We start from the raw sequence: 72,089 nt of genomic DNA, 5'->3' as shown, positions 1-72,089 counted from the left end.
GGTTTCAACAACATTTTTGGTCTTGGTAGTTTGTCTTATTAAAAGAAGTTTATGACATTGTTGTCTAGATGTCTTTTGAAACTAGAATGAATAGCAAACTTCATTCAGTGGAATGTAAGGAGAGGACACTCATCTGTTTACACATCTGGACACAGGAGCACTAGTGTGGGACACCATAATACATTTTTGTTGGTTAACCCACACAGGTGCTCCAGTGGATACTGTTGGGGTGTCTCAATCTATGAAATGTGGCCAAAAAAGGTAAATATTCCAGCTTGTTTCCTAGGGAATTTTAATTATGGATCTCTGCCCAAACAGGCAATTGTACACCACTTCAATACAATGTTTCATATTCCTATTCCTGGACTCAAATATGTGTGTGCTAAGTATACCTTTTGTTTCATTCTCATAGGGGAGAAAAGACTCATCAAACAATCTGAACTCAGGGACCCCCGACCTCAACAGCCTGTTTGGCAAATTAGCCCAAGCCCCACGGAGGATGTGGAGGAAGGAGAGCTGGGCGACATGGGCACCCCAACAGGTGAGTGTCTGACACCCCAGCTTATGTTAATCTATGTATGCCTGCATATTTCTAAATACATCTTTTTTGCATCAATTTTAGGTCATGTGGTTGTGGAAGGGGAAGAAGGAGTGGAAGCAGGTCTAAGTTCCAGCACCCCCCCCCCGAGGATGTGTACGAAGGAGAGGTGGAGGAAGTGGGCGACATGTGCACCCCACCAGGTGAGTGTCTGACACCCCAGCTTATAGTAATCTATGTATGCCTGCATATTGCTAAAGACATTTTTTTCCCTCAATTTTAGGTGATGTGCTGGTTGTGGAAGAAGGGGAACCATTTACCACAGACAGTGCCCAAAGATTAATTGGACAGATCATGGCCTTAAATGGGGATATAGATGCCATGCGCACTAGCCTTGACCTAAAGCACAATTGGCTGGACAATATGCAGCAGGAAATGAAGAACATGATCGATGTTTTGGGGAGAATCTAAAAAACTTTTTCACAAAAAGACATTGATCGGGTTCTTCATTTCCTGTTTTGCTGACCTCATTCTGGACTTTGACATTTTCAAAGATTGTACAGTAGGTGACTGCGATATTGTGTCAATCTCGCCGCATTTATCGGCGAGATTTGACACCTGTGAGCCCCATCGGGGGGAGCCAGCGCCGAGCTGGCTCGCTGATCGGGAAAGGAAAACTTTTTTTTCCTTTCGCGATGAGCGACAGGCAGTGCTGACAGCTGTCTGGTATGAATAATGAGGGGGAACGCTGCACCAAATTTTAAGTGAAAAAAATGGCGTGGGTTTCCCCCAGGGGCATACCAGGCCCTTAGGTCTGGTATGGATTTTAAGGGGATCCCCCAAAATCCATACCAGACCCTTATCCAAGTACGCAGCCCGGCCGGTCAGGAAAGGGGGTGGGGACGAGCGAGCACCCCCCCATCTTGAACCGTACCAGGCCGCATGCCTTCAACATGGGGGGTGGGTGCTTTGCGGGAGGGGGGCGGCTTGCGGGCCCCCCACCCCAAAGCCCCTTGTCCCCATGTTGATGAGGACAAGGGTCTCTTCCCGACAACCCTGGCCGTTGGTTGTCAGGGTCTGCAAGTGGAGGGCTTATTGGAATCCAGGAGCCCCCTTTAAAAAGGGGGCCCCCAGAACCTGGCCACCCACCCTATGTGAATGAATATGGGGTACATTGTACCCCTTATTCATTCACCTAGGAAAAAAAAAAGTGTCAATAAAAAAACGCACTACACAGGTTTTAAAAGTAATTTATTAGGCAGCTCCGGGGGTCTTCTTCCGACTTCGGGGGTCTTCTTCCGACTTCAGGGGTCTTCTTCCAACTTCGGAGGTCTTCTTCCGACTTCTCCACTCTCTCTCTCGACTTCACCTCTTCTCCCGGTATTCAGCCTCTTCTCCCGGGCCGCTATCTTCTTCCAGCTCTTTTGCTAGCGGGGCCCGGTCTTCTGCGCTGTCTTGTCCCCTCTTCTCTTCTTCCGATGTTGACACAATGCTCTCTCCTGCTGGAACGCTGTGTGCGAGCTGCGTAGCCATTTATATAGGCGGTGACCCCACCCCCTTGTGACGTCACAGTCCCAGTGCATGCAGGGCTGGAAGAAGATAGCGGAGGGGCCCGGGAGAAGAGGCTGAATACTGGGAGAAGAAGCTGAACACCGGGAGAAGAGGCCGGAAAGAGCAGAGAAGTCGGAAGAAGACCCGGAAGTCGGAAGAAGACCCCCGGAACTGCCTAATAAATGACTTTTAAAACCTGTGTAGTGTGTTTTTTTTATTGACCCTTTTTTCCCCAGGTGAATGGGTAGGGGTACCATGTACCCCATACTTATTCACATAGGATGGGGGGCCGGGATCTGTGGACCCCCTTATTAAAGGGGGCTCCGAGATTCCAATAAGCCCCTCGCCCGCAGACCCCGACAACCAACGGCCAGGGTTGTCCGGAAGAGGCCCTTGTCCTCATCAACATGGGGACAAGGTGCTTTGGGGTGGGGGGCCCGCAGGGTGCCCCCCTCCCCCAAAGCACCAACCCTCCCATGTTAAGGGTATGCGGCCTGGTACGGTTCAGGAGGGGGGCCGCTCGCTCATCCCCACCCCCTTTCCTGACCGACCGGGCTGTGTGCTCGGGTAAGGGTCTGGTATGGATTTGGGGGGACCCCCACGCCGATTTTTCAGCATAGGGGGTTCCCCTTACAATCCATACCAGACCTAAGGGCCTGGTATGCCCCTGAGGGGGAACCCACGTCAGTTTTTTAATTTAAAATTTGGCACGGCGTTCCCCCTCATGATTCATACCAGACACCTGTCAGCACTGCCTGTTGCTCATCGCAAAAGGAAAAAAAAGTTTCCCTTTCCCGATCAGCGAGCCAGCGCGACATGCACAGTACCCTGTCGCTGAGAACCAGCGCGATGGGATTGCACTGGCAACACAATCTCACTGTCAGGTACTGTAGGCCTGTTTCTAAAAAAATTTTGTAAAAAAACAAATAAAAAATATATAGAGTCCGGGTTGTTGTTAAAAATGGCAAAAAAAAAATAGAGGCCTGTTTGTTGAAAAAAAAAAAAAAAAAAAATTGAGGCCTGTTTGTTAAAAAAAAAAAAAAAAAAAAAAATAGAGGCCTGTTTGTTAAAAAAAAAAAAAAATTGAGGCCTGTTTGTTAAAAAAATAAATAAATAAATAAAACTTGAGGCCTGGTTGTTCTAAAAATTTTCGAAATTTTTTTTTTTTATACAAATAAAAATTCGATTTTTTAAAAAAATTTTTTTATCTATTTGAAATCAAATCATAACATTTTCACAAACGCACATGTGAATGTGCACAGATTAAAAACATCTGTTATTAAACAACAAGATGTGTGGCTTCTTCTTTCAATGCTCAATATCAGTTTTGGACGTTATTTGGTGTTAACAGTGGCAATGGGACTTATTTACTAAAGGAAAATACACTTGGCACTACAAGTGCACTAGGATAAGCTAGGAGACAGCCAAAAAGAAAGGCAAGCAATAAATACAATTCTAGATTTTATCTGATCATTATTTTTTATTCAAAAAAATTAGAGATTGTCTGGACCCAAGTGATGCAATATAATTGCTTGAATGTTTGTTTAAAAAATTGTGCAGGATGCTGGACGCTAGTACAAGGTGATTTAGTTTGTATTCCGCCAAGTGGATAGCCGTCTGAAACAGGCAGAACCGGCTGGCCATGATCCATGAAGGCATTCTCCACAACTCTTCTTGCTCTGGCCAGCCGGAAGTTAAATACCCTCCTCTCTGGGGTGAGGGTCCTTTGGGGGAATGGCCTCATCATGTGCTCTCCCAGACCGAAGGCTTCATCTGCAATGAAGACAAAGGGGAGTCCTTCCACGTTATCTGCATCAGGTGGCAATCCCAGGCCACCACTCTGGAAACGCTGGTAGAACTCCGTCTGGGCGAAGACTCCTCCATCCGACATCTGGCCATTCTTCCCCACGTCCACATACAGAAATTCATATTGTGCCGACACCCCCGCCATTAAGATAATACTATGGCACCCCTTATAATTGAAATAGTATGACCCCGAATAGGGTGGTGGCACGATGTGGATGTGTTTCCCATCTATAGCCCCTCCACAGTTGGGAAAGTCCCAACGGGTGGCAAAATGGGATGCCGCAGTCTGCCATTCCTGTGGCGTTGAAGGAAACTGGGGAGTCAAACAAGAAATAAAAAAATATAAGTACTTTTGCACATAACATTGCATAACATTGCAAGCACATTACACAAAAAAACATTCTTGCCCAGCATCAGTATAACATTAATTGTAAGTATTATTTAAAGACTAAAATATAAGCCCCACTTATCAGATTCACCACCCCCTCTGCTAAATTTTAGGGGGGGAGGGGATTGTAAATCAATTTAAGGACACACAGACCATTTGCAGACATTTTAGGGGGGGGGGATTGTAAATCAATTTAAGGACACACAGACCATTTGCAGACATTTTAACCTCCCTGGCGGTATGATTATTTCGGATTTTAGGTGCTGAAAGCGGTACCATTATTTTGCATGGAAATTTGGCGTTTTATATTGTAGGTCTGTAAATCTTAACAATAACACACTTAAATCTGTCCAAACCAGAGTCTAGTAGTTATCCCGGGTATGATAAAGTTTGAAACACAAAAACATAAATTATAATATAATAAATAAAAATAAATAATTAAAAAAAAAAAAAAATAGTAATAAAATAAATTTCCCCACAATTCACTATCGCTCAATTCTGCAAGTGTTCTAATTTACTATCGCTGTTTTCTAGCTAGTCTAAAGCCACTTTTGACGTAAAGGGACACTTTTTGGTTGCTATGGACAATCTCCAGTTTCCAGGCAGAAAGAACAGTGTATATCATGTAAAACTGCATGCAGGGCATTGGACAAAGCACTGGGGACAAAAGGGATGTGAAATCATTTCATACAGTACTGTAATCTGTAAGATTACAGTACTGTATGTGTTATGATTTTTACTTTTTTTTTAATTTGCCGCCAGGCTCCGCCCCCGTGCGTCGTGCCGCTCGCAGGGAACGGAGCCTGGCACGGAGAGGCTTCGGAGGAGGACGGAGCCCTCGGACGCTGCAGGTGACATCGCAGGATCCCGGGGACAAGGTAAGTAACGCCGCCCCAGGATCCTGCAATGCGATCCCGAGTGTGGCTCGGGGTTACCGCTAATGGTACTGAATTTTAACCCCGAGCCACACTCGGGAAAACCGCCAGGGAGGCTACGGGGGGTTGTAAATCAATTTAAGGACACACAGACCATTTGCAGACATTTTAGGGGGGGGGATTGTAAATTAATCTAAGGACTCACAGACCATTTGCAGACATTTTAGGGGGGAAGGGGATTGTAAATCAATTTAAGGACACAGGGACCATTTGCAGACATTTTAGGGTAAAGCAATACAATGGAGCTGACAAAATACATTGTTAAAGTGACTACACTAGGTAGATATGGGCCCAGCATAGAATGCTGGGTAGTTTAGTGAATGCTAATATGCATGCAGTACAAAAAACATCATTAAAATATTACAGCATGCATGAGGACAAAGGGGACATTCACAAAATATTGCAACTATGGTAATTAGTGTTTGAGTAAAGAAATACATTACATTAGCAAACATTAAATACAATAAAATGTGATGTTAAAGGATAAAAATTCTTATCTTAATATAGTCCTTCTGCAGGACCTGGATGATGGCAGAACAGGTCTCTGGGATAATGATCCCTAGAGCCTGGGGGGAGATGCCTGTTGAGAACTTGCAGGTCCTGCAGGCTTCTCCCCGTCACCAAGTACCGCAACGTGGCAACTAGGGATGAGCCGAACACCCCCTAGTTCGGTTCGCACCAGAACCTGCGAACGGACCGAAAATTTGCACGAACGTTAGAACCCCATTGACGTCTATGGGACTCAAACGTTCGAAATCAAAAGTGCTCATTTTAATGGCTAATTTGCATGGTATTGTCCTAAAAAGGGTTTGGGGACCCGGGTCCTACCCCAGGGGACATGTATCAATGCAAAAAAAACTTTTAAAAACGGCCGTTTTTTCGGGAGCAGTGATTTTAATGATGCTTAAAGTAAAAAAAAAAAAAAAGTGAAATATTCCTTTAAATATCGTACCTGGGGTGTGTCTATAATATGCCTGTAAAGTGGCGCTTGTTTCCCGTGTTTAGAACAATCCCTGCGCAAAATGTCATTTTTAAAGGAAAAAATCTAATTTAAAACTGCTTGCGGGTTTAATGTAATGTCGGTTCCTGGCAATATGGATGAAAATCAGTGAGACAAACGGCATGGGTACCCCCCAGTCCATTACCAGGCCCTTTGGGTCTTGTATGGATATTAAGGGGAACCCCGCTCCCAAATTAAAATAAGGAAAGGTGTGGGGCCACCAGGCCCTATATACTCTGAACAGCAGTATACAGGCGGTGCAAACAAGACAGGGACTGTAGGTGTGTTGTTAAGTAGAATCAGTTTGTAATTTTTAACGGGTACATTTTTAACGTGTTTAGCTCCAGCCAAATAATCTTTTTTAAGCTTTTTGGAAAACATACGAAGGGTTATCACCCCTGTGACATTTGTTTTGCTGTCTTTCCTCCTCTTCAGAAGATTTCACCTCACTTTTTGTCCCAATGACAAATGTTTTTTGAAAATTTGGGGTTTTTTGTGGAACAAGGATTGGAAAGCATCAGTGGAAAGGAGAAATGTTTTTCCCATATTAACTCTTACAGGAGAGAATTTCCCTTCCTAGGGGTAGATTTCATCTCACTTCCTGTTGTCTCCTTCCGTTTGCAAGTAGGAGTCGTTTGTAAGTTAGATATTTGAAAGTAGGGGCCTGCCCTATATGCTCAGCAGAAATTTGGGCCTTAGGTGTTGTTGTGGCCACAACACTAAGCCCTCACAGGGCCCTGCTGTGAAATATTAGATCAAGAATTGTAATTACATGCCCCTGTTGAACAAGGGCAGAAAAATTAGGCCTTTGGTGGTGGTGGTGCTGGTGCCACAACACTGTAAGTCCTCACTCGCTCTTGGTGGGTGCAGAAATGGGCCCTGCTGTGAAATATTAGATCAAGAATTGTAATTACATGCCCCTGTTGAACAAGGGCAGAAAAATTGGGCCTTTGGTGGTGGTGGTGCTGGTGCCACAACACTGCAACCTCTCACAGATACTCTAGTTGGAACGCAGAAATGAGCCCTGCTGCAAAGTATTGCATCAAAAATTGTAATTACACGCCCCTGTTAAACAGGGGCTGAAAAATTGGGCCTTAGGCACTAGTGGTGGCGCCCAGAACCAAAAATGTTCTTACAAGCTATCAGCGTGATGATTGAGGAGGAAGAGGATAATTACTCAGGGATAGTCACTCAGCATCAGCATAGGCAGTCTTTGAAGGGATCTGAGATTTCAAAAAAAATTATTCGGTTACATCAGCTTCAGGTGCTTGGTAGCTGGTGGTGATCCAAGACTGATTCATTTTTATGAAGGTCAGTCGATCGACCGAGTCGGTGGACAGACGCACCCTGTGATCGGTTACAAAGCCTCCAGCAGCACTGAATGTGCGTTCTGAAAGAACGCTGGATGCAGGACAGGCCAGTAGCTCAATTGCATACTGTGCAAGCTCTGGCCAGTGATCCATCCTCAAGACCCAGTAACCCAGAGGATTTTCGGTGGGAAAGGTGTTCAAGTCAGATCTTGCCCCTAGGTATTCCTGCACCATGTAAAACAGATGCTGGCGATGGTTGCTGGAACCGATATTACCTTGGGGCTGCGGACCAAAAAATTGTCTGAACGCATCGGTCAGACGGCCACCTTCTCCACCGCTCCTTCTTTGACTGACCGAAGCCTCAGCAACACGTTGTCCAGAAACAGGAATTTGTAACCTCCCAGTCTCTGGGAACGCGTTGCACAGACCTTTCCGCAAGGCCTCCCGAAGATGTTTCATCCTCTGCTCCCTCTGCGATGGCAAGTTAAAGTCCGTAACCTTACCCTTGTAACGTGGATCAAGGAGGGTTGCCAGCCAGTATTGGTCCTTCTCCTTGATACCACAAATACGAGGATCCTTACGCAGGCTTTTCAGGATCAGGGAGGCCATGCAGCATAGGTTTGCTGAGGCATTCGGTCTGGAGTCCTCTGGGTCACTAAGGACGACATGGTCCGCAGCCACCTCCTCCCAGCCACGTACAAGTCCACGTGTTTCTTGGGACTGATCCCTTAAAGACTGCTGCTGATGCTGAGTGCCAGGCTCCACCTCCATACTGACACAATCTTCCTCCTCCTCCTCTTCCTGTGTGATCGGCGGGCACGCAGGAACACTGTCTGGATAAAGGGGGCCTTGAGAGCTAAGGAAGTCCTCCTCTTCCTGCCTCTGTTCTGCCTCAAGTGCCCTGTCCATTATTTCACGCAGCGTGTGCTCCAACAGGTGGACAAGGGGGACAGTGTCACTGATGCATGCACTGTCACTGCTCACCATCCTCGTGGCCTCCTCAATTGGTGACAGGTCAGTGCATGCATCCCTGATCATGGCCCACTGGCGTGGGGAAAAGAACCAAGCTCCCCTGACCCTGTCCTGCTGCCATAGTCGCACAGGTACTCATTGATGGCCTTCTGCTGCGTGTGCAGCCGCTGCAGCATGGCTAACGTTGAGTTCCACCTGGTGGGCATTTTACAGATTAGGCGGTTCTTGGGCAGGTTAAACTCCTTTTGGAGGTCCGTCAGCCAAGCACTGGCATTATATGACCGGCGGAAATGCACACAGACTTTACTGTCCTGCCTAAGGACATCCTGTAAGCCCGGGTACCTGCCCAAGAACCGCTGCACCACCAAGTTAAGGACGTGAGCCAAACAGGGCACATGGGTCATTTGTCCCTGTCGGAGGGCAGAGAGGAGGTTGGTGCCATTGTCGCAAACCACCATTCCTGAACCACCTCTGAACCTGCCCCTGCAGAGCTGACAGAACCTCTGCCCCAGTGTGGCTCCTGTCCCCCAAGCACACCAGCTCAAGCACCGCATGGCATCTTTTGGCCTGTGTACTTGCGTAGCCCCTTGAACGGCTACGGAGCACCGCTGGTTCCAAGGACAAAGCACAGGAAGAGGCCATGGAGGAAGAAGAAGAGGAGGGGGTGGAGGAGAGAGGTGTGTCACAATCATTAGCATTTTGGAGGCGTGGTGGCGGAACAACCTCCAACACTACTGCACCTTGACCTGCATCCTTCCCAGCTGCCAGCAGAGTCACCCAATGCGCCGTGAAACTTAGGTAACGTCCCTGTCCATGCCTGCTAGACCATGAGTCAGCGGTAATATGCACCTTACCGCTGACCGCCCTGTCCAGCGAGGCATGGACATTGCCTTCCACATGCCGGTAGAGAGCCGGAATCGCCTTCCGTGAGAAAAAGTGGCGTTTGGGTACCTGCCACTGAGGAACCGCACATTCCACAAACTCACGGAAGGGGGCAGAGTCTACCAACTGAAAAGGCAGCAGTTGAAGTGCTAGCAATTTTGCCAAGCTAGCATTCAACCGCTGGGCATGTGGATGGCTGGGAGCAAACTTCTTTTGACGGTGCAGCAGCTGGGGCAGGGAAATTTGCCTGGTACAATCTGATGTCGGTGTACCAAAAGCAGATTGCCCACAAGTACTTGGCTGTGACACACCTAATTCTACACCTTCATCCCTCTCAGTGCAGGTCTCAGAGAGGACTGAAGGTATAGTGGGGTTGGAGATCTCAGCTGATGAGGAGCAAGGAGAGGTCTTCTTTGTTCTTTGGTGTGGGTCTTTTAGATACGCTTGCCAACGAACTGCATGGCAGGTCAACATATGTCTGGTCAAGCATGTGGTACCCAAGCGGGAGATGTTTTGGCCACCCGAGATACGCTTGAGACATATGTTGCAAATAGCAGCGGTGCGATCTGATGCACTCGTCTCAAAAAAGGCCCACACCAAAGAACTTTTTGAATAACGCGCAGAGACTGCAGCGCCCTGCACATGTGGAGCTTTGGGGTGTGATGCAGTCAAGGTGCTGCCCTTAGGCTGGCCCCTGGAGGGCATCCTGCCTCGTTGGTGATGTGCCGCCTCCTCCTCCTCCTCTCTCCTATCAGGCACCCACGTTGAGTCAGTGACCTCATCATCCCCTCCCCCTCATCACTAGAGCAAACCTGGCAGTATGCTGCAGCAGGGGGAGCATGACTGCCAGATTGCTGTGCTTCTTGGGCACCCCATCTGTCCATGCTCACGTTACTGCCTTCATCGAGCTCAGTATCATCATCAGAGCCTTCCAAACGCTGGGCATCCTCCTGGAGCATGTACCCAACACTGTGGTCAAACAGTTCGAGGGACTCCTCAGGAGGACATGGTGGGGCTAGGGAAGGAGTCACTGATGACATTGAGCCAAGGGAAGAGGCCGCTGCTTTGCCAGACAAAGTACCCTGGGCATGGGTGAGAGAGGATGAGAAGGACGAGGACGGCTTGGTCATCCACTCGACCAAGTCTTCCGCATGTTGCGGCTCAACACAGCCAGCTGCCGAAAAAAAGGCCAAGCGTGTCCCTTGGCCACGTGCTGATGAGGATGCACCGTCTCCACGACCAGCACTAGACACAGAGCCTGCTTGCCCTCTCTTATTGGCTTGTGACTGTCTGCCTCTCCTTCTTGGCCTTCCAGACATACTAATGGCCTGTAGCTGCACTAAGCTGGGATATATATATATATATATATATGTACTGATACTGCAGCTGCCTGCGGTAGTGATAGGATCAGGAAAACACCACCAACCTTCTACAGGTAGCTTTAGCTGAACACTGTGCAGAGCTCGCAAAAAAATAACTTGTAGGTTTAGCTAGACACTGTGAGGAGGACGCGCCACACTAACTTGTAGTTTTAGCTGAACACTGTGAGCAGGACGCACCGCACTAACTTGTAGGTTTAGCTGAACACTGTGAGGTGGATGCACCGCACTAACTTGTAGTTTTAGCTGAACACTGTGAGGTGGATGAACCACACTAACTTGTAGTTTTAGCTGAACACTGTGAACAGGACGCACAGCACTAATTTGTAGTTTTAGCTAAACACTGTGAGCAGGACGCACCGCACTAACTTGTAGGTTTAGCTGAACACTGTGAGGTGGGCGCACCCCACTAACTTGTAGGTTTAGCTGAACACTGTGAGCAGGACACACCCCACTAACTTGTAGTTTTAGCTGAACACTGTGAGCAGGACGCACTGCACTAACTGTAAATAGTCTCGCTGCCTGACTGTGGTACTAATAGGATCAAAAGAACACCAGCTATTTTCTTCAGGTAGCTGTAAATGCTGTAACAAGACAAGCCTGCCTGTCAGTAAGAAGATAACAGGAACGGATCTAGCTGAATACTGTGAGCAGGACGCACTGCACTAACTTGTAGCTTTAGATGAACACTGTGCAGAGGTCTCACTACACTAACTTGTAGGTTTAGCTGAACACTGTGAGCAGGACGCACAGCACTAACTTGTAGTTTTAGCTGAACACTGAGCAGGACGCACCGCACTAACTTCTAGGTTTAGCTGAACACTGTGAGGTGGAGGCACCGCACTAACTTGTAGTTTTAGCTGAACACTGTGAGCAGGACGCACCGCACTAACTTGTAGGTTTAGCTTAACACTGTGAGGTGGACGCACCACACTAACTTGTAGTTTTAGCTTAACACTGTGAGCAGGACGCACTGCACTAACTGTAAATAGTCTAGCTGCCTGACTGTGGTACTAATAGGATCAAAAGAACACTGTGAGCAGGACGCACTCCACTAACTTGTAGTTTTAGCTGAACACTGTGAGCAGGACGCACCGCACTAACTTGTAGGTTTAGCTGAACACTGTGACCAGGACGCACCCCACTAACTTGTAGGTTTAGCTGAACACTGTGAGCAGGACGCACTCCACTAACTTGTAGTTTTAGCTGAACACTGTGAGCAGGACGCACTGCACTAACTGTAAATAGTCTAGCTGCCTGACTGTGGTACTAATAGGATCAAAAGAACACCAGCAATTTTCTTCAGGTAGCTGTAAATACTGTAACAAGACAAACCTGCCTGTCAGAAGATAACAGGAACGGATCTAGCTAAACTGAATACAGTGTATATATATATATATATATATATATATATATATATATATATATATATATATGCAACACCTGGGATGCATATATATACACAATACACTGTAAGTGCAGCTAACTGACTGACTGTTCTGCCTAATCTATCTAACTCAAATCAAATGACACTGTCTGTCTCTCTCTCTCTCTATCTATGAACGCCGGAACACACACTACACAGGGCCACCGTGCAGGCGACCTTATATAGTGTGGGGCGTGTACTAAATCCCCTGAGCCATAATTGGCCAAAGCCTCCTTGGCTTTGGACAATTATGGCTCTCTTTTCAGACGGCGCTGTGATTGGCCAAGCATGCGGGTCATAGTGCATGCTTGGCCAATCATCAGCCAGCAATGCACTGCGATGCCGCAGTGAATTATAGGCCGTGACGCGCCACACGAATTTGGCGCGAACGGCCCATATCGTTCGCAATTCGGTGAACGGGCGAACAGACGATGTTCGAGTCGAACATGGGTTCGACTTGAACACGAAGCTCATCCCTAGTGGCAACTTGCCTCTGCTCCGCAGTAATGGCTTGCCTCATGCAGGTATCCTGCCTGCTGATATAAGGGGTCAGCAAAGCCAACAAACAGTCAAAAACGGGGTCCGTCATCCAGAGAAAATTCCTGAAATTCTTAGGGTTATTCTCAGGGATCTCACGGAGGAAAGGCATGTGACAGATTTGGTCACACTGGAGCAACCAATTCTTCGTCCATGAACTCCTCCTTGCCCTGTTCATGGACTGGGCTTGGGCTCAAGAATAAACTACAGCACCAAGCACATACAATGCACAAGCTCTATGATGAGTACGTACACTCAACATGGCTTCAAAATGGTCGGCTGGTCAAAACAAACTTAACAGAACGCACTGAAGAACAGCAAGGCCTGTGAAGAGCGAGCTGAAAATCAGCAACGAGTGGACAATAACACACTGAATATATCAATGCGAACTGACTACATGCACTGAAAAGCAGATACAAACCTCACAAGCACAAACTGAACAACAGTTAAACGATCTGAAAAATACCAGTCTCACAAGCGCGAATCGTCTCTCACCAAACTTCTACTAACACGAGATAAAGACGAGATTAGCAGAAGGGGCCCAACGGGTGGCGCACGAGCTATTGAACTTCCGTTTTATAGTCCCGTCGGACCTGGTATACGTCATCGCGTACTAGACGTTCATTCTAAAGTCTGACGAAAGTCCGCCGGAATGGCCATCAGACTTTTGTTGCCGAAAAGTCTGCTCGTGTGTACGCAGCCTTAATCTACCAAATCCAGGAACTATACTGTCAGTGTTAATTAATCATGCCTATGCTAGACCTAAACTAATTGGGCAGGTACTGTCATGGATTAAATGACCTGAAAGGGTAAAGGGGATGGAGGTAATTTGCAAGATGGATTATGGGAGGGGCAGTCCTTGGGGTTGATCTTCTGCCTGCTATTGTTAGGGCCCTTTACCAAGCATTGGTGCCCTTAAAGTATAACTTTTTTGTATTGTTGTCTGTGCCCCCGTTAAGGAGATTCACCATCTCTATTTGTCCTCTTGGCTGCTATCATTGAAAGAAAAGAAAAATTAATACTTTTCTGGGGGAAACCCAGATTTTTGCAGAGGGGTGATCTTCCGATGGGGACACTAGGTCTGGTGACTTGGGAGTCTTCTAAACCAGCATGCAGTGAGATGCTAAGAGGTGCAATATAGTTTTAGCACTGGAGGGCATGGGCCAGAGGTGGTGAAAGTTCAGTGTAACCACAGCTCAGAGTTGTTGATGATTTCATTTAAATTTTGCAGAAGCACGGTACAGGTTTGGTATAGGAGTGGTATGGATTTGGTACAGAAAAGGTCCTACTCTCAGAGGTTCAGTTTTTACTACCAGTGTAAAGATGGCACTGATTTCTAGGCAGTGATAGTAGGCTCTATGAAACAAGTGGGGTATGATGAGGCTTGTTTGATCATGTAAATAAATTTGGTACCATGAGACTGTGGTTGCCCTCCAACCCCCATAAGCATATAACACCAAATTGTCTCAAACAGGGGGGGACCAAAAAGAAAAGCGGGGCTCTCATCAACTGTGCAACCACCAGGGTCATTTATATGTTGACCTGCCCATGTAAAAAGATATATATCGGCAAGACAAAGCGACAATTTAGAATTCGACTGGGAGAACATATGAGGGAAATCCTCGAAAAAAAACAGTAGTCAGACACTTTGCCCAATACCATCAGGGCAAACTGTCTGGCATGCAAGTGAAGGGAATTTATGCCCTCAATCTTTCCCCCAGAAGAGGGGATTTTGATCAAATTTTGCAGCAGAAAGAAAAAAGATGGATCTTTCGCCTGAACTCTCTAGTTCCCCTAGGTCTGAACATAGAGCTGAATCTTCAGCCCTTTCTGGTAGCATAAATAGGCTGGGAGATTTCATATATAAATATAGTTTTTTTTTTCCTTTTCTTCCCTCTTCTCCCCCTGTCCCTCCTCCTATTCACTGATGTAATGAATTTCATCCTCTTAATATCTTTCCCCGTTATTTTCTACTCTAATCAGGTATATGTACAAAATGCACTCCCTAAACATTAGTCTGACATTTTTGATTGAATGAATTAAAAATAGCTTAATCTATATTTATATGGTTTGATTGACTGATGTAATATGGATAATAGAAAAATCTGTTGCATGACGACATATGCTTTCCCATACTTACTGTACATATCTATGTCCTTAATTTTCCCTGTCTATTATAATACATAAGGGATCCTTGTTGTTATTATAAATGGATATGGACTCTATATAAATAAAGCGGCAGACAAACAATGGATGACAATCTAGACACACACAGACTGGAAGAATCTCCTTCATTTAAACTAATTAGGTGGGCGTGCATGAGGGAGGGACAAGAATAAGAAGGAGCCCTCGCACACCAACCATACGTCCAGATGAAGCTACACACGTCTGTTTTGTGAAACGCGTCGACGTCACTGCGTCCGGACGTCACGCCTGCTGTCATCCCCCGGTGGGGCTAGCCGGCTCATCTATCGAGGGAGCGTTCCGCTCCATGGTCTGGAGTAGCCGCGTGGAGGACGACAGGTGCACCTGGATGACTGGCCATACACTCACATCAGCGGTACACAAGCAGTACCCGGTGGATTACGGAGAACTGTTCAGGTCAGTGTACGGCATTGTACACAGTGACAGGAGGGACTGTTTACAATATTGGAGCCACCGCTATCCGGAAATATCATAGGATTCCCAGACGGGACCCGGAAGCGGTAATGTACTGGGCAACCTTCCTTGTATTCCTGTCTATACCTGTCACCTATTGACTTTACTACAGCATACATTTTCAAAAAGTCTATCCACACTGGATACCCGTACATCCTGCAATACATTATCTTGGACCTTGGGAACAGCGACCCTATATTCACTCTTACATAGCCAATATATATACTTATCCAGAGGATGTATTGATGCCTGATTGCAGACCTCACATCAGCACCCCATCCCATGGTTGATCATCTTCTCCCAGGCTCCCCATTCTTTCCCCATCTTCCCCTCCATTTTCCCTTCCTTCCCTCCCTTTCCCTCCACCCCCACCCCCCCTCTTTGGTTCCCGGCTTTTCCCATTTCGGCACCTCTTGCCCACAGCTGCCCCTCCCCCGGGGGAATTGATGTCTGCGCCACAAACCTTATTCAGCAATGCTGTATATCCGATAACGAGGTGGTTTGCGCAGACATCAATAGCCAAGACGTCCGGACGCGTTTGTTTTGTTCTGTTAGTCCATACATGTTACATGTTCCCCATGTCTGTGTATTGTCTGTGTTTGATCAATTTAGGTATTGATCCATTTTATTAGGGCAGGGTCATATTGGGGTAGCGCACTTGCATTTATCTTCATGTTCATCAATTTGTACCAATAAATATTCATTTTGTATTTAATATATATTGAGTTTGCCTCTCCATTGAGCCCCGCTTTTCTTTTTGGTCCCCCCCTGTTTGGGACAATTTGGTGTGATAGTAGGCTCTAGCGGGGGAAGGGGCCCCTCTGTCTTGTCCTGGCGATTTTGAAGTTCAGCTGTCTGAAGTGGAGAATCAGATGAATGCTCCTGTCTCCCTGTGGCAACCAAGCTAAGGAAACAGGCTAATGATGCTGTTGAATCTCCACGTCCAACCTCAGGGTCATTACCAACTGGTTTGGCTTCCTGCTCACAGCAAGGTGTACTGGTAGCTGTGTATGCATGGACTTCCAAAGGTTTTTCTTGGGCACACAATAAAACCCCCCTCCTGTTGCCCAGAGTCTATTGGAGACTGTAGTTGAGAAAGCCAGACATTCCATTACATGGCTACTATCCTGGACTACAACTCCCAGGATTCCAAGCACTCTGCAATAATAGTCTATAGGCTTGCCTGACTTTAACTTTCCCCTGCTGACCGGAGGAAACTGGTGCAGCACAATAATATCATCACAGTAGAGAGAGAAGGAGGTAGATAGAGGACAATGTTTCCTCCAGCATGTTGTTGAAGCCCAACACCTGGCTACATAAGAGAGTACAGAAGGGACAATTACCAAGTCTTGAGTTTGTTGCATTTATCATGGTTAGCATTAGCAAGACACAATAAGTTTGCATCTAAGTAACCAACACATTTTGTCTTGAAATACTTTAACATTTTAAAAAGTTATATTTATAGAACTTGTTTATTATGTCTTTAAAACTAAATAAAATATTTCATTTCTAACAGAAATATTTATCCCTTTTAGATTTCATATACGGTATTATCGTTATCTCCTAGCTATGGTGTATGCTATCTGGGAAATAAACAATTCGCCAAATATTTTGCCAAATATTACACTGGGTTTTGACCTGTATGATTCCTGCTATAACCAAGTTCGATCATTAATGGAAACAACAAGGATTTTATCAGGAAAAAAAACTGTTGCGCTAAATTTTAACTGTCACACAAAGAGCATTCCAAGTGCTATAGTTGGTGACATGCCTTCTAAGGCCTCCATACCAATAGCCAGGATTCTTGGCCTATATAGATATCCTCAGGTAAGTCCATATATAAACTTTACAAGCAGAAATGAAAAAATAAGTGAATACAAGAAACTAAAAATGAAAAGAGTGAGGCTAGCAAACAAAGTGTATAAAGAGATAAAAAAACAATATATCAAAATAAATGGCTCACATTTTAACAGCACTCTACAATATGCACCAAATATAATGTGACTATACCCCAGATGTATAAACTGTGAAAGCAAATTTTGCAAAAATACCACTATACAATAGTGCAAACAATAGTAAAAAATGTCCCAAAGAATACAATTTAAAGTTGAATTAGGTCTTATCACACACAATACATCCACTAAGTAACAAAACAAAGATGAATCAATTCCCTATGCAATGTAGTCACAAAAATCAACTCAACCGAAATGTGCCAGAAGAACTTTTCCTCCAATACTGAGCACACACTGAGCTTCACCACATCCAAAAAACATACTTACAAAAACAGGTGGAGCTTAAAATGGCTTAATATTGATCATCTAGAGCGGATATTCTCACCTGTATCACATTGACACAAAATCACATATACCCAGTGAACCACAGCCTCAGTTGATACACAGGGATGAAACAAATCTCCCTAAATAAGTTTTACATGTAAATCTGCTGTCTTCAGCTTTATATATCCTTTGGAAGGTGCACATTGTGTTTCAGATTTTCTCTTCCTGTTCAGCACTTGGAGTGGATTATTGGCATACAGCCAAAACATCAGATTGGAGGAAAGCCCCCCCACATAGGCAAAGGAAGGAAGTAATGTTCAGAGCTCTGCTGTGAGATGGCAAGCTGTCTGCTAATCTATTTATAGCAACCTCCCACGACACAAACTTCAGGCTGCTTTTATCTCCCATTTCTGAAAACTTGTCAGAAGTAGGGATGAGCTTCGAGTTCGAGTCAAACTCCTGTTCGACTCGAACATCGGCTGTTCGCAAGTTCGCCGAACAGCGAACAATTTGGGGTGTTCGCAGCAAATTCAAATGCCGCGGAACACCCTTTAAAAGTCTATGGGAGAAATCAAAAGTGCTAATTTTAAAGGCTTATATGCAAGTTATTGTCATAAAAAGTGTTTGGGGACCTGGGTCCTGCCCCAGGGGACATGGATCAATGCAAAAAAAGTTTTAAAAACGGCAGTTTTTTCAGGAGCAGTGATTTTAATAATGCTTAAAGTCAAACAATAAAAGTGTAATATCCCTTTAAATTTCGTAGCTGGGGAGTGTCTATAGTATGCCTGTTAAGGGGCGCATGTTTCCTGTGTTTAGAACAGTCCCTGCACAAAATGACATTTCAAAGGAAAAAAAGTCATTTAAAACTACTCGCGGCTATTGCATTGCCGGTCCGATAATACACATAGAAATTCATTGATAAAAACGGCATGGGAATTCCCCACAGGGGAACCCCGAACCAAAATGTAAGAAAAAAAATGACGTGGGGGTCCCCCTAAATTCCATACCAGGCCCTTCAGATCTGATATGGATATTAAGGGGAACCCCGGCCAAAATAAAAAAAAAAAAAATGACGTGGGGGTCCCCCTAAATTCCATACCAGACCCTTAAGGTCTGGTATGGATTTTAAGGGGAACCCTGTGCCAAAATTTTTTTAAAAAATGGCGTGGGGTCCCCCCAAAAATCCATACCAGACCCTTATCCGAGCACGCAACCTGGCAGGCCGCAGGAAAAGAGGGGGGACGAGAGAGCGCCCCCCTCCTGAACTGTACCAGGCCACATGGCCTCAACATTGGGAGGGTGCTTTGGGGTAGCCCCCCAAAACACCTTGTCCCCATGTTGATGAGGACAAGGGCCTCATCCCCACAACCCTGGCCAGTGGTTGTGGGGATCTGCGGGTGGGGGCTTATCGGAATCTGGAAGCCCCCTTTAACAAGGGGACCCCCAGATCCCGGCCTCCCCTGTGTGAAATGGTAAGGCGGTACAAAAGTACCCCCTACCATTTCACAAAAAAACTGTCAAAAACGTTAAAAATGACAAGAGACAGTTTTTGACAATTCCTTTATTTAAATGCTTCTTCTTTCTTCTATCTTCCTTCATCTTCTTCTTCTGGTTCTTCTGGCTCTTCTGGTTCTTCCTCCGGTGTTCTCATCCAGCATCTCCTCCACGGCATCTTCTATCTTCTTCTCCTTGGGCCGTTCCGCACCCATGGCATGGGGGGAGGCTCCCGCTCTTCTCTTCTTCTCTTCTTCATCTTCTTCTCCGGGCCACTCCGCATCCATGGTGGCATGGTGGGAGGCTCCCGCTGTGTGACGCGTCTCCTCTTCTGACGGTTCTTAAATAACGGGGGGCAGGGCCACCCAGTGACCCCGCCGCCCCTCTGACGCATGGGACATGACGGGACTTCCCTGTGGCATTCCCTGTGACGTCACAGGGAAGTCCCGTCAAGTCACCGTTTGTCAGAGGGGGCGGGGTCACCGGGTGGCTCCGCCCCCGTTATTTAAGAACCGTCAGAAGAGGAGACGCGTGACACAGCGGGAGCCTCCCACCATGCCAGCATGGATGCAGAGCGGCCCGGAGAAGAAGATGAAGAAGAGAAGAAGATGAAGAAGAGAAGAAGATGAAGAGAAGAGTGGGAGCCTCCCCCCATGCCATGGGTGCGGAGCGGCCCGAGGAGAAGAAGATAGAAGGTGCCGCTGAGGAGATGCTGGACGAGAACACCGGAGGAAGAACCAGAAGAGCAAGAAGAACCAGAAGAAGAAGAAGATGAAGGAAGATAGAAGAAAGAAGAAGCATTTAAATAAAGGAATTGTCAAAAACTGTCTCTTGTCATTTTTAACATCTTTGACAGTTTTTTAGTGAAATGGTAGGGGGGCTTCCAGATTCCGATAAGCCCCCCACCCGCAGACCCCCACAACCACCGGCCAGGGTTATGGGGATGAGGCCCTTGTCCTCATCAACATGGGGACAAGGTGTTTTGGGGGGCTACCCCAAAGCACCCTCCCAATGTTGAGGGCATGTGGCCTGGTATGGTTCAGGAGGGGGGAGGGCGCTCTCTCGTCCCCCCCTCTTTTCCTGCGGACTGCCAGGTTGCGTGCTCAGATAAGGGTCTAGTATGAATGTTTGGGGGGACCCCACGCCGTTTCTTTTTTTTAATTTTGGCCGGGGGTTCCCCTTAATATCCATACCAGACCTGAAGGGCCTGGTATGAAAACACTGAGCACTTTTGGAGGATGGGTGTGTGTGTGTGTGTGAGTAAGTGAGTGCTCCTCCCCCCCTCCACGATCCCGGGCTAATGGACAATCATCCGGCCGACAGCTGAGAGGCTGCACACATGAGAGAGCTCACCTTGCGAGCCGCGTGTCTTCAGCTGTCTTAGTGCAGTAAGGATATGCTGGTACTTGAGAAGGAAAGACAACGGATCCCTTGGCTGTTCTACCCACTGGCTGTCCCATCTGCTCAGCTCACTGGCTGTTCCATCTGCTCTACCCACTGGCTGTTCCATCTGCTCTACCTACTGGCTGTTCCATCTGCCCTATCCAGCGGCTGTTCCATCTGCTTTACCCACTGGCTGCTCCACCTGCTCTATCCACATCGGTGTCTAGCTGTACAGGAGAGTGATTACATCCCAGTGCTTCTCTAATAACGGATGGATGCTAGCAAGGTAAAGCAAACTTGATAAAAGCTGGGACCTGTATAAGCTGAAAAAGCAGAGTACGGGGGAGAGGGCTTCACTTGTTTTGCTAGCTGGGTTACCTACCTGTGAGCCTCTCCGTATAACAGGACAGCCACACACTGACATTTTCCCTAATAGCAAACGGGTGGACAGCTGAGGTGGGGAGAGAAGGAAATTGCCACTGCTGCACTTCATCATCTTACCTCACCCAGACAAACTACACAGTGTAAAAGAAAAGGAAAAAAAAAACGGTGTAAGAGAGAGAGGTCTCTGGTAGGCTGTATGCCGGTTCACAGCCCTTCCATACAGTAAAGCAAAGACATACTGGCATTCCCCAGAAGACAGACGGGAGGCTAGTTGGAGTGGGAGAGTGAGAGAGGTAGTGAGAAGAGCGGCTACTCTGACGGGCTGCATCTCCTCCCCCACCCCCCCCAACTACCTACTCTGTTCTATTTTTGTGGAGTGTGAAGAGGGAAAAAGGAGAAGGGAAGAGAAAGAAAATTTTTTTTTTTTTTTTTTTTAAATGACAACACGCAGACAAGCAGCTTTGCAACCAACAGCAGGGAGAGGCAGAAAATCGATAGAAGGCATTAAAGCGTACCTATCCCCCCGCATACCTGAGCAAATAGGAAGGTCGGATGCAAAGAAACGAAGCGGAGGTAATATCATGGGCGGTGTAGAAATAACAGAACGAGAATCCCGGGTAAAGCAGACAAGTACCCAGATGACACAAATGACAAATGACAGTGTCGTAGTAAACGGCAAGAGATCCCCTACAGCAGGGAGAGGGAGGAAGACCCCAGAGCCAAGCCCCCCCGGAAGTGATGGGACCCCCAAGGTAGTTGGGGCTAAGAACAAGGGCCAACATATACTTGATAATGGACATCAACCAGGGGGCATACAAAGCCCACTAGTAGAAAGCCGGGATACTATGACGCAATGGGAAGATAGCAGGTGGTCACTAGAAGAGGTACAGCCCATAGACACAGAGACCATGACTGGAAGAGGAGGAGAAGACCCAAGCCCCGATATGGACCAAAGCACCAGACAGGAACATATAGAAATAACAAGGTGGGGACATGGGAGTAAGCGGGGCTCCACATGGACATGAGCATGACCAGGAAAACATTCAGGATGGCAAGGGGAACCCACAGGGGCAGAATGGACCAAATGTAGAACCAGAAAGGGACATCTGGGAGTTGTTGAAGGCCCTCCCCACCAAAAATGACATCCAGCAATTAATAAAGGCAGTTGAACAATCATGTATGCAAGCTGTGGCAAGTTTAAAAGAGGACGTCAGGGATCTGGGATACAGAGTAGAAGGGGTAGAAAAAGAACAAGAAACCATCACACAGGCAGTGGTTGATGTACAAGAGTCCATGAAAAAATATGAAGAGATATTAAATTCATACAGAGATCAGCTGGATGAGTACGAGAATAAGGACAGGCGACAAAATATACGTATAAAAGGATTAAAGGAGTCAATTACAGCGACAGAATTAGTCCCAGCAGTGCAAAAAATTTTTGGACAGATTCTGGGGGATCAAGCTCCAAGCATTATTGAAATAGACCGGGCTCATTGGGTCCCTTTCCAGAACACAAAAGCTGACACACCCAGAGATGTAATTTGTAAAATTCACAAATACACCGTGAAAGAAAACATAATGAAGACAGCTCGTAACATTTCCACAATTACATTTGAAGGCTCAAACATAGCACTGTATCCAGATATCTCAAAAAGAACTCTTTTTAAACGAGGGTCGGTCCGCCCACTGCTAGAAACCCTACGAAAGGCCGAGATTAAATACCGGTGGGGGTTCCCCTTTAGCCTAACAGCTTCTAGGGACGGGAAAACTGCAACCCTGCGAGCAAAGGATGATTTAAATTCATTTATAGAGAAATTAGACCTCCCAAAGGTGGACTTTACGGACTGGAGAATAAACTCTTCAAGGCCCCCCCTGCAACGAACAGAAAAGTGGCAGGAGGTACCGGCAAGGGTTAACAGGGGTGGAGCCCAAAGAAGGACTTAGAGGACTTTTTCTTCCCCCTTTTTTTTTTTTTTTTTTTTTCTGGGGAAGAGTTCCACAGGGTGAAGCCCGGGAGGAGGGGGGATTAGAGAGGGGGACTTGAGGGAAAATGAGGACCTTGTGTAGGTCAATAGGTCAACCCCAATTAAAGGGGAGAGTAATCCTGCGGAATGCAGGAAGGGGGGTAGCATGCGCATGGGAGGTGTTGATATGCGCAGGCTCCCCGCCCGATTTTTAGAAATACCCCTAAAGAGAGGTTTTTTGAATGGGGGAAGAGTATGTAAGGGTTATGTCTATAACATAAATATGATGTATTTTTTTCTTTTTTGTTATGTTATGCATAAGTATGTGTTTAATGGGGTACTGAATGTTGGGAATGGGGAGATAACAGGGGGGGTGGGAGTGGCAGAGGGGAAGACAGAGATTAAGGGCAAGGGAGCAGGGGGTTCCTGGGATAAAAGGAAATGACAGCAATACTGAAAATACTTTCATATAATGTGAGGGGGCTGAGCTCACCAAATAAGAGAGGGAGACTGTGGGTGGAGTTGCAACACCTGGGAGCTGATGTGATTCTCTTGCAGGAGACCCACTTCGGAGGCGGCTCAATTCCAGGTCTGCCCCAGAATATACTGAAGCAATGGTATCATGCGGTATCCCCAGTAGCAAGAGCAAGAGGGGTCTCAATTGCATTTAAGAAATCATGCCCCTGGATATTGGAGAACGAACAATGCGACCCAGAAGGTTGGTATTTGTTTGTAAAAGGAGTAATACAGGGGAGGCGATATACCTTTGCTTCGATATATGCACCCAATGAAGGGACTGTTAACTTTTTGGTTAAGATGTTTAAAAAACTGGAAGAATTTAAGGAGGGATGTGTAGTGGTTGGAGGAGACTTCAATATGGTGCTAGATCCAAGCACAGACACATCCACGGGTAGATCCGCTCTATCTTTTGGAGCCATAAAACGAGTTAAACAAATCCTATGTGCACAACATCTTGTGGACAGCTGGCGAGCTCTACATCCAGGGACCAGGGACTTTAGTTACTACTCTAAAACACATGATATGTACTCACGGCTGGACCTTTTTCTGGTGGATCAATACTATCTGGGAAATGTTAACACAAGTACAATCGAACCAATAACTATATCCGACCACGCCCCAATAATTCTGACCATCAGACCAACTCAAATGGCTCGTGCAGGACGAACATGGCGGCTGAACGAGTCATTGCTAGATAAGGAGGAAACAGTAGAGAATTTAAGCATTAAGATAAAGGAATATTTTGAAATTAATAAAACAGCAGGAATGTCAGAGCAAGTGGTGTGGGAAGCCCATAAGGCGGTTGTAAGAGGGGAGCTAATCGCCATTGGTGCACACAAGAAAAAGGAAGGTAAAAGAGAGATAGACGAACTACTAGAGAAAATTAAGGCTCTAGAGATAAAGCATAAGGAAAATCTCAACCAAACAGATGGTAGGTGTTTGGAAAGCTTACGAGTAGAACTTTCACAATGCCTAGAATATAGAGCAAAGAGTAAGATCAGGTTTTTTGCTAACAGAGCATACGAACAAGGAGACAAATGTGGAAAGCTGTTAGCAAAACAACTTAAAAAACAACAGGATTCTAGACACGTGCATAGCTTATTAGTGCAAGGCAAAAAGATACTGGACACAAAAGCTATAGCTAAAGAATTTGGTAAATTTTATGAAGCACTATATAACATCGCTAAAACTGAACCATCTGAGGGAGGGGAAAGTGAGGAACAAAGGAGGAATGAGATAGGATGAATACATGGAGAGCGCTGTCATGCCTACAATACCTAAAGAGATATCCGAGGATATGGAGCGTCCAATCACGGTTGAAGAATTGAGCAGAGCGATAGCAGACCTACCCTCCGGGAAAAGTCCAGGGCCAGATGGGCTGACAAACGCATATTATAAGAAATTTCTCCCAGTTCTGGTAAAACCACTTTGCAGTTATTTTAACTCTATTAATGCTGCAAACCCACTCTCTCCAGAAGCATTACTGGCATATATAACGGTATTACCAAAAGAGGGAAAAGATCCCCAGGTGTGTGCTAACTATAGGCCTATCTCTCTGCTCAATTCCGATACAAAACTGCTGGCAAAAATCTTGGCCTCGAGACTTCGGGAATACGTAGGTGATCTGGTACATCCAGATCAAACGGGGTTTATAAAAGGACGGGAAGCCAGGGACAACACCATCCGCGCTCTCCATGTATTGTATTGGATGCGAAATGGTCCGGATAGGGCCCCAGGTATCACTCTGTCGATGGATGCCGAAAAGGCTTTCGACAGAGTGAACTGGGGCTTTATGAGAGCAGTATTGGGTAGGATAGGTCTGGAGGGGAAAATGCTAGGATGGATCATGTCACTATACGGGAAACCAAGAGGAAGAATTAAGGTCAATGGGACAGTATCCGAATGCTTTAACATACAAAACGGTACTAGGCAAGGGTGCCCACTGTCCCCTTTGATATTTGCGATAGTGATGGAACCATTTCTACGCAGAGTTAGAAAGAACGAGGAGATAGTGGGGACATACATAGGACATATGGAACATAAAGTAGCAGCATATGCGGATGATCTGCTATTTTTTCTCTCCGCTCCCCAGACATCTATAGCCGCACTGATGGCGGAGGTACAGAGATTCGGAGGGGTGTCTGGTTTCAAGATTAATTTTGAGAAATCAGTCATACTTCCTAGTAATATATCAGCGGAGATGGAGAGGTCATTGAAAGAGATGTATCCATTTATATGGAATAAGGAGTCACTGACATACTTGGGGGTACAAATTAGCGCAGACTATGAACTATTGTATGAACGTAACTATGGCTCACTACTGAAAGAAATAACAGAAGAACTAAAGCAATGGAAGGGTAAATTACTGACCTGGTTCGGAAGAATCAGTGCCATAAAAATGAGCATATTGCCCAGAATGGTTTATGTACTGCGCACAGTGTCAATCAGGTTGCCAGTGACTCTTTTTAGGCAAGTGCGTAGGCTGTTTGTGCCCTTTGTATGGAATGATAGGAGGCCTAGATTAGCCTATGATATTTTAAAAAGAAGCAGAGGTGAGGGAGGCTTAGGACTCCCGGATATATCTTCCTACTACAAGGCCATGACTCTAGTAAGAATAGTAGACTGGTGCCAGGACTTAAAGAGGAAACCATGGGTACAGGCAGAAATGTCAATGGCAGGGAGAAATCTGGCAGGAGCACCATGGATCCAAGGGTCATTGAGGGGGTTGTCACAATGGACATCACCGATGACCATGAATTCATTGGAAGTATGGGATAGAGTGAATGGTAAGGGTAGATATGCCCCCCAGACCTCCCCTCTGGCTCCTCTGGAGGGATTTCCTTGGTTCCCCCCGGGGGAGGAGACGGGTAGTCTGGGGGCATGGGGCCAGGATGGGAATACTAGATGTGGCAAGTTTGCTCCCAATGGAACCCTTCTATCACTGACAGAAATGGTCATGAAATTCGGTAAGATACGAATGGCAGAATGGAAACATCATCAAATGAAGAGTTTTCTCAAGAAATTTAAACCATTAAGACCAATGAGCTCACTCACAACATTTGAGAGGCAGTGAGTACAGACTTCAGAATCTGGACATATGCTATCTCGAATGTATAGAATGATTTTAAGGGAACAAGAAAGGACACCCCCATACTTTGTAAAAGAGTGGGAGAGGGAGCTAGGCCAAGTATGGACAGATAAACAAATTAATAGAGCAATATCGTTAACATTCACAACATCTATAAGTTCAAAAGTGCAAGAGATGGCATACAAGTTCTTGGCAAGATGGTATAGGACACCAGTAAAGCTAGCACAAATCTACCCAGCATCTAGCGATAGATGTTGGAGGGGGTGTGGACAGAGGGGAACATTTCTCCACCTTTGGTGGACATGCCCAATAATTAAATCATTTTGGGAATCAGTGGCCCCATGGATTGAGAAACTAACAATGGACTCCGTGGAATTCGGGCCCATACAATATTTGTTCCATGGGAACCCTGGATCTGTCAAAAAGTATAGGGAAAGCATAACCCCACATTTATTAAACGCAGCAAAAAAACTGATCCCGAAGTACTGGAGGCAGGATCGGAGCCCGTCATTCATGGAGTGGAGAAACGAGGTTAACATAATAAAGGAAGCGGAGAGGTGGGTTCATGTGGTCAAAAACCAAAAAAAGAAATTTGAAACTATATGGGCAAAATGGGAACAATGCGCCAGGGAGATAATGGAAGAGGGAAATAATAATGGATAATGGAAGTAGAAATGGTATAGTCATTAAGAAATAAGATAAGCCCAGAAAGAAAGAGTTAAACAGTAACATGACTTCTCCAATGCCAATTAAGTAAAGGGGGTGGGGGGGTAAGATAATGTATGGATATATGGTCCCATTTTTTCCAAGGGGTTTTTTTTTTTTTTTTTTATTTTATGTCCTCCATTCACCCTGATTCCCCTAATTAACACTGAGTGGTGAGGGTGATGTGGGGTAGGGGTGGGGTGGTTTTTTTTTTTTTTTTTTTTTTGTTAAATAGGAATTATAATGATTATAATGATTTAGAATACGATTCAGAAGAAGGGGGATTTCACTGTATAATTAGTCCATTAGGTCTGCACATCGGGGGGAAGAGTAGAGGTAAAATAATATACAGAAAGGGGGGAAGGAAGAAGGCACAATTTATTGTTTATAGTGATTTAAGACACGTATTGAATGAAGGGGAAACTTACTTTATAAATTTAATTCAGCACATTTGGATATTGGGGGAGGAGTTGAGTAAAGTAATATTAAAGATGAGGGGGGAAGAAGCACAGAAGATTAGGGAGGGGGAGGGGGAGAGGGGGGAGGGGGAAAGGGAAAAACTCTTTTTTTTTTTTCTCTTTTATGCACAAATTATGCAATTATGAATTTCAGGGGGGTGAGGTAGTATATACGATATAAATTAGAATAAGGGGGAAATCACTAATGTTAAATAAATATGAATACACGTTTTGAGAATTTTTTTTTTTTTTTTTTTCTCTCCCTTTTTTTGTGGTATGGTTCAGGGAAGTCACATATAAGTTATTGTTAATATATTGTTAATCACATTTGTAGGTTGGGGAAGGGAGTTGAAGTAATATAAGGATGGGGGTGGATGGAGATTTTAGTAAAGAGGAAGATTGTGTGTTTTTTTTTTTTTCTTCTTTTTTCTCTTTCTCTCTCACATATGCAAAATTTATGCAATTATGAATTTCAGGGGGGTGAGGTAGTATACACGATATAAATTAGAATAAGGGGGAAATCACTAATGTTAAATAAATATGAATACACGTTTTGAGAATTTCTTTTTTTTTTTTTTCTCCCTTTTTTTTGTGGTATGGTTCGGGGAAGTCACGTATAAGTTATTGTTAATATATTGTTAATCACATTTGTAGGTTGGGGAAGGGAGTTGGAGTAATATAAGGATGGGGGTGGATGGAGATTTTAGTAAAGAGGAAAATTGTGTGTTTTTTTTTTTTTTTTTTTTTTTTTTTACCATGGTTAAATGGGATACATGGGGTAATTAGTGTTTTGTTGTTGGATTTATCGGGTTGAAGTAGGGGTATAGTACGTTGTATGAATGTTAATGTATTATGTATTATATAAATGAATAAAATTTTGATTATTAAAAAAAAATGAAGGGCCTGGTATGGAATTTAGGGGGACCCCTACGTCATTTTTTTTTTTTTAATTTGGTCCGGGGTTCCCCTGTGGGGAATTCTCATGCCATTTTTATCAATGAACTTTTATGTGTATTGTCGGACCGGCAATGCAATAGCCGCGAGTAGTTTTAAATGACTTTTTTTCTTTGAAATGTCATTTTGCTGTCAGACTGTTCTAAACACGGGAAACATGCGCCCCTTTACAGGCATACTATAGACACCCCCCAGCTACGAAATTTAAAGGGATATTACACTTTTATTGTTTGACTTTAAGCATTATTAAAATCACTGCTCCTGAAAAAACGGTCGTTTTTAAAACTTTTTTTTGCATTGATCCATGTCCCCTGGGGCAGGACCCAGGTCCCCAAACACTTTTTATGACAATAACTTGCATATAAGCCTTTAAAATTAGCACTTTTGATTATTCATGTTCATATCCCATAGACTTTAACGGTGTTCGCGTGTTCGAACAAACTTTTTGCCTGTTTGCATGTTCTGGTGCGAACCGAACAGGGGGGTGTTCGGCTCATCCCTAGTCAGAAGTTACCAGTCTGATAACAGAAATACGGGACAGAAGAAACACACGGGACTCAGTGCTTTTCGAAGGAGATCAGAAAACACTACAGATATATGTGCCCAGTTCAAATTTCATGAATTGGGTTTACATCCACTTTAAGTTATTTAAAATCAACATTTAAAAACAAAACGTGTGCTTTAACCATTATGTGTGACTGCATGTAAAACCGACCCTCGCCAACTCCCTTGCTCATGCCCCAACAAGCATCACAAAAAGTGTAACTTTTTTGGCCACAGGGTCTGCTTCACATGCTGTCAGGCATGCCATGGTTATGCTTCTGTATTGAGGAAGGGCTGCATATCTCTCATGAAACAGTGCTCCCCAGAACTAGGCTTCTTCCCTTAGGATCATGTAAAAAGGTACCAGAGTGCCCCACTTCTACTTCTTACACAAGATGTGTGAACAAATGTGCTATGCTTAGAAAAAGGCAAAATACTTTACCTTCAATCTATTCTGATGCCTCATGGTGCAATTTAGCCCCTTAGGTACAGTATATACAGGAGACATGACAATGTAATTCAAAAAGATCAGCACATAGTACTCACAATTATTGCTCTTTTTATTCCAAAGCTTGCATTAATAAAAAAAATACAAGCAACATAACATTTCCCAGCACTTACCAGCTAGCCTGCAAAAAAAAAAAAAAAAAAATTACCCTGTCTAACAATTCACGTTAAAAACAGACGGTTTAGTTGCACACATAAGTGAAAGCCACATGCCCGCCAAGGCTCTTCTGCATATTGCAGTTCAAACTCTATATTTGAGAGTATATATAGCATATATAGCAGTTGATAAATTAAGGACAGGTTTACCTGGAGGGAGCCCATTCCTCCTTAAAGCGGATGTAAACCCATCCATAAAACAGTTACCTTTCCGGCACGTGCCGGAAATGTAAGACTCCCATTGGTTGTGCTCTCAACCAAACTGTCAAACCATCCAATGGCCGGTGTCATAACGGATCACATGTGCAGCATCATGGCAGTTGTAGATTAAACAGAGGCAAGATCGCAGCTTCCTTGGCTGAAAACGATAGGAGGGTTTACTTCCACTTTAAAGACACAGGGACATTTTGATTACCAAGCAAGAGCACAATGTCAGCTAAAGACATCCAATGTGCCCCCACACCAAATCCAGCAAACAAACTGTACAGCTAAATGGCAAGCGTCCCAATCTATAACTAGTCTTTGCAGTAAGGTGCACATGGAAGGGCTTTGCACATCACAAACAATAGAAATTTTCCCAGCACCCTTACCAACAAGCATGCAAAAATCAAACAAATGGATCTGTCTAAGAATTCTGTTAATTAATATTAAACAACACATATCAGTGCAATAGCAACTTTGCTCTTTAAATCATTGCAACATTTCAGGTCTGACCCTTTATCAAGTCAAAGCATGAGTCAGCTATTACACAAAAACTTTGTGAAGCTTTATTTTATTGTATATACATTTATATGCATCATATTTTAACTTCTTCTTCTCTAATTAGATAAGCTATGCATCAGCACACCCAAGCCTTAGTGACAAGATACAGTTCCCATCTTTCCTAAGAACAATTCCCAATGATAATTATGAAGTTCTTGAAATTGCTAATTTGGTCAATTACTTTAACTGGACATGGGTTGGAATCATAACTACAGATAATGAATTAGGTAGATCAGGCTCTCAACTCCTCACTAAGGAGATAGAACATAATGGAGGCTGCGTTGCATTCCTTGAAATTCTACCTATCTACAACTCTATAGAATCAGTGAACCGAATCATTGATGTTATCAAGAAGTCAAAAGCCACAGTCATTGTTGTATACTCGACCATGGAGAATCTTATTCCTTTAATGGAGGAAGCTTCCTTTCAAAATGTTACAGATAAAGTGTGGCTTGGCTGCGGAAGTTGGTCAATAACTTCAGACTTTCCTCGCCCAGACATCTTAACAACTTTAAATGGCAGTCTAGGTGTGGCACCATCAAGTGGAAAAATTCCGGGTTTTAAAGAATTTCTTTACAGTATACATCCAACCAAATATCCAGATGACATCTTTATTAAAACATTCTGGGAGAAAGCTTTTGGTTGTGCTTGGGCTCCATACTATCCTTTTAATAATACATTTTCAAATACATCTGCAGATGGAAGGCATTGGTGCACAGGTGAAGAAAGATTAGACAGCATTGATCCCAATATATATGATGTTTTCAACTTTAGATACACTTACAAAACTCATAATGCAGTATTTGCCATTGCTCATGCTTTACATGAAATGCAATCCTGTGTACCAGAACGAGGACCCTTTGTGAATGGATCCTGTGCAAGTATTTTCTCACATAAACCCTGGCAGGTATGTTATACGTTATTTAAAATTAACAGGAAATGGATTCTGTTAGTCTGGTTTCTAGTATGTTAAATGTGTCATGGTGACTTGATGAATCGAACTCAGTTTTTTAGTAAGTAAGCCCATTCAATCAAAGAAGAAAACATTACTCTCTTAAATTTGTCACTTGTCTCTAAAGTATTTAGCCTGCCTTGCTTTTTTATCATGGACTTACTTTCATCCATCCAAAGGCATAGCTAAATATCGAATAGTAGTCTTGACAGTATGCCAGACTGTTTATACCTTGTTATCAAATCAATCAGTGCCACTAGATCCTCCTATCACCCAAGCTTAATAGCATTCACTGCCCAAATGTCCCATTACCTGTGCAGTACATGTTATGGATTTTATGCCAAAACCTTCCAAAATTCAACATTTCTTTAGGAATTTCTATTTAGGCTAGCAGCACTGAAAAGAATATAATGCTGGCACCTTTTATGCTCCATCTGAAAAACAAATAAAAATCTAGCAATTGGAAGGAAATAATATACTATACAGTCTTTATACCTTTCTAGATGGTGTGAAGGTGTTGTTATTCAAACATAAAATACCTCTTACTGGTTGCTAGCTATGATTTCAATATATTTAAAAGTATTTCATCTGTGAACCCTCCATTCATAGAGCACTTTTCATTGATGGTGTCATTAGGGGGGAATTTCACATATGGTTGGGGATTGTGCAGCCTAAACGCTGGATGGTGAAGTCCTCAGAGAGCACACCCATGCAAGCTACAGCTTGTACACGGAAGAGTAGAGATAAGGAGATTGGAAAGCGCAGAAAACTGAACTCACAAGAAAGGCAGGAGTATATTGCAGCACTGGTGTGCTGATCTTACAGGTAGGTAACAGAATACTAGTAAGAGACACTTACAAAACTGGGGTGCATGGCTCACAGGAAAGCAGGTGTATCGTACAGCAGTGGGATGCTGAGCTTACATGAACACAGTTTAAGGATACATATGAGGAACAATGAGTACTGTCATGTTCCAGACTTAGCATTCTCCCAAGGCAGCTGGCCACCCTGGGAAGAATCAACTCGTTTGGGCCATTTCCTAACAATTCCAGTGGCCTAGTCCACGTGCTGATGTAACTGCCTTCGTAGCTGCCTGTTCCGTGTGTTCTCAGAGTAAGACTCCACGACACCTTCCAGTGGGCCTCCTACAACCCATACCCAATGGAGAGAGGCCCTGGACCCACCTGTCTATGGATTTCATTGTGGAGTTACCCAACTCCTAAGGCAACACTGTTATCCTTATGGTGGTTGACCAGTTCTCAAAGATGTGTCATTGTATTCCACTTATGAAGCTGCCCACTTCTAAGGAACTGAGTTGCATTTTTGCTCAGGAGATCTTTTGCTTACATGGGCTATCCAAGGTGATTCTCTCGGACAGGGGTAGTCAGTTTGTGTCCCAGTTCTGGCGAGCCTTTCGTGCACAGTTGGGAATTCAGCCTGCTTTTTCCTCTGCGTATCACCCACAGTCTAATGGGGCTGCAGAACGAGCCAATCAGTCCTTGGAGCAATTTTTACGTTGCTATATTTCTGACCATCATAACAACTATTCAAACCTATTACCATGGGCAGAGTTTGCTCACAACAGTGCCTTTAATTCTGCTTCCCAATTATCCACGTTTATAGCGAATTATGGATTCCAACCTTCCATATTGCCTGACTCGTTTGTTCCGCAGAGCATTGCTGCGTTAGAGGAGCATCTCCGAGGTCTTCGTTCCACTTGGGCACAAGTTTAGGAGGCTTTGCAACATGCTAATGATAGGTACAGACTCCATGCTGACCGCAGATGCCTGCCTGCACCTTCTTACCAGGTTGGGGACAGAGTCTGGCTGTCGTCTCGCAACCTCCGACTTCGTGTTCCTTCTTTGAAGTTTGCACTTCAGTTTATTGGGCCTTTCTGTATCCTTCGCAGGATTAACCCAGTGGCCTACGCGTTGGACCTTCCTCCTAGTATGCCCATCTCAAATGTGTTTCATGTCTCCTTATTGAAACCTTTGGCCTGCAATCGCTTTACCACCTCAGTGCCACATCCTCACCCTATACAGGTTGAGAACCATGAGGAGTATGAAGTACAATCCATTGTTGACTTCGATAGGTTCCGTGGGCGCATACAGTACCTGGTGAATTGGAAGGGGGTACGGTTCGGAGGAACGCTCTTGGGTCTCATTCTCGGACGTACATGCCCCTGTCCTCCTCCGTTCTTTCCATAGACATTTTCCCCTCAAGCCCAGTGTTCCTCCAAGGGGGAGGGGTTGTTGAGGAGGGGGTACTGTCAGGGCTGGGCTCAGCCCTTCCTTCTCTGAGCTGGCCGCTCAGCTGTCAGCTAATTGCCAGATCCCATCTCTCTCCACAGTTACCCAGCTGTTGTTGATTCTGCTCATCAGTCCTGCCTACTTAAAGTCGTCCATCTCACTTGATCTCTGCCTTCGCCTTTGTCAACATCACAGAGACTTTCTTCTGCATTCCTGTTGAAGACTTGCTCGGCTGGCATTTCTTCTGGCTCCTGATCCTGCTTGCTGTACTACTATGTTTATCTCTGGCTCTCTGACATTTGCTTGGCTGACTACCCAATCCGGTTACTGAACTCTGACTTGTTTTGACTACGCTTACTCTGTTTATTTTATTATTATTAAACAAGTGTGATATAACTATACTTCTGTCTCGGTCTGATTCATGGTCCCTGATAGTAATATAAGGCACAAGGGCACTGGAATGCTCAAAGGACACAACAGGTGCAAGCAGAAACACACTGAGAAGACTTGGGGTACAGAGATCACACTAGATGATGCTTACAGACACTAGGAACAAAGGGATCCAACTACAGGATCACTAGGAATTTCAAGGTCACTAGGGGTCTCTCAGAAAGTCAGGGACACTTGGAGTCTTGGGGTCTGTCAAAATCTTCTTGGAAAGTCTGGGATCTAGGAAGCCTTAGGGGTAAATTAGGAATCTTCCCAGGAAGACAGGGACTCAAGGAAGCACTGGGAGCACACTAGGAATCTTTTCACAAAAAAGCACTGGGGATACACTAGGTATCTTCTCCATTTGTAAATACAAAGTCACTAGGGGACCCGGTGCTATGAACACTAGCTGTTTCTTAGACAATACCTGATGGGATGAACCCAGGTTAAATAGACAGCAAGATAGTGTGGATGGGTGTGTAGCTACATCCACAGACCCACAGTTCCCCTCAAGACTGTCCATCATAGTTCATCTCCATTGAAAACATGAAATAATTTCAGCTGCACTCCACTTGGCTCCTCTTGCAGTAGTTAGGGAAGCTGAACACGAGAGCCTCACAAGAAAAGCCTCCAAAGGAGTCCAACAAACTTAGTTATCTAAGTATGAATTCAATACATATATGGTCAACATACAGACTACCATGCAACATAAAGCTAGATATAAATGGAGGAGATAAAAAACTCCTTCCTAGTGTGAGAGAGGAGATAGTATTACCTTAATCAGACACAGCCAAGCCACAACGGCAGGACCCCATGCATGTTGTCTATTACCTTCATTGGCATCTGCATTTTTATGGTAAGCGCTTATACATATATAACTAATTTATATCCTAACAATCTGTGCCTGTTTATTAAAAAAAGCCTACCATTATGCACTATATTGCTTCTAGTTTCCTGGGTCACGTATACATTATCTGACCCCTACACTCAAGCATCGTATCGTCTTTTATCCAGCGCATTTCCGTGTGTTTCTTTTGTGTTCAATCAGGGTATGTAATTGAGGCTTAGCCTATATGATTAATTAATGAATAATTTAATATTCATCACCAATATGTTAATTTTCAGCTTTTCTAGGCACCCTTCTGGGTCCCCGTAGCCAATTAGAGGGCTGGGCTCCACCACTGTCCCCAGCTGCTTGGGGGTGCTTGTTCTGTGTCTGAGCTTTATCATTAATACATTTCCTTTTTGTCTTTCCCTTTAGTTTTTTTACCTCTTTGTATTAATTGTTTATTCCCCTGATGAAGCCACTGTATTGGCAAAACTAGTTGGGATGAATTGACTATCGTTCACCTTTCAACATCCTTGGTGTCGGTCAATATTTAAAATTGCAGAGTATATATTGTTTTGACTTATTTGCTCACAATGTATATGTATTAATTATATATACTTTTTAGATTTTCCTACTAATAAAAATACAATTTTACAGTAATTGTGTTCTAATTTGTTTATGGCACCGCGATAATCCCACTTTCCCTGCTCCTCTTTAAATATGTGAAAAGTGTGGTGTGCATTTGTATTCAGCCCCCTTTACTCTGATACCCCCAACTAAAATCTAGTGGAACCAATTGCCTTCAGAAGTCACCTAATTAGTAAATAGAGTCCACCTGTGTGTAATTTAATTTAATCTCAGTATAAATACAGCTGTTTTGTGAAGCCCTCAGAAGTTTGTTAGAGAACCTTAGTGACCAGCATCATAAAGGCCAAGGAACACACGAGACAGGTCAGGGATGAAGTTGTGGAGACGTTTAAAGCAGGGTTAGGTTATAAAAAAAATATCCCAAGCTTTGAACATCTCACTGAGCACTGTTCAATCCATCATCTGACAATTGAAAGAATATGGCACAATTGCAAACCTACCAAGACATGGCCATCCACCTAAACTGACAGGCCGGGCAAGGAGAGCATTAATCAGAGAAGCAGCCAAGAGGCCCATGGGCAAAATGTGAACTTTTTCAAGGGGTATGAATATGTTTTCAAGGCACTGTATATACATTTTCTAAGATGTGAGTCCCTTTTCAGTCTAAATAAATGTGCCAGTTCATAAGAGTGAGTGAAAATGAAAATCAACTTCTGAATTAGCAAAGCCAAGGTCATTGGTATCACATGTCAAAATGGCTCTAAAGCTACAGTATGCATAATATAAGAAAACATCTTAAAGGCACTTTCACCCACTGTCACAAAATTAAAAGAGTGCTGCTGTGTGGGGCTACACCCATACAGTCTCGTCATTCAATTACAAAGTTCTGTGAGTGAATGAACTACAGTACACGTCCTGTCTGCCACTGTGACAGATGGCTTGTAGTATTCAATGAACTGCAAGGACACTTGGATCAGCGGTTCCCCACACCTGGCCCCACCCATGACCTTGGCTTTCCTCATTCAGAAGCTGATTTTCATTTTCACTCACTCTCATCAGCTGGCACATTTATCTAAATGGCAGCATTGAGGGTCCTAGAGGAGGCTCCTAGGTGAGTATATCTGGCTTCAAAAGGTAAGAATAGTACAAACACTAGCAGGATAGGTTAGGAGAGGGAGGGAAGGATCATATTTAGCCCAGAATTTGGCTATAATCAAAGCTGCAGATTTGACAAGTTTGAAAACAACTTTTGGATTTACATTGCCATGCTTGTTTGGGATTTTATGAATTAGCATTAGGTGTATTTTAGCTTCTACGTCAACTTTTTGTAAATTAAAATAACATTTTCATGTTTAATTTCTTACAGCTACTTCATTATGTTAAAAAAGTACATTTCAAAAATACTGCAGGAGAACAAGTATTTTTTGATAAGAATGGGGATATTCCAATTTCCATAGATATTCTTAATTGGTGGCTTTATCCCAATGGTAGCAATCAGTATGTCTATGTTGGCAAATATGATGAACGTGCTCCAGAAGGCAGTAAACTGCAGATTGATGAAAACAAGATTATGTGGAATGGACACAAACAGGTAAGCTTTGCTTTACTGAACTGGGAGGAGCATTTATACACGAGGATTCAGTAATTAAACATGCAAAATAAAACTTTGACTCAGCATGAGCACAACACAATCTACACAATATAGATTATTTACAGTTGTGCTCATAAGTTTACATACCCTGGCAGAAGTTATGATTTCTTGGCCATTATTCAGAGAATATGAATGATAACACAAAAACTTTTCTTTCTCTCATGGTTAGTGTTTGGCTGAAGCCATATATTATCAATCAACTGTGTTTACTCTTTTTAAATCATAAACATAACAGAAACTACCCAAATGACCTTGATTAAAAGTTTACACACCCCAGTTCTTAATACCGCGTATTGGCCCCTTTTACATACCCCAGTTCTTAATACCGTGTATTGCCCCCTTTAACATCAATGACAGCTTGAAGTCTTTTGTGGTATTTGTGGATGAGATGGTGGTTCTCAGATGGTAAAGCTGCCCATTCCTCTTGGAGTTCCTGTAAATTCTTGGGCTGTCTTGCTTGAACTGCACGTTTGAGATCTCCCCAGAGTGGCTCAATGATATTGAGGTCAGGAGACTGAGATGGCCACTCCAGAAACTTCACTTTATTCTGCTGTAGCCAATGACAGGTCGACTTGGCCTTGTGTTTTGGCTCATTGTCATGTTGGATCGTCCAAGTATGTCCCATGCTCAACTTCCTGGCTGATGAATGCAAATATTCCTCCAGTATTTTTTGATAACATAATAAATTTATCTTGCCATCAATTTTGACAAATTTCCTGTTTGTAGCTGACACATCCCCAAAACATCCACGATCCACCTCCGTGTTTCACAGTAGGATGGTGTACCTTTCATCATAGGCCTTCTTGACTCTTCTCCAAATGTAGTGTTTATGGTTGTGGCCAAAAAGCTCAATTTTGGTCTCACTCCAAATGACATTGTGCCAGAAGGATTGAGGCTTGTCTCTGTGCTGTTTGGCGTATTGTAAGCAGGATACTTTGTGGCATTTGCGTAGTAATGGCTTTCCTCTAGCGACTCGAACATGAACTGTATTGTATACTGTGTACACCACCAGAAGTGTAGTAGAAACTGTACACACACTGTATTAGATACTGTGTACACTGCCTGCACTGTATTAGAAACTGTACAATGGCTGCATTGTATTGTATACTGTGTACACCACCAGAAACTGTACACACTGTATTAGATACTGTGTACACCACCTGAAGTGTATTAGAAACAGTACACCACAGAATGCACTGTAGATATAGGCTACACTGGATGCAGAATATATATATATATATATATATATTAATACACTGCCTGCACTGACTGAATATTGAGTAAACACTGAATATAAAGTCTATGCTAAATGCAGAATAAATAAATATATATATATATATATATATATGTAGTGCTGGTAGATTTGCGATCTACCATCTGATAGGTAAATTTAGTAAATTGCTCGTTAGGGGAAGTTAGATTTGCCGACGGGTGTCGTTGTTACTATTGGCTAGTGTTGGAAAGGCAACGTGTCAAAGTGTATGGATGCTCTTCTGTCCCGGAGACAACTCGGTGGAGGTGGTCCTCCGAGTGGGATTCTGGGAGAGGGTATTTATGGGACAGACACCATGTTTTAGGGTCGTTTTACAGCCACCTGCTGGAACTCCTGGCCGACAGGTATGCGTTAGAGTGCTACCTCGTGGTCCTCCGTTCCAGAGGCCCGCGTCGCTGCGGCACATGGGTGGGCCCAGAAGCTTGTCTGGGGCCTACCACAGCAGCCGAGGAATGGTCCTGAGCTGTCTATCCAGAGTGAAGAAGCTGGACAACTGAAGAGATCCCAGGGGGACCTGTCATGGAAGGATCATGCAGAGTGCTGGTCTGGAGAGGGGCCTGGTGACTCGGTTGGAGGACGTATCCTAAAGTAACTTTACATCATAGTGTTGCCGGGTTTGTCTTAAAGGTTCAAGCACTGTGACTGACATTCACCACAAAACCAATACATCCTGTGGCAGAGGATCGTACGGGTTCATCCCAAGCAAATCTGTGGCAGAGACTTTTGTTCTTGCTACGTACTGGCTGCTAGGCAAGTGAGAGAGGCCTATCCAGGCAAGCAAAGAGTGTGTCCCACGAGGGGAGTGCATTCTACTGAAATATTCAACTTTAAAGGACATTTGTCAAGAATCCTACAGAAAGGTATTTGAGCTTTCCCTGCAGTTTCCCTTCTGCCTCTTTCCTGCTACTTCCTTCGTTAATTGTTCAATAAAGCATTGAAAATGTACTCAAGTGTTGGTGCTTGTATCGTCTGGAGGTAAACTCAACGGAACCCTAGACCCGGTGCCGGTGAAACAGAGGGAAGGAGAGTGAAGGTAACAAGCCCGCTTTAAGCCAGCAGCTCCACCGAGAGTTATTGCTACATATATATATATATATATATATATATATATACACACACACACACACACATTAGACTGTCAGTATATATATCAAATACACTGCCACTAACTGAATAATCTGCCTGCTTAATCTAACTCAAGCTATCTCTCTGTCCACGCCAACAACTCTACACACAGCCGCTGTGTAAGCAGCCTTAAATAGTGTGGGGCATGGACTTAGTCCCCCTGAGCTATGATTGGCCAAAGGCACCCTTGGCCTTTGGCCAATTATGGCTCTCTCAGCAGAGTGCGCTATGATTGGCCAAAGCATGCAGGTCAGGTGCATGCTTTGGCCAATCATCATACAGCAATGCACTGCGATCTCACAGTGCATTATGGGGCGTTCCGCATCGCTCACATTTGCCGTGAATGCCCCATAATGTTCACTGTTCTGAACATCCGATGTTCGAGTTGAACTTATGTTCAACCTGAACATCAAGCTCATCCCTAATTGAGCTATACATTGTACTCACAGTTTGGCTGAGGTAGAAGGCAGGTGTTCCTTCAGTGGAGGTCAGTAGGTAGTGGTGAAGCTCAGGATGGTTGCTGAGTGTAGTGGTGGTTGGTTTTTCAAGGTAGTCTCTTAGGTAGTTTTCTGAGGTCTCATGCGTGGAGAGTGAAACAAAAAAGGTGTTAACAGAGTACAAGAACAAAACTTTCATAGCTGTACAGCCTTGTATAGAACCAATGGGCTGCTATATCCAGAGTGGGGGGAAACAGTTCAAATGAAACTAGCGTGATGGCCAAGGGGCCACTAAGAGAGACAATAAGTGGCTGGGTGTGGTAACACCTTCTTTAGCTAGGTGTCAGCGGTTTCTGGTGCGAGGACCAGACTGCGATTTGAACCAGAGTGGTGGAATTTTGTCAGGCAGTTTGTAAGCTCCAGATTGGGGGGCTTGAGTGGGTATGATGCCCCATTCCCCAAGCAGTGAGAGACCCTTCTCTAAAGATGTACTGGTAAATGAAGCTCCATTGTGTTCCACAATTAGTTTGGTGGGGTGTTTCCATTTATATGTTATGTTGTTGTTACGGAGTGTTTTGGTACCATATTTAGCTGCCTGCGTAGAGCCAGGGTATATTTGTAGAGGTCAGCATAAATTTGAATGTTTGCATAGGGATCAGGGAGTTTCCCTAATGAGCGTGACTTTCACAGTATTTGCTCTTTGGTAGAGAAGAAGTGCACCCTCATGAGCACATCTCTGGGAACTTTGTTGGGCAGGAAAGAGGGTTTAGGTATACGGTGTATACAATCTATTGTGAGATCCAAAGGAGTTAACTCTGGCACCAGTGAATTAAAGAGCTTTTTGACGTATTGCGTGAGGCACATTTTCAGACACCCCCCTTAATTTTAGTTTTTTTCGCCTTAAGCGATCTTTTAGGTCTGCGATTTTTACGCACATCCAGTGCCTTTCTTCTTCACCTTCCTCGTTTGTGTCAATTATATCATTAACTGTAGGGGTAATGTCTGTAATTGCATGTTCTACCTGGTTAACTCTGTCGTCCATCAAGGACAGCTCTTTTGAGAATTTATAGGTGATATTAGTAAACTCAGCATGCAGGGAGTGGTGTAAGGAGAGAAGCATCTCTTTCAACTGTGTGTCCAGTACATACTGATTGGAGGTGGCAATGCTGGCTATGGGGGATTGGAGCTCTGTGTGCTCTATGACTGGGGATATCTCATGACTCACCCCTGTGTCTGCAGCTGCTGTGTCCAGTCTCATCCTGGCTTTGACTGGGCTTGAGCAGGGAGGGCTGTGGTGAGGAGAAGAGCTTCTGGGAGTGGATCTCCCAGCACTTCCATCGGCATCTAGCAAGTCAGAATAATGATTACTGCAAGGTGTGGAGGAGGGGGCTGAGCAGCCGGCGCCATCTTGACCTCCTCCACTTACAGGCCAGTGGAAGTAGGCTGTTAATTTCTTGAGCTTGGAGTCCCCCTGTCACTTCCTTGACATTTCCTGGAGGTAGCGGGTGATGTCGGGAAGCTGCGTTGAGCTCGAGTATGTACGAGCGGTGCTCTGTGTCTCTGTCAGACGCTGGTGTCTCTGTCAGGGCTCCAGAGCTAGCCACGCCCCCTCAAAAGCCATAATTTAAAGGTTGGATGAACGGTTTAGTGCAGTAGGGAACTTTTTTAGTTCAATAATATATATATATATTTTAATAATGGTCTGTCAAAGGAGGAACAACTGAGGAAAAAGGAGGGACAAACAAGATTTGGCTCTAAAAAGAGGGACAGTTCCTCTGAATGAGTGAAAATTGGGAGCTGTGTTTTAAAACTTTATATATATATATATATATATATATATATATATATATATATATATATATATATATATATATATATATATATATATATATACATATACATACATACACAGTATACACATACACAGCTGCTGGTCCCAATTTGACAATTTGTGGATGCCTGTCCCTGAACGCATAGTATTGGCATTTCAGGAAATGTACCAGAACCCACACGGCTGCTGAACTGGGACCAGTTCAACTACTGTGCCCCAAAAGACATTAATGGGACTGTTTGCACATGGATGCATAGAACACCTGTGCATCCTGTGTGGGCAAAGATGACCTCTTGCATAGGTGTAAGGATAGGTTCTCCTATGTGAATGAGGCCAAAATTTAACTCTTGTCACAGTGGTCATACTTTTTCCCGTTTTTGTCAGTCAAACCTAGTGACGAAGAGCAGGGGTGGGGCCGTCCTCACTGTCTTTGTCAATTGACATAGGCAGCGGGGCTCAGGTTCAAGCACCTTGATGAACCACAATAGGAAGCAGCTTACTATGGTAACACACTGAGAAGTGGAGGAGCAAGGAGTGCTGGTCGGGGACCCGAGAAGATGAGGCTTAGGGTTGCTCTGTGCAATTTCATTGTACAGGGCAGGTAAGTATAAACCATTTTGTTATTTAAAAAAAAATTAAAACGTAAGACTTTACAATCACTTTAAAGTATGTTTTCACATTTTATTGAAAATAATTGTCACATTTTTGTAAATAAAGATCTACGTTATGTCTTTGCAGGTTAGCCTTGGGAATTGTGCCTACTGACTTACACAAAAATATTACCCTTTAAGAATAACTACATATAATTTATAACAGGCGTCACTAATTGGCGGACAGCATGTCCCAATGATAACTCCTCCCCCCCGCCGCTGCCACTGGCAGGCAGAAGGCACAGCATGCCAGGGGGCGTGGCTGGGGGCAGGATCAAAACAAGAAAGGGGGGCCGTTTAGAGGACTGAAATTAAAGAAGGGGGAGGGTTGTGAAAGGCACTGGTATAAAAGAAAGGGGGAACTGTGAAGGGAACTGGTATACAAGAAAGGAGGGGGCTGTGAAGGGCACTGATATACAAGAAAGGAGGAGGCTGTGAAGGGCACTGGTATAAAAGAAAGGGGGAACTGTGAAGGGACATTAGGAGGAAACACATACACAATATTGGTATAATGTTCAGCACTAAACTATCTGATGAAAAAGATTAAAGTTTAAAATTTAAATGAAAAGGCATGCATCTGCATGCTGATACGTGAAGGTGCAACCATGTGAATGGTGAGTGGATTGAAAGTTCTGGAGGATGAACCCCTAACAATGAGTCTCTAAATGGAGACTGTAAAGGGAGCGAGGCTGCTTCAGGCATGGGCTGGGGAACCTGATCACTGTGAACAAAAGGAAAGCAAAAGGAGAGAGGAGCGCCAAGCCAATCCTTTAAACATATTAGGAATTTATATAGTATATAAGTATAAAACAACACTAAAAACTTGCATGAAAAATGTTGGAGCACTTGCAGAGTGCTAGAGCGAGTGGGAGCTTCCACGTGCAGTGTCACAGGAGGCTTGAGTGGAGGAGAAGATTTGGATGCCGCACACTGGATGTAGTCAAAAAACTTCACTTTATTGAAAAAATGGGATCATCAAAACAACAAGACTGTCATGCAGAAAGTACAGGTAAGCTGACGCGTTTCGCACTCAGGACTGAGTGCTTACTCATAGCTAACAAATATTAAAAAGACAAACTCTTATATAGCTCAATGGAGTATCACATGATTGCCCAATTAGATGGTCATTGAGACTCAGCTGGAAGCCAATTTAATGAGGTCTCGGCATCTGCTGGCTATTTGGTGTGTTAACTGATTGAGAAATGTTTTCAAAACCGTGACATGTAAGTAGATGACAAAGAATGTGAAAAAAGATGTGTATATGTACATGTGTAGGCAAAAAATATATGTGTGTATATATATATATATATATATATATATATATATATATATATATATATATATATATATATATATATATATATATATATATATATATAGTGAATCCTATCAATAAACGTGTATATAATAATAATAATAAATGTACTTCTATAACGTGTATATATGAAAGGTGATAAGTATCAAAAAAAAGGGGTTACTATTAAGTGAAAGGAAAAAATGTGTAAAAAATATTTCTCATTAAAAAAAGAGAAAATATATTGATAAAAATATTCAGACAACGTGCAAAGTAAATGTGAAGAGTGAATGTAATGAAACTATATGTGAACAAAATATATAAATATGATGAGACTCTCTATAATATGCCGGTGAAGTGGATGAAGCTCTCTATAATAAGCCGGAATAATACAGGTGAAATATAGAGCAATGTGACCTGAAATAATGCGTGATATGCCCGCGGTTGATAACAAGGTACATATAGGGCCCTATAATAATAAAAATAAACTGTGGGATTCAAAGACATAAAATCACGCTGATAAAGGTTGCCCTGATCTGGTCAAATGGCAGTGATATATGCAGGGTCCCAGTAGACTGACTTGTAACGTAATGATTCTAAATGATGAGCCTGGCCGAGAGCAGGGTGTGTGTAGAATTTCAAGAATGAAGCAGCGGTGTTCAAAGTAATAGAACGCCGCTAATCTGTATCACACTAAATGTCTAGATGGAATTATAGTGATGGTAATAAAGTTGGTAGAGGTCTCGGCCAGTCACCCAAGTTTAAGGGATCACAAAAAGGGACAAATGAAAAACAAGTAAGATACTATAGGCTGGGATACGAAGACATAAAATCACGCTGATCAGGGTAGCCCTGATCTGGTCAAATGGCAGTGATATATGCAGGGTCCCAGTAGACTGACTTGTAGCGTAGTGATTCTAAATATTAAAATATGTTAGTTTGTGATCCGTCTCGGGTGGCTCATATAAAAGCATGTCTCAGTATATGTGTGTCAGCAGATGCCAAGACCTCCAAACAAAACATATTGGAATAATACATCTTATGAATCCACTAATACAATACTCATATATTAACACCGGCAAGTGAAACAGATGAAAACAGGCATATAATGATCGACGTGAATCCAATCTATGAAGACGATGAGAAGAAATGTTATAATGCTGCATTCTAGAGAGAAACAACTACATATTCATATTGCAACATTACACTCACAAAATAAGCACTAAACACAAACGGTGTCACAGGAGCACAGAAAGACCACTGGAAAGCCTCTATTGAGGGATCCACGAGCGCTGTGTGTTAGCCACAGCTGGAGCCTTGATAAGCCTCACGGAGACATCGGCTGTGTGTCTCTGGGTGGGAGTGGTGGGTGGGAGTGGTCCAGGGCTGTCAAACTGGGAAGCCGCCCACACACTGTCTGGCCAATCAGGCCAATCAGAACGTGTTTCAAAGGCACGACCTTGCCTTCTTCATCAGCTTTCTCCCTCAATAGAGACTTTCCAGTGGTCTTCTTGTGCTCCTGTGACACTGCAGGTGGAAACTCCCACCAGCTTTAGCACTCTGCAAGTGCTCCAACATTTTTCGTGCAAGTTTTTAGTGTTGTTTTATACTTATATACTGAATAAATTCCTAAGCTGTTTAAATGATTGGCTTGGAACTGTGAAGGGAACAGGTATATACAAGAAAGGAGGGGGCTGTGAAGGGCACTGGTAGACAAGAAAGGGGGGCTGTGAAAGGACTGGTATACAAGAAAGGGGGGTAGCTGTGAAGGGGGGTGCTGTAATGTAAAGGGGGTCTGCATTATAAAGAGGGTGCTGAGATGTAAAGAGGTTGCTGTGTTGCAAAGGGGACACTGTAATGTAAAGGGAAGGACTGTAATGTAAAGTGGGAGCTTTTTTTGTAAAGATGGGGCTGTATTGTACAGGGGGTTCTGTAATGTGAAGGGGATCTGTATTGTAAAAGGAGCACTGTGGTATAAAGGGAAGACTGTGATGAGAAAAAGGCTGTGGTATAAAGAAGGGGGGGGGGGCTGTGATGTAAAGGGGAAACTGCAATGTACAGGTGGGGAAGGGTTGTGATATGAAAGATCTGGTTCCTATCACAAATAAGAGACTCGGACCCGTGATGGAGCAAAACTTTACTGACCGGACCTCTGTGAATTTTCATTCCATACCCCTGATTTATAATGTTTTTATAGAAATGATTACAAAACAGTTATCAGTAGCATACCTTTTTTTCCTATAATTCTTGAATTGTACTTACTTGCTACTTATTATTATTTGCTACTTTGTCTATCTTATTCTTTTTCTTATTACCCCACTATTAGCCCCCGATTTCTGTCTGCAGTTATCCTTGTCCAAAAGGATTCAGAAGAGCCAATCGTCAAGGACAAAAAATCTGTTGTTTTGACTGCATTCCATGTTCTGAAGGAGAAATCCTCAATCCTAATGGTACTATACAAATCCAACTAGATTCATGTATTAACGATAATGGTTACAGTTTTTTTTAAGAAGTTATATATATTATATATATATATTTTAGTTACTTACTCTGCCTTGAATTGCATCTCCCGATTAGCATAATATATGGTAAAATATCAAGTTTTCTTATGTTTATTCCATAGATGCTACAGAATGTCTTAAGTGTCCAGAAGACCAATGGCCAAATACATCCAAAGAGAAATGTGTTCCAAAATCCATCCAGTTTCTGGCTTATGATGAGATACTGGGATCTTCTCTGGCCTCTATCTCAATTATATTTTGCCTTCTCACCTTTTCTGTATTTTGCCTATTCCTTGTTAAGCACAAAACACCCATTGTTAAGGCCAACAATCGGGAGCTCAGTTATCTCCTTCTTGTTTCCCTTATGTTTTGCTTCTTATGCTCACTGGTATTCATTGGGCGTCCCAGCATGGTGACCTGCATGCTACGTCAAGTAGTCTTTGGCGTTATTTTCTCAATTTGTCTTTCCATAATACTAGCAAAGACTATCACTGTCATCATGGTGTTCAGAGCAACAAATCCAGCAGACACTAAAATAAGAAAGCTTGTGAGACGAAGGATTCCAGTATACATTATTCCTTTTTGTTCTTTGATCCAGATTCTAATTTGCTTAATATGGCTAACTAGTTCTGCTCCCTTCGAAGAATTCAATAAGATGGTAGAGATTGGAACAATTGTTATTGAATGCAACGAGGGATCTAAAGTATTGTTTTCATGCGTTTTGGGATATATGGGACTCTTAGCTTCCATTAGCCTCATTGTTGCATTTCTGGCCAGGAATCTCCCTGACACCTTTAATGAAACCAAGTTCATCACATTTAGTATGTTAGTGTTTGCTAGTGTTTGGATTACATTTATCCCAGCTTATCTTAGCACTAAAGGAAAATACATGGTGACAGTGGAAATATTTGCTATCATTTCTTCCTCTGCGGGGATGCTTGTTTGTATCTTCTTTCCTAAATGCTACATTATTTTATTGCAACCAGAAATGAATGATAAAAGAAATATAATCGGGAGTAAAAAAAGATGATGATTTTTCTTGAGATTACCAGCCTCAAGAGTTAACAAAGTGACCAGAATTTAAAAAACGGAAGGTTTGCTATGATATAGGCTACAGCTAGAGATATTAATGGTGTCCAAGCAGTGCTCCGAATTTTGTATTTTTGTCTTAAATTTCTCCTGAAAAACAACAGTGATCTCCTTTTGCCTTACACCTCCTAGCTGTATAGCTGCAGTATGAGATTATCTAATGCATGTACACACGACCAGACTTTTCGACAGCAAAGGTCCGACGAAACGAATCCGCCGGACAATCCAATCGTGTGTGGGCTTCATCGGACCTTTGCTGTCGAAAAATCAGACGGACTTTAGATTTGGAACATGTTTCAAATCTTTCCGACGGACTCGAGTCCGGTCGAAAAATCCGTTTGTCTGTATGCTAGTCTGACGGACTAAAACCGATATTAGGGCAGCTATTGGCTATGAACTTCCTTATTTTAGTCCGGTCGTATGTCATCATGCTAGTCTGACGGACTAAAACCGATGCTAGGGCAGCTATTGGCTATGAACTTCCTTATTTTAATCCGGTCATACGTCATCACGTTCGAAACGATCAGACTTTGGTGTGATCGCGTGTAGGCAATTCCATTGCGTCAGAACTCCGTCGGAACTCCGTCGAAAGTCTGTCAAAAAGTCCTTTGGAGTTCAGCCCGTCGAAAGTCTGCTCATGTGTACACGGCATAAGAAACCGCCTCTCTCACTAATAGTCTCATGAGATTTGCAGTCTAGATTGGTTGATATCAGTACTGCGGTGCTTGATTTTGCTGAAGAGAAAGCTGTATCTTTAGTGCAAGAACTTCAATGCTTCTGCTTCTTCCATTCTGTGGATCTTTGCTTTCAATACCTCTTCTGCTTCTTGAATATTGCCCTACTACTCATTAGAGGGGCAGCTCTTACATGAGGAAGCAAAGCCCTGCCTCTATTAAAAAGGTCACATCCAGAAAGATAGTAATTAGTAAATGACTGGCTGCATATAGAAAAACTTGTGACTAACCCTTTGCCGCTTGCTGGTTTTTGTATGCACAATTTCCACTGTTAATGTCCTTGCTGTTCAGATATGTCTCTAATGTGAACTGTAGTAGCAATTTTGGGGAATGCAATGTTTTGATTGGATGCTGGTTTTCCATGAAATTATGCATATATGGTATAGAAATCGGTAGGCCAACCCAAAGAAACAGGGATGAAAAAACATTGAACAGTCAACAATGAACATTTATATTACAGGTATTATTTAGACATGGCTCAGTTTATGTTGGTGGTGACTGGTGAATAATCCTTTCAATTTCTGGACACAGGGACCTGATTTATTAACTATAACTGGAGCAATTGAATTTTTACTGTACTTACCTTGGAGCAGTGTTTCTCAACTCCAGTTCTCAAGGGTGCCCCAACAGGTCATGTTTTCAGGATTTCCCTCAGATGAAACGGCTGTTGTAATTACTAAGGCAGTGAAACTGATCAAATCACCTGTGCAAAATAATGGATATCCTGAAAAGATGACCTGTTGGGGCGTCTTGAGGACTGAAGTTGAGAAACACTGCCTTAGAGTACAGTTATCTTTTTAATGTCTTCCCAAACCCTATCTGTCCCCGCTTCTGAAAAATCTCCATTGGAACCATGCCCTGTGGTCTGATGAGACCAAGATAAACTTATGTGATTCAGATGGTGTCAAGTGTGTGTGGCAGCAACCAGGTGAGGAGTACAAAGACAAGTGTGTCTTGCCTACAGTCAAGCATGGTGTGGGAGTGTCATGGTCTGGGCCTGCATAAGTGCTGCCGGCACTGGGGAGCTACAGTTCATTGAGGGAACCATGAATGCCAACATGTACTGTGACATACTGAAGCAGAGCATGATCCCCTCCCTTCGTAGACTGGACTGCAGGGCAGTATTCCAACATGATAACGACCCCAAGCACAACTCCAAGATGACCACTGCCTTGCTAAAGAAGCTGAGGGTAATGGTGATGGACTGACCAAGCAGGTCTTCAGACCTAAACCCTATTGAGCATCTGTGGGGCATCCTCAAATGGAAGGTGGAGGAGCGCAAGGTCTCTAACATCCACCAGCTCCGTGATGTCATCATGGAGGAGTTGAAGAGGACTCCACTGGCAACCTGTGAAGCTCTGGTGAACTCCATGCCCAAGAGGGTTAAGGCAGTGCTGGAAAATAATGGTGGCCACACAAAATATTGACACTTTGGGCCCAATTTGGACGTTTTCACTTAGGGGTGTACTCACTTTTGTTGTCAGTGGTTTAGACATTAATGGCTGTGTGTTGAGTTATTTTGAGGGGACAGTAAATTTACATGGTATACGAGCTGTACACTCACTACTTTACATTGTAGCAAAGTGTCATTTCTTCAGTGTTGTCACATGAAAAGATATAATAAAATATTTACAAAAATGTGAGGGGTGCACTCACTTTTGTGAGATACTGTACATATGTAAATTCTTTATTCCCAGTAACATTTTTTCTTTCTATATTTGTGCATTGACAAGGCTTTTGCAGATAGAGAGAACTTAAGACCCCATATACACTATTAGATTTTCTGCAGATTTTTGTCTTCAGATTTACCAAAAACATATAATATGAGGTCAAACCTTAATAGTTTCAATATGTATGCAATCAGGCAGGCCCTTGCACTACATGTTTTTGGTAAATCTGAAGACAAAAATCTTCAGAAAATCTAATAGCGTGTATGGGGTCTTAGTCATGAACAAGGCCTATATTTCTGCATAGCCAACCCCTGCATAGTTGCAAACCCTGGCTCTGCAAAAATAGAACCATATTATGATCAGAGTAAGATGACTGTTAACCCTGTTTTTCTTCATCAAATTTTGTAGGAGGCAAACTGTCTCTTTTTGGCTTCAGGGTTTGTGTGCCTTGTCTAGCTATGATTAATTAATTGTTGGTTTAATAACCCGAGGACCAGATTGGAAAAAGTTTAGCCCACAATCTGTAGTCTAGGAGGGAAGAAAGTATAAAATTGACCTGGTCTGAGAACTGTCATTGCCTGAAACAATAACAAGAGCATTTGGTAGGCATAACTTTTTTTACTTTATGATGTATATATGGTTGAAAATCTATTACCTTTGAGGGCAGGAGGCGGAGCCTAGCAGAGCAGACATGCATTGTTAGAGCTCCACACCGCTGAGGAGAGAAGAGAAGGACAAAGCGGAGCCTACAGGCTCAAAAGGTATCCATTTGAACCTTTTTGCCCCAGGGAACAAACTGTGAAAGTTTGGGCAGGAAATATGGTACTGGGAGGAAACCGTGGCAGAAATAAAAATCACCTCACAAAGAGCTCACAGGCACTCACTGCAGCTGAAGCAGCTCCAGTCACCTCACAAGATACAGCATCAGGGCGCTCTCACAGACAGAAAATGTCACAGCAAGACTCTCCATTTGAGTCAGATACAGAGCAAATCCTCTCACAAACTTCTCCACAAGCCTCCTCAGTATCCCCAGTAATATTATTACAATTTGAAAAGATGCTTCATAAGGCTCTAAAACAAACCTCAGACCAAATAACAAAAAGCCTAACCAAAGAAATAAGAGAGCTGGGAAACCGCACCGCAGCCTTAAAAATAAAAATGGATGAAATTGAAATTACAACCCAAGAAAATATAACAGAATTGGAACAATTAAAAAAAGAGAATTTAATATTTCAAACTAAGCTCGAAGATTACAAAAATAGAGCCAGACGTTCAAACTTGCGCATAAGGGCAATACCTGAAACTGTGACAGACCTGCAATCTACTATTACTGCTCTATTACAAGAACTAAAGCCAGATATCCCTATTGAACGTTTAGAACTGGACAGAGTACACAGAGCCCTCACAGCCAAAAAGAAAGATGGACCCCCACGTGATATAATCACAAAATTTCATTATTACAGAACGAAAGAACAAGTACTAATTGCTGCAAGAGAAAAAAAGGAACTTAATTTTCAAGGACACAATTATCAAATTTTTGCTCACCTATCCCAACTTACTATTACTAAAAGACGATCCATGAAACCCCAACTAATGGAACTGCAACGCCACAACATTATGTATCAATGGGGCTTCCCCTTTTCAGTCAGATTTAACTACCAAGGTACAATTTACAGAAGCAGATCAGCAGATGAACTACAACAAACCCTTTTAAAATTAAATCTGACAGAACCCACAAGCAGCAACACTCCCACACGCAGAAGAATGGCGTCATCTTCACCTTCAGGCAGCACCCAGAAAATTTCAGAACAAAATGGGAATCATCATTCTCACAAAAGAGGCCATTATGCCACATCATCCATGGACCAAGAAGATTCAATGGACTGACATCCTAATTCCTGATATCTCTTCATTTATTATACTAAGAGATGGTTCTCTATAAAAAAAACCTGTATTTATAACTGAATGTAACTGCATTCTGATAGTCACACACTGTGTGGGATCATGTTACATTCCAGTTATATTTCTTATTACTTCTGATTCATATAGCCTTAGAATATATAAGTGAAATAAGGAAATTCTTGTTCAGTTATATATTATCAGGTAATAACAATAGATTTATTACTTTTTAGGACAAATATGTTCAATAATCCAGAAGTAATGGAAGCTTTTTCTTTCTTTTCTTAAAACAAATATATTATTACCTAACTAGTTCCTAGAATTATGTTTTTGTTTATTCTAATCTGAAGCAATACAACCTCAATTTTATGAGTTAACATATCTAAACAGTTACATATGAATAAAATATGTAATTGTTTACTCTAAAAGGGTTAAAATCCCAAAATAATTCAAACTATCTTCATCAATACCAAAGTTATTAACAGTACCTTTCTAACTGAATTATTTAGCCTAGGGCAAGACTAACCATATGCAACCACCCTGGAATAAATAATTTCAACAAAAACTTTATTCTGCACTTCAATTAATGAAACATCATTTTGATGTCTTTTGACATAGCACTTCTCTCCTGTAAGCGGAAGATCCGTGTACCCCCATTAGCCCTCCTCATTCTCCCAACCATATTATGTGGGAGTGTGACGAAGGCACTTATTCCCCTGAGAGAGATATTTATTCTCTTTCACGGGTAAATTGTGATTACTTGCAAAAAATAATTTATACAATGTATCATCTAATCTCATATGTTTTTTGTTTACTCTTTACTCCAGAATTCACTGGTTTCTTTTCTATCTATTCATCTCTTCAGTCCACACAGGTTGATCTGCGCAGTCAGCTCTGCATAACAAAAAGTAAGTCAAAACTATTTGATCTATTGCCATGGCACCACTGAATATACTTTCCCTGAATGTTCAGGGAATAAATGTCCCTCAAAAAAGGACCAAAGCCTTCCGTACTTTCCATAACAAGAAGGCTCACATAGTATGCCTCCAAGAAACACACTTCACCAAAGATTCTACTCCAAAATATATTTCTCCTTTTTATCAACAAATTTACACGGCTTCTGCCTGTACCAAGCAAAGGGGAACTCTAATTGCATTTCACCGATCTACACCATTCACCTTATCATCAGAAATTAAAGACCCAGAAGGTAGATACCTGATACTCATGGGTTATATAATGGATACAGCAATCACAGTGATTTCCTACTACGCTCCTAACAAACAACCTACACCATTCCTCTCACATATATTACAAGTGATTAATACACACAAAATAGGAACAGTGATAATGTGTGGGGATTCGAACCAGGTCCTCCTCCCATTTCTAGATAAATCACCTTTTACACCATCCAAAATAACCTCTAGATTACCTTTTTCTCAACTTCTTTCCAAATACAATCTGGTAGATTCATGGAGAGAAAGTAACCCAATGAAAAAGAAATTCACTTATTTCTCGCACCCTCATCAAACCTTCACCAGAATAGATCATATTTTTCTAACAATAGGAATGATACCAGAAATTATTGCATCAGATATAATTCCGATTCCGTGGTCTGACCATAATGCAGTATACACTACTATAGCCTCAGCCATACCAAAAGCGCATGACCCAACGTGGTACTTACCGGACATAATGCTCAAACACCCACTACATCAGATGGCCATTGAACAAGCTTTAAAGGAATACATATCAATTAATAATACAACAGACATCTCCCCAATAACACTGTGGGAAGCTCATAAGCCTGTCTTGCGTGGTACAATACAAAGACAAATGGCACTATTTAAACGGGAACGCAAAAATCTAGCAAAAAAAATAGAACTCAATTTTAATGCAGCCTACATATCATTTCAAGATAATCCATCTCAGAGTACAAAATCTCATCTGGAAAAATCTAGATTGGAATACGATCTATTTCTCACTGAGTCAGTTGATAAATCCCTCAAACGCTCCAAACACAATTTCTACATGAATACAAACAAACCAGGTACATATTTGGCTCGGGCATTAAATTCAACTAACAAATCTTTCAAACCAATACGTTTGAAATTATCAAAAAATGTTTACACTTGTAATCCAGTTAAAATAGTCCATAAATTTCACTCACATCTCGCAACTTTATACAAGACAAACAATGAATTTAATCCTACAGAAGCTGAATCCTTCTTCTCAAAAATAACCTTACCTGAGTTATCTCAGAATCAAAAAAGCAGTTTGGATGAGCCTATAACTATAGATGAAGTTGCTAACGCCATAAAAGACCTAAAACTTAACAAAAGACCAGGCCCAGACGGCTACTCGGCTTTATACTATAAAACATTCTCAGAAATACTCTCTCCCATTCTCACTGAAACTTTTAACAAACTTCTAGATGGACATTCTTTTCGGCAAGAAACACTAATGGCAATTGTTTGTATGATCTCCAAACCCCTTTCTGATGATACTTCCTGTGTGAATTATCGGCCTATCTCTCTGTTAAACCTCGATATTAAATTATTAGCAAAAATAATAGCAAAACGCCTCAATAGCATTATAGGAAAATTAATACATAGAGATCAAGTAGGCTTCATGCCAAATAGACAGGCAGGCGATAATATACGCAGGGAAGTGTTATTGGCACATATTGCTAAAAAACGGAAAATCCTTTTATGTTTTCTATCTCTCGATATTAAGAGGGCATTTGACACAGTATCCTGGCAATATATGCAATATTCATTACAAAAATGGGGTTTTGGACCCCACTTTTTAACATGGATCAAAGCATTATATAATAAACCCAAAGCCTATATAAAATATGCTGGATACAAATCTGAAGCCTTTAATATCGAAAGAGGTACCCGACAGGGTTGCCCATTATCTCCCTTATTATTTGCCCTTATACTCGAACCCATGGCCCAATACATCAGAACAAACCAAACTATAACTGGCATTGAAGTAGGAGGTATTACACACAAATTATGTATATTTGCAGACGATATATTACTTTTTCTATCATCACCACAGGTCTCTGGTCCTAACTTAATACCAGCTCTTGATGGATTTGCAGCCCTATCCGGCCTTATGATTAATCCTAAGAAATGCCTAGTGCTTAATATTTCACTCACAAACATGGAATTGATCCCGGCTAGGGCTGCACTCCCATTCACATGGGCAGAAAAATCAATCCCATATCTTGGAATTCATTTAACAGCATCTCATTCTGACTTATTCTCAACCAATTATCCTCCTGTATTAAGACAGATCACAAATCTAATAAAACAATGGTCGCAACTTCCTTTATCCTGGATAGGGAAGATTAATGCAATCAAAATGACTATTCTACCCAAATTGCTTTATCTATTCAGAGTCCTCCCTATTCCAATTCCTTCCTATTTTTTGAGAATAGTACAAAAAAGAGCAACTTCGTTTATATGGGGCTCTTTTAAACCATGTATACCTATACACACACTACATCTTCCCAAAAATAAAGGAGGCCTGGGATACCCTAATTTTACTAACTACTACAGAGCAGCACATTTGGCCAGTCTGTCCAAATACCATGCAAAACAGGAAATCCCATTATGGGTATTTATAGAGGCTTCAGAAAATGACCCTCTATTAATATCAAATTTATTATGGCTTGATCCTAAAGACCGCTTTAAAATTCATAATCCCATAACTAAACACTTCTTATCTCTCTGGGATAAACTAAAAACCAAATATCAGTTACAATCTCCACACAATCCTCTCCTTTCTTTTATCAGAAATCCGGCCTTTTATCCGGCATGGATCTACCCAAATTCTTTTAAAGCTTGGACAATATCAGGCATTCAGACACTAAATGACTTCATAGCATCTAAATCATTCCTTACATTCCCATCGCTTAGAGAAAAATATGATCTACCAAACTCTGAGATATTTAGATATCTCCAAATCAAAAATTTCTATACACCATTCCTAAAGGGGGATACACCATTATCCCAATTATCCATTTTTGAATCAATCTGTACAAAAGATCCATTTGCTAAAGGTACAATTTCATCACTTTATAATCAATTATATGGAGTAGCAAATCTTAATAGACCCTCTTACGTTCAGAGGTGGGAGGAGGACCTGGGACGAACTTTAGAAGACACGGACTGGTCTAATATATGGCTCACATCTAAGTCATCTTCACCCAACATCTTGGCACTGGAGACAAATTATAAAGTCCTAACTCGCTGGTACCTTGTACCCGCTAGAGTGGCAAAATATTCACCTAATACCTCAACTCTTTGTTTTCGAGGATGCCCAGAAATAGGCACATATTTACACATATGGTGGACGTGCCCAGTAATCCAAATCTTCTGGAAGGAAGTCTTCGTGATTGCATCTAAAATATTTTAAAAAATAATACAACCAGATCCATATATAACTTTACTTAATCTAAAACCGGAATGGTTAACACTCTCTCAATTCAAACTTATGATCCAACTAATAACGGCTGCAAAACAAACAGTGGCCAAGGCATGGAAATCTCCTACATTGGTACTAGCAGAAACAATTCACAGAATGAATAATACAATGTCCCATGCTAAGATGGTAGCCATCGATCAAAATCAAATTCCAAAATTTGAAAAACTTTGGCATCCTTGGATAAAACAACAGTTCCTGTCAAATTTCAATGACTCTGTCCTGTTGCCATGGTAACAGATTAAATGACTTACAGAGACACCCATTCTAAGGCTTCAAAGAGAACTAAAAAGAATAATAAACTGACGAGCGGGACAACCTTGTGGACCATACCTCTACCTTTCAACCCTTTTTCTTCTTTCTCTTTCCTTTTCTCCACCTTACGATTAAAGCTCATTATCAGAATTTATTTGACCTATATACACTCTACTTGTAAACAATATGTATAGTAGGTATAAATCATTTAAATACCTACAAAAGTAACTAAGGAAATGATATATATCTTTAATTTAGGTTTACGTGAACCCAATGTTTAATATTTGAAATTTCATGATATTTACCTATATAAACCCTACTGTAAAACAATGAGCTTACTTTATAGATCCTTGTAAACTTACTTTATGTATCTTCTTTATGTATCTTTATAACATTGTATACTCAATAAACTTCTTTTGACAAGGAAAATCTATTACCTTTTACTGACTGAAAAGATTGAAAATAGGCACTGTTTGGAAATGCTCCTTTTTCAAAATGGTGTTTGCAGATAAAGCAAGATAGCTAAAGGTGAATATAGCACTATTAGTACACTTGCAACAACGCAGTCCATAATACCTTTTTAAAGAATTCCAGGTATGGCATTTTTTACATAGTTACATGGGTCCAGCTTGGACCCATATAACTATGTATATACCATACTTATGGGATCCCTCTAGATGCTAGCAAACTCTGCTACTCCAATGATCTCCACTATATGTGAGTCCTGTACCAGCAGCTGTCCTGCTGCATTCTGAACACAGGAGATCAGCCGCACAGCTGCCATTCATAGAATGCTTTGAATTTTCACAGTGAATGCAAAGTGTTCTCTGATTGGATGTGGGAGAGAGCGTGGGGTAGTGATGTCACCTTAATGTAATTTAATTTAACCACTTACGTACTGCCCGGTGACGTTTTACTTCACTACTTTGAAGAGGGATATCATTGTTATGGCAGCAGCTAGCTGCCATAACCCCAATCCCCCCCCCCAAAGTGCCTTGTCCCCATGTTGATGGGGAGAAGAGCCTCATCCCCACAACCCTGTCCAAGGTAGGGATGAGCTTCGTGTTCGAGTCAAACCCATGTTCGACTCGAACATCGGCTGTTCGTTCGTTCGCCGAATTGTGAACGTTATGGGCAAATTCGTGTGGCGCGTCACGGCCCATAATTCACTGCGGCATCGCAGTGCATTGCTGGTTGATGATTGGCCAAGCATGCACTATGACCCGCATGTTTGGCCAATCACAGCGTCGTCGGTAGAGAGAGCTGTAATTGGCCAAAGCCAGGGTGGCTTTGGCCAATTATGGCTCAGGGGGTTTAGAACACGCCCCACACTATATAAGGCCGCCTACACGGCGGCCCTGTGTAGTGTGTGTTCCGGCGTTGAGATACATAGATAGACAGAGAGACAGTGTCATTTAATTTGAGTTAGCTAGATTAGGCAGGACAATCAGTGAGTTAGCTGCACTTACAGTGTATTGTGTATATATATGCATCCCAGGTGTTGCATATATATATATACACTGTATTCAGTTTAGCTAGATCAGTTCCTGTTATCTTCCTACTGACAGGCAGGCTTGTCTTGTTACAGTATTTACAGCTACCTGAAGAAAATTGCTGGTGTTCTTTTGATCCTATTAGTACCACAGTCAGGCAGCTAGACTATTTACAGTTAGTGTAGTGCGTCCTGCTCACATTGTTCAGCTAAAACTACAAGTTCCTGTAGTGAGACCTCTGCACAGTGTTCATCTAAAGCTACAAGTTAGTGTAGTGCGTCCTGCTCACAGTGTTCAGCTAAAACTACAAGTTAGTGTAGTGAGACCTCTGCACCGTGTTCATCTAAAGCTACAAGTTAGTGTAGTGCGTCCTGCTCACAGTGTTCAGCTAAAACTAAAAGTTAGTGTGGTGCGTCCTCCTCACAGTGTTCAGCTAAACCTACAAGTTATTTTTTTGCGAGCTCTGCACAGTGTTCATCTAAAGCTACAAGTTAGTGTAGTGCATCCTGCTCACAGTGTTCAGCTAAAACTACAAGTTAGTGTAGTGAGACCTCTGCACAGTGTTCATCTAAAACTACAAGTTAGTGTAGTGCGTCCTGCTCACAGTGTTTAGCTAAAACTACAAGTTAGTGTAGTGAGACCTCTGCACAGTGTTCATCTAAAGCTACAAGTTAGTGTAGTGCATCCTGCTCACAGTGTTCAGCTAAAACTACAAGTTAGTGTGGTGCGTCCTCCTCACAGTGTTCAGCTAAACCTACAAGTTATTTTTTTGCGAGCTCTGCACAGTGTTCATCTAAAGCTACAAGTTAGTGTAGTGCGTCCTGCTCACAGTGTTCAGCTAAAACTACAAGTTAGTGTAGTGAGACCTCTGCACAGTGTTCATCTAAAACTACAAGTTAGTGTAGTGCATCCTGCTCACAGTGTTCAGCTAAAACTACAAATTAGTGTAGTGAGACCTCTGCACAGTGTTCATCTAAAACTACAAGTTAGTGTAGTGCGTCCTGCTCACAGTGTTCAGCTAAAACTACAAGTTAGTGTAGTGAGACCTCTGCACAGTGTTCATCTAAAGTTACAAGTTAGTGTAGTGCGTCCTTCTCACAGTGTTCAGCTAAAACTACAAATTAGTGTGGTGCGTCCTCCTCACAGTGTTCAGCTAAACCTACAAGTTATTTTTTTGCGAGCTCTGCACAGTGTTCATCTAAAGCTACAAGTTAGTGTAGTGCATCCTGCTCACAGTGTTCAGCTAAACCTACAAGTTAGTGTAGTGAGACCTCTGCACAGTGTTCATCTAAAACTACAAGTTAGTGTAGGGAGTCCTGCTCACAGTGTTCAGCTAAAACTACAAGTTAGTGTAGTGAGACCTCTGCACAGTGTTCATCTAAAGCTGCAAGTTAGTGTAGTGCATCCTGCTCACAGTGTTCAGCTAAAACTACAAGTTAGTGTGGTGCGTCCTCCTCACAGTGTTCAGCTAAACCTACAAGTTATTTTTTTGCAAGCTCTGCACAGTGTTCATCTAAAGCTACAAGTTAGTGTAGTGCGTCCTGCTCACAGTGTTCAGCTAAAACTACAAGTTAGTGTAGTGAGACCTCTGCACAGTGTTCATCTAAAACTACAAGTTAGTGTAGTGCGTCCTGCTCACAGTGTTCAGCTAAAACTACAAGTTAGTGTAGTGAGACCTCTGCACAGTGTTCATCTAAAGCTACAAGTTAGTGTAGTGCGTCCTTCTCACAGTGTTCAGCTAAAACTACAAGTTAGTGTGGTGCGTCCTCCTCACAGTGTTCAGCTAAACCTACAAGTTATTTTTTTGTGAGCTCTGCACAGTGTTCAGCTAAAGCTACCTGTAGAAGGTTGGTGGTGTTTTCCTGATCCTAGCACTACCGCAGGCAGCTAAATAAGCTGCAAGTTATTTTTTTGCAAGCTCTGCACAGTGTTCAGCTAAAGCTACCTGTAGAAGGTTGGTGGTGTTCTCATACTACAGGCAGGCAGTTGATTTTGCTAGCTGCAGTATCAGTACATATATATATATCCCAGCTTAGTGCAGCTACAGGCCATTAGTATGTCTGGAAGGCCAAGAAGGAGAGGCAGACAGTCACAAGCCAATAAAAGAGGGCAAGCAGGCTCTGTGTCTAGTGCTGGTCATGGGGACGGTGCATCCTCATCAGCACGTGGCCGTGGGACACGCTTTGCCTTTTTTTCGGCAGCTGGCCATGTTGAGCCGCAACATGCGGAAGACTTGATCGAGTGGATGACCAAGCCATCCTCATCCTCCTCATCCTCTCTCACCCATGCTCAGGGTACTTTGTCTGGCAAAGCAGCGGCCTCTTCCCTTGGCTCAATGTCATCAGTGACTCCTTCCCTAGCCCCACCATGTCCTCCTGAGGAGTCCCTCAAACTGTTTGACCACAGTGTTGGGTACATGCTCCAGGAGGATGCGCAGCTTTTGGAAGGCTCTGATGATGATACTGAGCTCGATGAAGGCAGTAACTTGAGCACGGACAGAGGGGGTGCCCAAGAAGGACAGCAATCTGGCAGTCATGCTCCCCCTGCTGCAGCATACTGCCAGGTTTGCTCCAGTGATGAGGAGGGAGGGGATGATGAGGTCACTGACTCAACGTGGGTGCCTGATAGGAGAGAGGAGGAGGAGGAGGCGGCACATCACCAACGAGGCAGGATGCCCTCCAGGGGCCAGCCTAAGGGCAGCACACTGACTGCATCACACCCCAAAGCCCCACATGTGCAGGGCTCTGCACGTTATTCAAAAAGTTCTTTGGTGTGGGCCTTTTTTGAGACGAGTGCATCAGATCGCACCACTGCTATTTGCAACATATGTCTCAAGCGTATCTCGCGTGGCCAAAACATCTCCCGCTTGGGTACCACATGCTTGACCAGACATATGTTGACCTGCCATGCAGTTCGTTGGCAAGCGTATCTAAAAGACCCACACCAAAGAACAAAGAGGACCTCTCCTTGCTCCTCATCAGCTGAGATCTCCAACCCCACTATACCTTCAGTCCTCTATGAGACCTGCACTGAGAGGAATGAAGGTGTAGAATTTTGTGTGTCACAGCCAAGTACTTGTGGGCAATCTGCTTTCTGTACACCGACGTCAGATTGTACCAGACAAATTTCCCTGCCCCAGCTGCTGCACCATCCACATGCCTAGCGGTTGAATGCTAGCTTGGAAAAATTGCTAGCACTTCAACTGCTGCCTTATCAGTTGGTAGACTCTGCCCCCTTCCGTGAGTTTGTGGAATGTGCGGTTCCTCAGTGGCAGGTACCCAAACACCACTTTTTCTCACGGAAGGCGATTCCGGCTCTCTACCGGCATGTGGAAGGCAATGTCCATGCCTCTCTGGACAGGGCGGTCAGCGGTAAGGTGCATATTACCGCTGACTCATGGTCCAGCAAGCATGGACAGGGACGATACCTAAGTTTCACGGCTCATTGGGTGACTCTGCTGGCAGCTGGGAAGGATGCAGGACAAGGTGCAGTAGTGTTGGAGGTTGTTCCACCACCACGCCTCCAAATTCCCCCTACTAATGATTGTGACACACCTCTCTCCTCCACCCCCTCCTCTTATTCTTCCTCCATAGCCTCTTCCTGTGCTTTGTCCTCGGAACCAGCCTAATCTGTGACATGCCCACCAGGTGGAACTCAATGTCGGCCATGCTGCAGCGGCTGCACATGCAGCAGAGGGCCATCAATGAGTACCTGTGCGACTATGGCACCAGGACAGGGTCAGGGGAGCTTGGTTTTTTCCCCATGCCAGTGGGCCATGATCAGGGATGCATGCACTGTCCTGTCACCATTTGAGGAGGCAACGATTATGGTGAGCAGTGACAGTGCATGCATCAGTGACACTGTCCCCCTTGTCTACCTGTTGGAGCACACGCTGCGTGGAATAATGGACAGGGCACTTGAGGCAGAACAAAGGCAGGAAGAGGAGGACTTCCTTAGCTCTCAAGGCCCCCTTTATTCAGACAGTGTTCCTGCGTGCCCACCGATCACACAGGAAGAGGACGAGGAGGAGGAGGAAGATTGTGTCAGTATGGAGGTGGAGCCTGGCACTCAGCATCAGCAGCAGTCTTTAAGGGATCAGTCCCAAGAAACAAGTGGACTTGTACGTGGCTGGGAGGAGGTGGCTGCGGACCATGTCATCCTTAGTGACCCAGAGGACTCCGGGCCGAATGCCTCAGCAAACCTACGCTGCATGGCTTCCCTGTTCCTGCAAAGCCTGCGTAAGGATCCTCGTATTCGTGGTATCAAGGAGAAGGACCAATACTGGCTGGCAACCCTCCTTGATCCACATTACAAGGGTAAGGTTGCGGACCTTATCTTGCCATGGCAGAGGGAGCAGAGGATGAAACATCTTCGGGAGGCCTTGCAGAAAGGTCTGTGCAACGCGTTCCCAGAGACTGGGAGGTTACAAACTCCTGTTTCTGGACAACGTGTTGCTGAGGCTTCGGTCAGTCAAAGAAGGAGCGGTGGAGAAGGTGGCCGTCTGACCGATGCGTTCAGACAATTTTTTGGTCCGCAGCCCCAAGGTATGATCGGTTCCAGCAACCATTGGCAGCGTCTGTTTTACATGGTGCAGGAATACCTAGGGGCAAGATCTGACTTGGACACCTTTCCCACTGAAAATCCTCTGGGTTACTGGGTCTTGAGGATGGATCACTGGCCAGAGCTTGCACAGTATGCAATTGAGCTACTGGCCTGTCCTGCATCCAGCGTTCTTTCGGAACACACATTCAGTGCTGCTGGAGGCTTTGTAACCGATCACAGGGTGCGTCTGTCCACCGACTCGGTCGATCGACTGACCTTCATAAAAATAAATCAGTCTTGGATCACCACCAGCTACCAAGCACCTGATGCTGATGTAACCGAATAATTTTTTTTGAAATCTCAGATCCCTTCAAAGACTGCCTATGCTGATGCTGAGTGACTATCCTGAGTAATTATCCTCTTCCTCCTCAATGATCACGCTGATAGCTTGTAAGAACATTTTTGGTTCTGGGTGCCACCACCAGTGCCTAAGGCCCATTTTTCTGTTTAACAGGGGCGTGTAATTACAATTTTTGATGCAATACTTTGCAGCGGGGCTCGTTCCTGCATTCCAACTAGAGTATCTGTAAGGGGTTGCAGTGTTGTGGCACCAGCACCAGTGCCTAAGGCCTAATTTTTCAGCCCCTGTTCAACAGGGGAATGTAATTACAATTCTTGATCTAATATTTCACAGCAGGGCCCTGTGAGGGCTTACAGTGTTGTGGCCACAACAACACCTAAGGCCCAAATTTCTGCTGAGTATATAGGGCAGGCCCCTACTTTCAAACATCTAACTTACCAACGACTCCTACTTGCAAACGGAAGGAGACAACAGGAAGTGAGATGAAATCTACCCCTAGGAAGGGAAATTCTCTCCTGTAAGAGTTAATATGGGAAAAACATTTCTCCTTTCCACTGATGCTTTCCAATCCTTGTTCCACAAAAAACCCCAAATTTTCAAAAAACATTTGTCATTGGGACAAAAAGTGAGGTGAAATCTTCTGAAGAGGAGGACAGACAGCAAAACAAATGTCACAGGGGTGATAACCCTTCCCTATGTTTTTCAAAAAGCTTAAAAAAGATTTTTTGGCTGGAGCTAAACACGTTAAAAATGTACCCGTTCAAAATTATAAACAGATTCTACTTAACAACAAACCTACAGTCCCTGTCTTGTTTGTACCGCCTGTATACTGCTGTTCAGAGTATATAGGGCCTGGTGGCCCCACACCTTTCCTTATTTTAATTTGGGTGCGGGGTTCCCCTTAATATCCATACAAGACCCAAAGGGCCTGGTAATGGACTGGGGGGTACCCATGACGTTTGTCTCACTGATTTTCATCCATATTGCCAGGACCCGATATTACTTTAAAGCCGCAAGCAGTTTTAAATGACTTTTTTTCCTTTAAAAATGACATTTTGTGCAGGGACTGTTCTAAGCACAGGAAACACGCGTCACTTTACAGGCATACTATAGACACCCCCCAGGTACGATATTTAAAGGAATATTTCACTTTTTTTTTTTTTTACTTTAAGCATCATTAAAATCACTGCTCCCGAAAAAACAGCCGTTTTTAAAAGTTTTTTTTGCATTGATACATGTCCCCTGGGGCAGGACCCGGGTCCCCAAAACCTTTTTAGGACAATAACATGCAAATTAGCCTTTAAAATGAGCACTTTTGATTTCGAATGTTCGAGTCCCATAGACGTCAATGGGGTTCTAACGTTTGTGCGAATTTTCGGTCCGTTCGCAGGTTCTGGTGCGAATCGAACCGGGGGGTCGTTCGGCTCATCCTTAGTCCCAGGTTGTGGGTCACCCGTTTATGTAATTGAGTGACCCAGCCCCCTCTGACAACACAGGGAAAGCCATAGGGAACTCCCCGTGAAGTCCCTGTGCGTCAGAGGAGGGCAGGGTCACAGTTTGGCCCCGCCCCCTGTTATATAAGAAGTGTCATCAGAACCGAAGCGTCACACGGCGGAAGACTCCCACTGAGGCGGATTGTGCGCACAAAGCGGAGAAGTAGCGGGAGGAAGATGTGGGACGAGAAGAGCGGAGGAAGAAGAAGATGGAGAAGAAGAAGATGGAGGAAGAAGAACACCGAAGGCAGACCAGAAGAAAGAAGATGGCAGAAGAAGCGGAAAGAAGAAGAAATTAATAAAGGACTTGTCAAAAACCGTCTCTTGTGTTTTTTAACCTTTTTGACACTTTTTTGTGAAATGGTAGGGGTACATTTGTACCCAATTACCAATTCACACTGGGGGCAGGAACTGAGGGTCCCCTTGTTAAAGGGGGCTTCCAGATTCCAATAATCCCCCTGCCCGCAGACCCCCACAACCACCGGGCAAGGGTTGTGGGGAAGGGGCCCTTCTCCCCATCAACATGGGGACAAGGTGCTTTGGGGGGCTACCCCAAAGCACCCTCCCAATGTTGAGGGTATGTGGCCTGGTACAGTTCAGGAGGGGGCCACTCTCTCATCCCCCCTCTTTTCCTGCAGCCTGTCAGGTTGCGTGCTCGGATAAGGGTCTGGTATAGATTTTTGGGGGGACCCCACACCATTTTTTTTTTAATTTTGGCACGGAGTTCCCCTTAATACCTATACCAGACCTGAAGGGCCTGGTATGGAATTTAGGGGGACCCCCACGCATTTTTTTTTTTACATTTTGGTTCGGGGTTCCCCTGTGGGGAAATTCCATGCCGTTTTTATCAATGAACTTTTATGTGTATTGCCGGACCGACAATTCATTATAGCCGGCGCTAGCAATAATAGTTTTACATGACTTTTTTTCCTTTAGAAATGTCATTTTGCTGTCAGACTGTTCTAAACATGGGAAACATGCGCCCCTTTACAGGCTTACTATAGACACCCCCCAGGCACAAAATTTAAAGGAATATTACACTTTTATTGTTTAACTTTAAGCATTAATAAAATCACTGCTCTCAAAAAAGTCAGTTTTTAAAAATTCTTTTTGCATTGATACATGTCCCCTGGGGCAGGACCCAGGTCCCCAAACACTTTTTATGACAATAACTTGCATATAAGCCTTTAAAATGAGCACTTTTGATTATTCATGTTCGTGTCCCATAGACTTTAACGGTGTTCGCGTGTTCGAACAAATTTTTTGCCTGTTTGCATGTTCTAGATGAGAACCGAACCGGGGGGTGTTTGGCTCATCCCTACTCCTCAGTCATTATTAGAGATTCACCATCTGTTCTAGTTAACAATGTGTTTATCTAAATCATATACTTCTTGTTCCATGATATGTCGAAACTTGATATGTGTGTCAGCTGACAACCTTTTGTTAGAACATTCCAAGCTAAAACTGCCTAATATAAATTGTTGTATTTCTGGATGGATGTTGTATGTTTTTGTTACTTTCCTGTATCCATAGATGAAATCTATCCAGACTAGGAGTTAAGGAAAGTGGAAAAAGGCCCAGACCAGTAGGGTTATCTCACTCTGGTTCCCAGCAAGCAGTTTCTACACCCCAGAGTAGAGGTGGGCCAAATGACCCCCCGGTCCGATTTGCACCAGAACTTTCAAACATCAAACCTCATTAAAGTCTATTGGACCCAAACTGGAAAAATCAAAAGTGCTCATTTTGAAGGCTTCTATGCAAGTGATTAGTCATACAAAGGGCATAGGTTTTCGGGGACTGCCCTGGAGGACATGTATCAATGCAAAAAAAAGTTTTTTTTAATTTTTAATAATTTTTAAATGAAATGCTGAATTTAAAGCGGAGTTCCACCCAAATATGGAACTTCCGCTTTAAGTACTTGTGACCCCCTGATATGCCACATATGACATGTTCATTTTTTTGGGGGGGCGGGTACCTAGTTTTCACAGGTACCCAGCTCCTACTTCCTCTCCTGGTGCTGCCTCTCCCCCCTCCCTCCCTCCCTGCAACCTTCTGGGACACATCACAGCCATTCATAACGCACAGCGTGGCTCATGCATGGGCTGTGCCACAGCCGAGCACCAACACTTGCAATGCTGGCGCCGCAGAGAGGAGAGGGAGAGAAGCGAAGCTTCGGGCAGCCGCATCACTGGACCGTGGGACAGGTGAGTGTCTGTTTATTAAAAGTCTTTTAAATGGGTGGAACTCTGCTTTAATGATGTCTTAAGTGAACCAATAAAAATGAAAAATTCCTTTAAATATAGTGCCTGGAGGGTCCCCTTATGCCGTGTATACAGGGCTGGGCTTCCCGACAGAAAAAGTGGGAGCTTTTGGTCAGACATTTGGACTTTGTCTGTCGGCATTTCCGATGGACTCAGATATAGAACATGTTCTAAATCTTTCCGGCAGAAATGCCAATGGAGTTTACCCTGTTGGCAAGTCCGCTTGTGTGTACGCGGCATTAGTCTGCCTGTAAAGTGGCACATCTGTACTGTGTATAGAGCCTGCCGCAGCAAAAGTGACATTTATAAAGAAAAAAAAATGACATTTTACTTGCAAAAAATTTACTTTACTTTATTTTGTATATACAACAGACTTCTGCAGAACACTAAAGAGACTAAAGGTGACCTTATTCCCCATCAAACTTTTTCATCTCTCATTCAGGCTTCCTCAATTTCACCACTCTGTATCTGTATCATGCACTCACTACTTTTCCTTCTCACAGTTGCATCCTCTCTCCTTAAATTCTCACTCCTTCACCTATCTTCTCCACCCGACAGCTTATATATATCACCCTCACTCCTGTCTTCACCTTATTACTGCATGTATCAGCTCCTGCTAATTCTGAACCCATATACCAATAAAACCTGCAGGACACTGGGACGTGTCCCCCCACATAATTTACACTCCCATATCACCTCTCTCACTCTTCTGCTTCTCCTAACTTCTGGAGATATTTCCCCAAATCCTGGACCGCCATCATTTACCTTCGGCCAACATACCCAGCACCCCCCATCCTCTGATAGCAGCCGCAATCCACACAATCTCATTTCTATTCCTCTTCAGCCTAGAACCAGCCTCTCCTTCTCCTGTGCCCTTTGGAATGCCCGCTCTGTTTGTAACAAACTCACCACCGTCCATGACCTATGTATCACAAACTCCCTGAACCTAGTTGCAATTACTGAGACCTGGATTCAAGAATCTGACCTTCCTTCTCCTGCTTCTCTCTCCTATGGTGGCTTCCTGTGGACTCACTCTCCTAGGCCTAGTGGATGGAAAGGGGGTGGTGTTGGAATCCTCCTATCCCCTCAAAGCACTTTTCAGGTTCTTCATCCACCCCCTTCTCTGTCCCTCTCCTCATTTGAAGCTCACTGTATTTGTCTATTTTCTCCAGTCTCATTGAGAATTGCTGTGATCTATCGGCCCCCTGGACTGGTATCAAACTTCCTTGACAACTTCTCTGCCTGACTACCCTACTTTCTCTCTTCTGAAATTCCAACAATCATTCTTGGTGACTTCAACATCCCTGCTAATCTTAACACTCCCGCTACTTCTAAGCTGCTGAGCCTAACCTCCTCTTTTGACCTAAAACAACGGACAAGCGCTTCTACTCACTCTGTTGGCAACTGCCTTGACCTCATATTCTCCTACCTATGCACTCCGCACAACCTCTCCAACATTCCTTTTCCTCTCTCTGATCACCATCTTATTAGTTTCACTCTCTCCTTGTCTGCCTCCTCCTTGCCTTCCAACTACCAAACCTTCGCCATCTTAAACCTTCTCTTCTTTTTTCTGCTACAGATTGTCTATATGACAAGATCTCATCCTTGTCCTGCCCCATCTTTTCCACTTCTATCTACAACAGTTCACTGTCATCCACCCTGGATACCTTGGCCCCCCTCACTACACACAGAATCAGACCCCGACCGCTACAACCCTGGCAGACAGACAATACCAAGAGCCTCAAAAAACATAGTCGCGCTCTTGAGCATCTGTGGCGTAAAACTAAGTCACAGCAAGATTTCAGCCAATATAAATCTGCCCTCCAAAAATACCATTCCTGCATGCATACTGCCAAACAGACCTACTTTATCACTCTCATTAACACCCTCTCACGCAGTCCACGTCAACTCTTTTCTACCTTTACCACTCTACTTCGTCCTCCATTACCCCCACCCACTAACTCACTCACTGCCCAGGAGATTGCTAATCGTTTCAAAAATAAGATTGAGACAATTCATCTCGAGATCTCCGCTCTACAGATATCTCCCTCACTTTACACTCCTTGTCCTCCTCCACAATCAATACTTCCTTCTTGTAACCCAGCTACTGTATAGGAAGTCACTAAACTTCTTTCTAATGCCCACCTAACCTCCTGCCCCCTGGACCCTGTTCCTTCTCAAATACTACAGTCACCATCTGACTTAATCCTACACTCCTTAACTCATATCTTCAACCTCTCACTCTCTATTGGCATCTTTGGCAACCCTCTAAAACATGCGCTAGTCACTCCCATACTAAAAAAGTCCTCAGATCCCACAAATCTTAACAACCTAAGACCCATCTCTTTACTCCCTTTTGCCTCCAAACTCCTTGAACGTTTAGTTTACAACCGTCTGAGCGACCACCTCATTGTGAATAACCTTCTTGATCCCCTTCAGTCTGGATTTCGCCCACAGCACTCCACAGAAACTGCTCTCCTAAAACTCACAAACGACTTACTAACAGCCAAAACCAATGGTCATAATTCCATACTCTTGCTCTTGGACCTTTCTGCTGCCTTCGATACAGTTGACCACCCCCTTCTCAAAAAAAAAACTCAGTTTGCTTGGTCTCCATGGCTGCACTCTCCATTGGTCTTAATCTTACCTATCTCATCGCACTTTCAGTGTCACTTACAACTCCACCTCCTCTTCTCCATCTCCTCTTACTGTTGGGGTCCCCCAAGGTTCTGTCCTTGGACCTCTACTATTCTCGATCTACACATCCTCCCTGGGTCAGCTGATAGTCTCCTATGGCTTTCACTACCATTTATATGCTAATGACACCCAAATCTATCTCTCTGCCCCTCAGCTCACCCCATCAATCTCCTCATGCATCACTGATCTACTAACAGACATATCAACCTGGATGTCAAACCACTTCTTCAAACTGAATCTATCTAAAACTGAGCTCTTAATATTTCCCCCCTCCCCTGACTTCTCTGTCAAGATCAATGGCACATATATCAGTCTGTCCCCACATGCCAGGGTGCTAGGGTTAACCTTAGACTCTGAACTATCCTTTCAGGCCCACATACAATCCCTGTCCAAATCACGCCGCCTTAGCCTCTGCAACATTTCCAGAATATGCCCCTTTTTAACTAATGACACCACCAAGCTTCTAATACACTCCCTGGTCATCTCTCGCTTCGATTACTGCAACTCCCTCCTCATTGGATTAGCTTTACATAGACTATCCCGCCTTCAGTCCATAATGAATGCCGCTGCAAGACTCGTCCACCTTACCAACCATTCAGTGTCCTCCACCCCTCTCTGCCAATCCCTCCCCTGTCTTCCACTCACCCAACAAATAAAATTCAAAGTACTAACAATAATTTACAAAGCCATCCATAACTCTGCCCCCAGCTACATCACTAACCTAGTCCCAAAATACCAACCAAGCCGCTCTCTTCGGTCATCCCAAGACCTCCTACTCTCTATCTCCCTTGTCATCTCCTCCCATGCTCGCCTCCAGGATTTCTCCAGAGCTTCTCCCATCCTTTGGAACTCCCTACCCCAATCTGTCCAACTGTCCCCTAATCTATCCATCTTTAGGCAATCCCTGAAAACCCTTCTCTTCAAAGAAGCCTATCCTGCTTCTAACTAACTCTGTTTTATTTCCTCCAGCAGCTCATCCTCCCACAGCTATTACCTTTTGTATCAATTGACCCTTCCTTTTTAGATTGTAAGCTCTAACGAGCAGGGCCCTCTGATTCCGCTTGTATCAAATTGTAATGTAACTGTAATGTCTGCCCTCATGTTGTAAAGCACTGTGCAAACTGTTGGCGCTATATAAAACCTGTATAATAATAATAATAATTTTGTAAACGCTGGCTTAGGGAGCCAGTCTGTATGATGAGGCCACAGTTTAGTGCACTCAGAACGAGATTAGAGATTTTTTGGATAAATTCTGGTGTCTGTTTCACAGACTTTGGATAGAAGTAACAGGTGTGGACTAATTTGGCTTTGGGGGTTGGTGGAGCCTACACACCGTAACCCTATAGAGGTACTCTTGATGAAAGCAAGAATTGGCCTTTCTGTAAAAAATTTTAATTATATGCAGCTGTCAAACTGGTGCGAAAAAATTGGTCCTTGTGCTTGATAGCTGCTGCTAATCCAGGAATGATTCATTTTGATAAATGTCAGCCGGTCAACTGTATCCGTGGGCAGACACGCTTTTTTATATGCCACAAAACCTTCAGCAGCACTGAATGCCCATTCGGAAGGCATGCTGGATGCAGGGGAGCCCAGCAGATAAATTACATACTGGGCAAGTTCTGGCCAGTGGTCTATTCTAATGACCCAGTAGATTTTTGACTGGAAAGCTCTTCATGTCTTTTTTCGCCCCTAAATAATCTTCCACTATATGATACAGACACTGCCGAGGGTAAGTGAAAGCTAACAGCCCTGGGCGAATACTGTCTGCATAAAGTGGGCATTGATAGGAAATTAAGTCCTCCTCTTCCTCTCGCTGCTGTGCCTGAAGTGCCTGGTCCATAATGCCACGCAGAGTCTGCTCCAGCAGGAACACAACAGGGATTGCATTGTCATGACTCACCATTCTTGTCACCTCCCCAAATGTTGACAGTACAGTGCATGCTTTATCAGCAGCCATTGGCATGGGGGAAAAAAGCTGAGCCATCCTAAGCCTGTCATTGTGCCTTTCTCACACAGGTACTAGTTGGCGACCCACCGCTGAAGCATTGCCAAAGTTGAGTTCCACCTTGCGGGCATGTCACAAATCAGATGATTTATGGGCAGGTGGAATTCCCGCTGAATTTCAGCCAACCATACACTGGCTGTATGACTACCTGAAATGGCTACAGACTCTTCTGGCCTGCTTTAGAAGATCTTGCAGGCATGGCACATGTGTCAACTTTCCCTTGTCAAAGGGCAGACAGTAGGTTAATTCCATTATCACACACCACCATTCTTGGCTCAAGCTGGCATGGTGTGAACCACCTCTGAGTCTGCCCCTGCAGAGCTGAAAGAATCTCTGCACCATTGTGGCTCCTGTCCTCTACACAGAGCAGCTGAAACACTGCATGCCATCTTTTAGCCTGACTCGTTGACTCGCCTCTTAAATGCTTAGGGGGTACGAGTGGTTCATAGGACAGTTCAGTAGAAGAGGGTATGAAGGAGGAGGGGGTGGAGTTGACAAATCTCGCATCATCATTACCACCAGCTGTATGGGGATGTGGCAGCAAAACAAGCTTAAGCACTGACCCCTGTCCTGCATCCTTCCTAGTTGCAAGCAGAGTTATCCAGTGTGCTGTGAATGAAATATAGTGTCCCTGACCATGCTTGCTGGACCATGATTGCCCAACGGTTGCCCAAACGATTCCACAACATTGCCTTCCATGTGATGGTACAGAGCT

General features: G+C 43.6%; 1 protein-coding gene across 1 annotated transcript; it reads left to right on the top strand.

The window, feature by feature from the left end:
• Positions 1-16,951: 16,951 nt before the first annotated feature.
• LOC141117766 (extracellular calcium-sensing receptor-like) lies at positions 16,952-47,414 on the top strand. The gene is made up of 5 exons (XM_073610789.1): positions 16,952-17,209; positions 30,640-31,482; positions 36,989-37,213; positions 46,210-46,333; positions 46,507-47,414. Exons 1-5 carry the CDS (start codon positions 16,952-16,954, stop codon positions 47,412-47,414), a joined length of 2,358 nt encoding a protein of 785 aa, XP_073466890.1.
• The last annotated feature ends 24,675 nt before the right edge of the window (positions 47,415-72,089 follow it).

Source organism: Aquarana catesbeiana, linkage group LG13 (assembly GCF_042186555.1).
Source record: "Aquarana catesbeiana isolate 2022-GZ linkage group LG13, ASM4218655v1, whole genome shotgun sequence".
NCBI lineage: Eukaryota > Metazoa > Chordata > Amphibia > Anura > Ranidae > Aquarana > Aquarana catesbeiana.
Note: the sequence above shows the minus strand (reverse complement) of the source record. Positions and strands in the feature narration are given on the sequence as shown.

Coding starts and splice junctions, on each gene's coding strand:
- LOC141117766 (XM_073610789.1), top strand. CDS start 16,952: ATGGTGTATGCTATCTGGGAAATAAACAATTCGCCAAATATTTTGCCA. Junction 31,483..36,988: donor TCTCACATAAACCCTGGCAG/GTATGTTATACG, acceptor AATTTCTTACAG/CTACTTCATTATGTTAAAAA. Junction 37,214..46,209: donor TGTGGAATGGACACAAACAG/GTAAGCTTTGCT, acceptor CCCCACTATTAG/CCCCCGATTTCTGTCTGCAG.